General features: G+C 43.5%; 3 protein-coding genes across 6 annotated transcripts; 2 read left to right on the top strand and 1 right to left on the bottom strand.

Moving 5' to 3' along the window:
• Positions 1–27,901: 27,901 nt before the first annotated feature.
• On the bottom strand, positions 27,902–34,369 carry CUNH11orf71 (chromosome unknown C11orf71 homolog). Its single transcript, XM_050156223.1, has one exon. The coding sequence runs from the start codon at positions 34,230–34,232 to the stop codon at positions 33,885–33,887; it is 348 nt and encodes a 115-aa protein (XP_050012180.1). The 5' UTR covers positions 34,233–34,369; the 3' UTR covers positions 27,902–33,884.
• A 58-nt stretch (positions 34,370–34,427) lies between these two features.
• Positions 34,428–47,258, top strand: Rbm7 (RNA binding motif protein 7). 4 transcript variants are annotated; one of them, XM_050156220.1, is made up of 6 exons: positions 34,508–34,654; positions 35,574–35,681; positions 35,779–35,941; positions 36,764–36,851; positions 38,688–38,778; positions 39,650–47,258. In XM_050156220.1, exons 3-6 carry the CDS (start codon positions 35,881–35,883, stop codon positions 40,007–40,009), a joined length of 600 nt encoding a protein of 199 aa, XP_050012177.1. In that variant the 5' UTR covers positions 34,508–34,654; positions 35,574–35,681; positions 35,779–35,880; the 3' UTR covers positions 40,010–47,258. The 4 variants fall into 4 exon arrangements, with proteins under 4 accessions (XP_050012179.1, XP_050012176.1, XP_050012175.1 ...); XM_050156222.1 differs by lacking the exon at positions 35,574–35,681 and having other exon boundaries at positions 34,428–34,654; positions 38,688–38,782; positions 39,650–39,756; XM_050156219.1 differs by lacking the exon at positions 35,574–35,681 and having other exon boundaries at positions 34,443–34,654; positions 35,779–35,821.
• A 3,291-nt stretch (positions 47,259–50,549) lies between these two features.
• On the top strand, positions 50,550–61,476 carry Rexo2 (RNA exonuclease 2). The gene is made up of 7 exons (XM_050156364.1): positions 50,550–50,791; positions 51,706–51,789; positions 54,154–54,231; positions 54,883–54,994; positions 56,300–56,408; positions 58,193–58,246; positions 61,032–61,476. The coding sequence occupies exons 1-7, from the start codon at positions 50,645–50,647 to the stop codon at positions 61,159–61,161; spliced, it is 714 nt and encodes a 237-aa protein (XP_050012321.1). The 5' UTR covers positions 50,550–50,644; the 3' UTR covers positions 61,162–61,476.
• The last annotated feature ends 9,608 nt before the right edge of the window (positions 61,477–71,084 follow it).

Raw genomic sequence — 71,084 nt, 5'->3', positions numbered from 1 at the left:
CGATAATGACAGCTAGCCTTTGCTAGGCGTTCACACCCAACAATTTTACTTGTATGTGAAAAATTAAGTTTTTACTTAAAAATGTTTTTCAGCTTCTCTTTTCCCACAATTAAACAGAAACGTCTTAATCTACTTACCAGTTTTTCATGTCAACTGAGACGCTTCGGTGGAAATCTCTCTCTCTCTGTAATGAGATGGTTTTGTGTGGTAGAGAGTCATTTGTGTGCAGGAACATAAGTGTCTGGTCATTGTCCTCTAAAAATCTAATGCTCACAAGGTAGGCTAAGAGCCAGTTTGCCTGCTAGTCCCCAGAAGAGACTCCCCTTGTCTTTGATCTTGGCAACGCTACTCTATTTACGGTTTATGCTCCAGTTAGTTTGAACTTAACCCAGAATCTTCTTCCAGGATGGGGAGAGGTGTTCAAACTGAACTGTGAGCATCATGAACCCATGCCTTGATGGTTCTGGCAGCTTAAACATAGCCTTATTTCTATGGGAATCTCTGCGGTCTGGATTCTGTGCTCCTGGGCCAACAGAAGGGATCTGAAAAAGAAACCAGACAAGAAACGAAATGAGCCCACCAGAAATGCAGCCAGAGTGGACATTCTGGCAAGAGGCAGAACAACTTTCTGCTAAAACCTAGACACTTTGGAAGCCAGATGTGTGTAAATGACATAAGAAAATGGCCGTGGCAGTGGGAGCCTTAATCAAAAGCAGACTGAAGAAAATGACTGGAAAATAATTAAAAAGGAATGAGCGGAGTCCAGGGAGCAGAGAGACACAACAAACAATAAAGCGATCAGTCCTCCCCTCGGGTTTTCCTTTCCTCCAGCTGGAAGAATAATCCTTGTTTCTGCTCATAATTTGAAATATCTGGAACGCTGAATTTATTGACAGGACGTGTATTTACCATCTAATCAGAGAGCTCCCAAAGGGAAATGAGTGCTGTATGCATCAGGGGTACCCCAGAGACTCGCCCGCTCATAACGGCACAAAGAGGAGGGAAAGCGCCAGACTTCCATTACAGGGAAGCTCAGTTGGTTAAAGTCTGAACAAACAGCAACGTTTCTTCATTAGTGTCATTGCGGGGAGCCGATGCCGTGAGAGCTGGAGGCCATCAATGGGATATTGTAGCAATAAAACCGAATGAAAAAATGAAACATTCTGGCCTCTTGTCAATCTCATATCCTTGTCTCTTTTTTTCTGTTTTTTTTTTTTTTTTTTTTTTTTCCTCTTAATATACCAGGCACTACTCTGGTAAGATAATGCATATTTGCACTTTCGTTTTGTGCTTGGTAATTGTGCTGTGGGCACTCATTCATTTGACGGAATTTGTTCCAAATGAAGGAAACTGGCAGGTTAGAAGACAGAACTCGGATGCTGCCAAATCACCAATTAAGGAAACTGCCTGAGGGAAAGCTGGACTTGAGACTGGGATCTGTTAAAAGTGATAGAATGAAAGCAGAGCTTGAAAAGACATTCGGAGGGGACACCTAATGAAGGAGAAGAGAGGGGATTACAGGGCGGTTAATATCTACACCTGCCAAAGTCAGACCACGGAGACAGACACAGTGGGGAGCAGGCACTTCTAAAAAGTTTTGGGTAGCTAAACAACAAATGTGTCCAGTTCTGCTGTAGTTGATGGGAAAGCCGATCCTCTCCCTGTAAATGGAGGAAGCCGACCCCATAATCAGTCCTGTTCAAATCTTCTCCTTGTGAAGTGATGTCACCATGGTGGATATAAGCAAGTCCTAGCCTTGGCCCACGCGCCTGGAGCTCCCATCCTAGACAAGGAATAGTCAGATCCACAAGTTAATTGGCTGAAGCTCAGAGGGTGAAGCAGGACACTCGCCACTGGCCTTCTAGAGTAGCCAGCCAGTCTTCCATCAGCATAATGATGTCCTTTCTTTCTTCAAACTTCCTCAATTCCCATCCCTACAGGACCCCTGTCCGATGATCTTCCTACTCCACCCCCAAGACCGAACTCCACCTGCATCCCAGGATAGCCTCGGGAATGAGACCTGTTTCTGAGGTTGGTAGTATCAATGGCTTCTCAAGGGATAAATTAATTTCAATAAATTATTGCATTAACCAAATCTTTTTCAAAGTACAGAAGGTGCTTCCAAAACTTTTACAAAAATTCATTTTGTTTGTTTCAGCAAGGAGTGCTTTCCCTTCTGAGAACTGTGGGGAAATGGAGAAAGAAAGCACCACCTTGCCACATGGGCTACATCGTGAAATTGTGCTTTCATTTGTTCGTTTTTCTTACATTGTGTGTGTGTGAGAGAAAGACAGAGACAAAGAGAAACAGAGAAAGAGAGAGGGGAGGGGAGATGATATGAATAAAGATGACCTCCATAGACTAATAAGGGAGTGGTTCTATTTGAAAGGATTAGGACACGTGGCCTCGTTGGAGTGGGTGTGACCTTGTTGGAGGAAATGTGTTGCTGGGGATGGGCTTTGGGGTTTCAGAAGTCTAAACCAGGCTCACTGATTCGCTATCTCTCCTGCTGCCTGCAGGTCCAGATGTAGAAGATGTAGAACTCTCAACCACTCTCCAGCACCGCATCTGTCTGCGTGCTGGCATGTTTCTTGTTATGTTGATAATGGAGTAGACCTCTGAACCTGCAAGCAAGTCTAAATGCTTTCCTTTATAACAGTTGCTGTGGTCATGGTGTCTCTTCATAGCAATAAAATGCTTTGGAGCTGGGTGGTGGTGGCGCACACCTTTCATCCCAGCACTTGGGAGGTAGAGGCAGGAGGATCTCTGTGAGTTCGAGGCCAGCCTGGTCTACAAGAGCTAGTTCCAGGACAAGAACCAAAAGCTATGGAGAAACCCTGTCTCGAAAATTCAAAAAAAAAATGCTAAAAAAATAAAATGCTTAGAAGAGAGAGAGAGAGGAGAGAGAATGTATGTTTGGAGTCTGCTTTCAGGAATCTGTTTTTTCCTTCTACCATATGGGTGAGTGGCTTCAGGTCATTCGGCTCAGCAGCAGGTGCCATTGCCCACAGAACCATTTCACTGGCCTGAACATCATGTGTCATGAAAGACTCAGAGAAGAGGAGACGTTTTATTGATGGAAAGTGCTTGTCCGTATCATAGGGCTGGGAACTGTCTAGTCAGAAGGTTTAAGACGCATGCCCTGACCTGAAGAAGCTTTGAAATTACCCAAGAAAATGAGATAAACACACATGACATATAAAGCCTACAGGACAACCTAGAGTTACATTTGTGATGTGAATCCCTTGACCGTCTTAGAACAAGGAGAGAGGAGCCAGACCGCTTGTTCTCAAGGAGGCTCATTTCTGAAAGCTGATTACCCAGCTTACCCAGCTCCACTGGCTTGGTCAGTTACAAGCGTAGTGTGTTGGTCGGTACGCGCACGGAGCACCCTGCTTGGGGTAATCATCTCTCTGTACCTTTTATGCCACAAGTTCTGCTTCTATGTCTTGTAGGATTTGCCTTGAACCACCTAGCCATGACCCTCAGGTCCTAAGACTATGCTCTGTGGTTTACCCATCTGACAGAATGCTGGAACTGCTGGGGCAGTTGCTCTCTGACTTGTAGTGAGTCTAGTGAGGGTGACTTGAATGAAAGGTTTCCTTTGGGTGGCCTTCTGAGGGACGGACAGAACAACCCACAGTTTCCATAAAGACAGGTGTTTGTGCTCTCTGCTGAGTCCTGCGGCCACACAGATTGTGCTCAATTACTTCCATTATTAGTGTGAAGACAGAGCTCCCAAACAAAATGCCAACACCTTGTATCTGCACCATTTAATAGTGAAAGGACACATCAAGCCGAGGAGCACCCAGAGATCCTGACCATGGGTGAGGTGACAGACCATAGCTGAGCTACAGATACAGGTTTGAGGAGAGGTTTGTAACCTCACCCCCATGCCTTATGCTCTATTAGTCAAGGTTCTTTCTGAAAGAAAGGGTTTAAATCATCCTTGTGTTTAGGGATCGATGCGCTCGGAATTGAGACAGACAGAGAGGGGAAGAACGCTTGAAGAGAGTCAATCTATGGGCAAAAAAGGGCCTGGAAATTTCAACATAAGGTGGGTGGTCACAGGGAGTGCTGCTTGTGCCTTGGGTCCTCTCAGGTACGTATCTGGGCAGCCCATATTCTTACTGAGGCTCAGTCAACATAAGGCTGTGCACACGGTCTGAGAAGTGTTTAGAGCTAAAAGACACCTCACTGAGCTTAATGTCACCTTGAGGCTCAATCACCCCTACTGGGAGCCATCCCATACCATAATAAGGAGTAAAGTAACAGGGAAGGGATTTCTGTAAGCTAACCGATTGCAGGACAGAGCTCAGAATACACAAAACTGTAAGCATTGGCAGTCGAGTTAATTTTTTTTTTTTTTTGGCATAGGTACATATGGCCTGCTACTATTTGGGGGACAAGTACAATCAACACGTGTATTGTGGGGGGGGGCATTTAAGATCCAAACCCTAACATATTGGTTACAACCCACCAGTGAGGCACTTACTCAAAATTAGGGAAAGGGATTTGATGGAAAAGATTTGGGTCCTGGGATAGCTGTAGGGAGAAGAACTGCACAGGAAGGGTTCAGGCAGAACAACAGCTGCCCTGAAATACAAGCCCACATCGGACACCCACCCTCCAGTCTCCCAGGAAGTCTCAGAGCTGGGATTTCTATACAGAACTGCAAATACTCTCAGGAAATCTTAGCCAATAGTGAATAGATTTAAACCGGAATCTCAAGGATCTAACTGGGCTTGAGTCCACAGTCTGGGGTTGCTTGGAAACATCTGAGTCACATCATGAAATCCTTGATCTCTTGAAGGAATCCCAGTGGAAGAGAGGTGGCTGTTGTGTGTGCCATTGCAGAAGAGACTTAAATACAATTGTTTCAATCCGGGTCTCCTTCTTAGTTCATTGCATGCTTATTCTCCATAGATGACTGATCATAGTGGAGAGGTGAAGAACATAAAGAATTCCAAAATAATAGAAGCCGTGGAGGCAGTAGGATGGTCACAGAATGTGGCAGCGAAGACAGGAAAGAGAACATCAGGGAAGCCTTTGTCTTTATCGCAACCTGATTCTATTTATCTTCCTCATACAGTATGGTAGTTCTAATGCCATTCTAGCTTCTTAAGACCAGACCAGAAAATAGAGATAGAAAAGGAGGTGGGTGTTCTCTGTGACCTACTCCATCCATGGGGCCTTACCTCCTAACCGTCCCTACCATCTCCTGATAGCACCACCTGCTGCTGACGGTCTTCAACACTTGTGCTCTGGGAGGACACTTAAGATCCCAGCCACAACATGTCAATTACATTTCACATGAGAAACTCACTGAAATTACACAGAGTTGTTATGTATGTAGCTCAGTTGGTAAGTTGCCTGCACAAGGTCCTGGATTTGTTCTCAAGCACCTCAAAGTAGGACATAGTAATCTATAATCCCAATATACGTGATCTGCCACCCAACACATGGTGATCTGTAAACCAGCACGTCATGATCTGTAACCCAACACAAGGGATCTGCAACCCAACACATGGTGATCTGTAACCCAGCACTTGAGATTTGTAATCCCAAAACAAGGGATCTGCAACCCAACACATGGTGATCTGCAATCCAGCACACAGTGATCTGTAACTCAGCACATGAGATCTGTAACCCCAACACACGGTGATCTGTAACCCAACACAGAGCCTTTGGATCAGAAGGTTAAGGTCATCTTGGACTACAATAGAAAGTTTCAGACCAGCCTGGATACACGAGATCTTTTTGATGGGCTAGATGGTGAATGGGGTGACAATAAAGAAGAGAAATAGTGAGGAGGAGAAAGGAAGAAGGAGGAGGAGGAGGAGGAGGAGGAGGAGGAGGATGAGGAGGTGGAAGAAGAAGAAGAAGAAGAAGAAGAAGAAGAAGAAGAAGAAGAAGAAGAAGAAGAAGAAGAAGAAGAAGGAGGAGGAGGAGGAGGAGGAAGATGGACAGGAACTCAAAAGTCATGGGATAACTGAGGGAAGAAAAGAAGCTTGCTAAACTTGTCAGCTCATCAAAATAAAATAAAATATTTTGCCTGAGCTGTTATGTTTTGGGGTCTTAGACTGTTCACCTTTCCTACTTGAGAATATCTCACAGAAATGTCAGAGGCCAAGGAAAGTTGAGTATGTGCCACTTCCTTAGAACTTTTCAAGTGTTTTACAAATATGTCATGGTTGCTACATAATTGAGAGTCACCAATGGAAGCAACAGCTGTGATAAAATAAAACAGCCTGCTATCCAACTAGGGTACTCGCTTCAATTTACTGCTGCAGGCAAACTCAGTAAGAATAGCAAACACACATTGCCCCCTGGGTGTTTGCTATCAACGCTGGCTTCCTAACAGCTCTTCTCCTCTTTGGGGAGTCTTGGGAGGTAATGACCACAAAACCTGTGTGGCTACACCTATGGCCACAAAACCTATGTGGCTCAGGCTGTAAGCAGCCTAATGAGAAGGTAGCCAGCACTTCAGTGGGGTGCTCCGTGGAGCAGCAGAGGCTCTCTGGACCAAGCCTGGAGCCTGCCCTTTGCTTCACAGCGGGAACCTTGACAATGCCCCAGGCGGTCGTCAGTCCCCACACTTGAGCTGACTCAGACCACAACCCAAGCAATTAAACAGTAGCTGTCTTGAGAATCTCCCAGTTGCTCATTACAGCCTGTCCAGAATCCCCTCAATAACCAAGAAAGTGAAAGGCAGGTGTAGCTCCTAACTTGACAGCCAGCAGATGTTTGAGAAGGAATTAACCAGCGCACAGGGCACACAGAGACAGAAACGAGCAGTGTGTGGGCTCTGCCCTAGGCACCTGCTTCTGACCCCAGGACTGCTAAAGCCATTCTCAATAAAGTCTACTTTTTGCCTGGACTACCAAGACCTTGGCATTTAACTCTCAAAGTTTTAAAACATTCCTTTGTATTTCTTAGAATTGTATTCTTTCTTTCAAGATTTATTTAAAAAGATTTTTTTTTTTTTTTTTTTTTTTTTTTTTTTTTTTTTAGATAGCACATCACTATGTAGCCCTGACTGGCCTGGAACTCAGTAGACTAGGTTGACCTTGAGCTCACATAGTTCCTCCTACTTCTGCCTCCCTGCTGAGTACTCTGGCAGAAAGGGGGGGGGCTGGACTCTCCCTGGGGCAGAATGGGATGGTGACTCAGCCACCCCCCTGTGTCCCCCACCACTGGGGAGAACACATCCACTGAGTTGGGAGTCTGTCAAAGCAGGATCTCGTTTAATGGTATCAATCAGGGATATTATATAGGGTTGTAATGGGGATGGAGAAGCCTGGGATGGGTAAGGCAGAGCAAGGAACAAGGACCAATAATATTCTGCCACGTTAGTGGTGGCTGGGAAGAGGCTGGTTTAGGTCAGGTAGCCAGAGACAGGTCTTCAAACTCTAGCTAGGCTCAGGAAGTTACACTAGGCCTCATGCCAACTCAAGTTAGGCTCAGGAAATTACACTGGGCCTCACGCCCGGACCTTACGAGACCCAACACCTCCCAAGTTCTGGAATTCAAGCTGTATATTGCCATGTGTGTATGTGTGTAAGCACACATGCCATGTGCCCATGGAGGGCAGAACAATAGAGTGTAGGATTCCCCAGAGCTGGAGTTACAGGCTGTTGTGAGATGTCTGACATGGGTATTAGAAACTGATTTCCAGTGGTCTTCAAGAGCAAGAAATGCCCTTAACCACTGAGCCATCTCCGCAGCCCCATGAATGTTCTTTCTCAGGAGGCAGAGAGCCCTGGGAGAGAGGTCTCACTCTGTTTCCATTATTGTGTAAGCTGATGGCTCAGATGAGTGCTTTGAAACCCTGGTGGGTTCACATCGAGCACTCCCCTAAAGGGACAGAATAGGATTAGGATTCACGTCCCACTGTTGGGTGTAAACATGCCCTTTTCATTCTACTACACTTTGTCACTAGAGCAAATGGAGCCCTTTTCCTTTCATGGGCTGCAACTTCACCCAAGAATCAGATTCTTCCCTCAGGAGCTTCTATGATGTTCTCATTTTATTGTGCCATCAAGATCTCCTGTTTATCATTGAGCAGGGCAAAAGGCAGTATCTTTCCCAACTGCTTCTGCGTTGTGAGGCCGCAAAAGGTCATGAGAAGGAATGACCCCAGGAAGCAGCCATTACTGTTGGAGTCTCTGGATTTTTGTTTTCTTGAAGAGAAGATTAAGTTGAGAATATAATTTAAGCAGTTTATTTAGCAAAGCAAAGCACACACTGTAATGGTCTGTCCTTTCCCTTTAAGAGACAAGCCCCGCCCACTCCCTCCCCCACCCACTGAGGCAAGCAGATCTTCCTTCCTCTTCCAGCCTGAGCTCCTTCCTTTCTGTCTCTCTCCTGAAGAGGTAGGCTGCTGCCTGGCTTCTCTCCTCTCCCCCCACCCCGTGTGTGTGTGTGTGTGTGTGTGTGTGTGTGTGTGTGTGTGTGTGTCTGTCTGTCTGTCTGTCTGTCTGTCTGCCTGCCTCTCTGTCTTCGGCTCCCTTCTCCCTCCCTCTCCCTTTTATCCTTCCCTTCCACAACCCACTAAATAAATATATAACCTCACTCTTCATGGTGTGCTTATCCATCACTCCCTGCCTGGGACTGGCTGCCTTTGTGGCCTGCCATGGTCTTGTGGCCCACTGCCTGCTGCCCACTGCCACCACTTAGGGAACTACAGTGTTTTACTTTTACCACAACACACACCCAAAGAGAGATTGGAGTGAACTGTCCCAAAGAGAAGGGGAAAGCAGTGGGTTTGGTGTTATAGATTTTGATAATATTTTATGAATATCTATAGGTGAATGGGATATTCATGAAGTAAGATGATTGTGGTAGTTTGAATGTAATTGGCCCTCATAATCTCATAGAGAGTAGCACTAGGGGAGCAGATGTGACCTTGTTGGAGGAAGTATGTCACTGTGGGGGCAAGCTTGGAGGTCTCTTTTTCTTAAGTTTCCCTCAGTATCACAGACTGTTTCCTGTTGTCTTCTGATCAAGATGTAGCCAACACTGTGTCTGCCTGCATGTGGCCATACTCCCCGGCATGATGATAATGGACTGAACCTCTGAACTGTAAGCTACTACCTCAGTTAAACATTTTCCTTTATAAGACTTGTCGTGGTCATGGTATCTCTTCACAGCAATAGAAACTCTAACTAAGACAGAAGTTGGTACCAGGAATTGGGGTATTGCTGTGATAGACCTGACCATGTTTTTGTTTGGAGGAATTTGGACTTTGGTACTTTGGGTTAGAAAAGCAGAAGGATGTTTTAAGCACCACTTAATGGGTCATACTAGTAGAAGCATGAAAGACAATGGTGTTTGTTAGGATTCAGGCTTTTTGCTGGCCCCTGTCGCCTGGCAGGATGAACCCAGGCAGTACCCTAGCCAACCCTGGGTCCTATGGCTGCTATGTCACTACAAAAGGTGCAAAGGTCCCTTTTAAGAGACAAGCTTTGCCCACTCCCTCTCTCTTCCTGCTATTCTTCTGAAGAGGCAAGCAGGTCTTTGCCTCCCCCCCCCACTAACTAAGAAAACGATTTACAGGTTTGCCTACAACCCAATCCGATTGTATGGAGGCATTTTGTCAATTGAGGCTCCCTTCTCTCAAGTTACTCTAGCTTGTCTCAAGTTGAGATAGAACTACTGAGCACACTTCCCCTCCCCCCTCTCTCCTCCCCCTTTGCCCTTCTCTCAATAACCTCTGCACTCATGCACTGTCTGCACGGTGTATTTGTCTCCCAATGGTGACCCTCACTCACCAAGGTCCCAACTTGTGCTGTAATCATAATAGCGCCAAGAGTGACTTGAACTATCCAGGGCTGGATCAAGAGGTTTCAGAGAATTTTAGCATGTCGCCTAGAAATAGTTCTTGTGATATTTTGGTGGCGCAAGTGGTTACTTTTTCCCCTTGTCTGAAAAGTTTACCTGAGGCTAACATGAAGAGTTTTGGATTAATTCCCTTAGCAGAGGAAATCTCAAAGCAGCCTAGTATAGACTCTGGTGTGTGTTTACTAGTGTTAACGCTAGTGAAAATACATAATGAAAAGGAGTAAGCTCAGCAAGGAAAAGATATTTGAAGAGAAAAAGAGCACTGGAAAGTGGAATGGAGCTAAATTCTGTGTTTGATGGAAAAAAAAAAAGAGTAAGAAATGGAATAAAGGGAGTGGTGACCTAAGGGCAAGATCCCACCCAGGTGAGCTTCCAACCTGTCAAAAGGAATTAAAGAAAAGCTTAGAGTTGGTTGTGGTGGCGTACACCTTTAACCAATCAGAGGCTGCTGGACCTCTGAGTTTGAGGCCAGCCTGGTCTACAAAGTGAGTTCAAAAATAGCTAAGCTTAGGCAGTCAAGATAAAAATTTAAAAAAAAATCTGATGAAGATATAATTGAATGTTCCAGCCCAAGCAGAACTTGGCACCATCAGTCACATGTTTCTGACTTTAGAGTTCAGGATAAAAGAAATGGGTTATGAAATTTGTCTCCATGCCTAAAGGAAGCGCTGAAGCCAGGCATGTGTCAGGGATGTCCCTGTATGCAGGCCTAGAGAGGTCATTGTGTGAAGCTGTGAAGTTGAAGCCTGGATTACCTTGGAGACCCCAAGGTTCCAGAGATGCCAGAGTCGTGGGTTACCTGCCAAGGAAAGCTGCTAACAGGGAGTGGAGCCCGCCCACCAGAGAGAAGTATGTCATAGTCAACAGAGCTGAATAGAGTTGGAGATCTATTACTGTTTTTTTTTTTTTTACTTTATTTATTTGGGGGAGGAGTGCATCCCCAGATCCCAAATAAATCACACAGAGGCTTATTCTTATTTATAAATGCCCATCATTTAGTGTAGCTTGTTTCTCACCAGCTTTTCTTAAATTATCTAGTCTATCTTGTGCCTCTGGATTTTTACCTTATATTTTTGTATTTCTCTCTTTACTTCTTACTCACGGCTTGCTATGTAGCTGGGTGACTGGCCCCTAGAGTCCTTCTCTCCTCCTATTTCTTGCTCCCCAATCTTCTCCTCCCAGATTTCTCTTCTATTTAGTTTTTCTGCCTGCCAGCCCTCCTATCCTTTCTCCTGGCTTGCTATTGGCCATTCTGCTCTTTATTCAACCAATCAGGTGTTTTAGATAGGGAAGCACAGCTTCACAGAGTTAAACAAATATAACATAAAAGAATGCAACACATTTTTTCATCACTCAACAAATATCCCAGAGCATAAAAAAATGTAAGACATCTTAAAATAATATTCCACAACAGAGATCCGAAGAGTATTTTGAAAGCTAACATGGAAGAGATGCAGTTTGGAGTTTGCCCAGCTGGTTTTCGGTCTTGCTTTGATCCAGTATTTTCTTGCTATGTTCCCTTCCCTTCATTTGGGAATGGTAATGTGTGCCATTTATATGTTGGGAGTATGTGATCTGTTCCTTGATTTTTATTTTATAGGGGACTACAGTTAAGAGACTGCATGAAGAGACTTTGAACTTTGGACTTTTAGGCATTGTTGAGACTGTTATAGACTATGGGGACTTTTGAAGTTGGATTAAATACATTTTGCATTATGGTATTGTTACAAACTCATGAGTGCCAGGGAGTGGAATGTGGTAATTTGAATATAATTGGTCCCCATAATCTCATGGGGAGTGGCACTGTTAGGAAGTGTGGCCTTGTTGGAGGAAGTGAGTCACTGTGGAGGTGGGTTTTGAGGTCTCATTTGCTTAAGCTTCCCTCAGTATCACAAACTGTTTCCTGTTGTCTTCTGACCAAGATGTAGCCAGCACTGTGTCTGCCTGCATGTGGCCATACTCCCCGCCATGATGATAAGGGACTGAACCTCTGAACTGTAAAGCAGCCTCAATTAAATGTTTTCCTTTATAAGAATTGCTGTGATCGTGGTGTCTCTTTAAAGCAACAGAAACCCTAACGAAAGCAGTGACCCCTTTTCACCCCTAAATCATGGTAGATCAAATCTTCCTTTTGGGGTATTTCTTCCCACAATCCTCTAGAAAACCCCGCAAGGGGGAGCTGGAGAGATGGCTCAGTGGTTAAGAGTGTTGCCTGCTCTTCCAAAGGTCCTGAGTTCAATTCCCAGCAACCACATGGTGGCTCACAACCATCTGTAAAGAGGTCTGGCGCCCTCTTCTGGCCTTCAGGCACACAGACAGAATATTGTATACATAATAAATAAATAAATATTTAAAAAAAAAAAAAAAAAAGAAAACCCCGCAAGGGAAGTATGCTCAGTAGTTCTATCTCAACTTGAGACAAGCTAGAGTAACTTGAGAGAAGGGAGCCTCAATCGAGAAAATGCCTCTGATGTGGGAGTGTCATATCAATCTGTTGATTTCATTGGCTGAGTAATAAAGAAACTGCTGGCCCTGATAGGTTATAAGATAGGTGGGCGGAATAAACAGGATAGGATGCTGGCGGAAGAGGAAGTGAGGACAGACTCTGCTCTGCTCCCGGAGAGACTCTGCTCTCCGGATCACAGACGCCATGCTCAGCTCGGGTAGACGCGATAGCTCTGCTCTCTGAGGCACACGCGATGAAGATGGATGTAGGCTAGAATCTTCCCGGTAAGCGCACCTTGGGGTGCTTACAAACATCATTAGAAATGGGCTAGTCCAGGTGCGAGAATTAGCCTATAAGGGCTAGAGTATGGGCCAAGCAGTTCTTTAAATGAATACAGTTTGTGTGTTGTTATTTCGGGCATAAGCTAGCCAAGCTGCCGGGGTGTTGGGGACGCAGCCCCGCCGCCGCTCATATTTCAACATGCCTCCATACAATCGGATTGGGTTGCAGCAATCCTGTAATCATTTTCTTAATTAGTGATTGATGGGGAGGGCCTGCCCACTGTGAATGGCACTACCTCTGGGTTAGTGCTCCTGGGTTCTATAAAGAAGCAGGCAGAGCGAGACAGTAGGCAGCGCTCCTCCATGGCCTCTGCATCAATTCTGCCTCCAGGTTTCTTCCCTCTGCAAGTTCCTGTCATGGTTTCCTTCAGTGATGGAATAAAATGTGGAAGTGTAAGCCAAATGAACCCTTTTCTCCCAACTTAGTTTTTGGCCATAGTGTTTCATGCAGCAATAAAAACCTTATCTAAGACAGGGACTGCAGATGTAGTCCGTTCCTTAGTCCAAAACATGAGAATCCTCATGCTCCTTGGTTTCGTAGAGTGGAAAAGAGACAGTGCCCCTGGGGTGTCATGTGGATTTTCTGGTCAGCTCCAGTCTGATGTTTTTGGGAAGGGTACACACTGACTGAACTCCTGGCTGGCTGAGACTCAGGGAAACTGAGGCTTTAGTTATGAAAACCAGAATTTGACAAAGCACCAGAAAGCAGCACAGACAGGAAACAGGACTTAGGCTGTGTTGTAACAGGAAGGCTGCTCGTTTGTTCCTGGCTGCTTAGCCCCAAAATAACAACCCAGAAACTATATTAATCAAAACACTGCTTGGCCCATTAGCTCTAGCTTCTTATTGGCTAACTCTTACATCTTAATTTAACCCATTTTTATTTATTTATTTATTTTTAAACTTTTTTTTAAAGATTTATTTATTTATCATGTATACAACATTCCTTCCCTGTATGCTTGCATGCCAGAAGAGGGCACCAGATCTCATTACAGATGGTTGTGAGCTACCATGTGGTTGCTGGAAATTGAACTCAGGACCTCTGGAAGAGCAGTTAGTGCTCTTAACCTCTGAGCCATCTCTCCAGCCCCCTTAACCCATTTTTATTAATCTGTATATCACCATGAGGTCGTGGCCTACCAGCAAAGTTCCAGCACGTCCAACTCTGGTGGCAGCTCCATAGTGTCTCTCCCCAACTCCACATTTCTTCCTCCCAGCATTCAGTTCTGTTTTTCCCACCTACCTAAGTTCTGCCCTATCAATAGGCCAAGGGAGTTTATTCATTAACCAAAAAAAGCAAAACACAGACAGAAGGACCTCCCATACCATTTCCCCTTTTCTGTTTAAACAAAAAGAAAGGCTATAACATAGTAAAATTCTAGCAAGAATTACAGTTACACAACACCAGGTTGGGGTCATCTGGCAGCCTAGGGAGTAGAGACATAGGGACTTTGCCAGATTACCTGCATAGGGGTGAGGCAAGCCCCAAATCAGGCACCTCAGTCCCTCCTCTGTGTCAGACAAAGCAAAGCCAGTCTCTGAGCAGTTTTAGAAGTAGAGTCCTCTTCCTTGTCTCTAATCTCTGCTTTTCTTTTTCTCCTGAGGCAGGTCTTGTTGTGTTGTCCAGGTTGACTCTGAGCTCAAGTGTTCTACCGGGCCCCAACTCCCAAGTAGCTGAGGCTACACACATGTGCAACTGTACCCTTCTGTGGCTCCTCCCCTTTGTGCATGTTGTTCTTGTACCAGCTTCTGGTCTTTATTGAAGTCATCCCCCTGCAATAGGCCCTGATTCTCTAGAGTCCAGCTCTTCTTCCTGGGGTGGTTTGAATGAGAATGTCCCCCCATAGGCTCAGGCATTTGAACACTTGGTCCCCAGTTAGTGGCATTGTTTTGAAGAGGTTATGAGGAGATGCAGTCTTGCTGGAGGAAATGTATTATGAGGGGGTCTGCTGGAAGACTTAACACCTCGCCTCATGTCCGGTTGCCTCTTCACCCCGTGTTTGTGGTGTCCTCCCTCAGCTTTCTGTTCCTGCTGCCATGGCTGTAGCTTGTTACCATCCCTTCTTGCCATGTTGGAGTGCCATTCCTCAGGAACTGTAAATCAAAACTGTTATGCCCAGTCCATGGGAACCCAAAAGGCCACCAGGGAGACCGATTCACCGAAATGCAAAAAGCAATGTTTATTGTGTGCACAGTTATAAGCCGGCATGACCTCATCAAAGCAACTGATATAACAGCTGCAAGAGGAGGTCCCCCGCCCTACGAGAGGGCATTATTTAAAGGCAAAAACCAGAAAAGTTACATTAGCAGGGCGTGGGTTGATGGGTTCAATCCTGATTGGCTTGTGTCTAGGGGCTTTTCAGAAATTTTATTTTCAAACTTTGCCTGTGTCTTGTTGAGTTTTCTTATCGGCTGACCTTTGGGTGGGGGCATTCTGCGGTTATCCATACTCTCCAGATATCTACTTTGTTACTTCTGCCCCTAGCTATTTCTTTTTAGGGGAAGTTTCTTCTTTTTTTTTTTTTTTAAGTTTTATTTATTATGTATATAGTATTCTCAGTGCTCTGCCTGCAGGCCGGAAGAGGGCACCAGATCTCATTACAGATGGCTGTGAGCTACCATGTGGTTGCTGGGAATTGAACTCAGCACCTTTGGAAGAGCAAGCAGTGCTCTTAACCACTGAGCCATCTCTCCAGCCCCGCCCCTAACTATTTCTGAGGACTGGAATGTTTAATTGGAAATAGCTTACACAAGACAAAATGGAGGAACTTTGGTTCTTCATAAAAAAAACTTCTTTAAGTTGCCTTGATAATATCGTTTTATCACAGAAAAGTAACTACTACACAAATAAGTACTACTTATTTATGACTGCTTAACCTTTGTTTGGAGTGACTTTCACTTCTTTGGAAGGGAAAGGAAGATTTGTAAAACAAAATTCTTTTACATGCTGGGCAATGGTAGCCTACTCCTTTAATCTTAGCACTTGAGAGGCAGAGGGAGGTGAATCTTTGTGAGTTCAAGGCCAGCCTGGTCCACAGAGTAAATTCCAGGACAGCCAGTACTGTCTGAGAAATTTCTGTCTCAATGCCCCCACCCCGCACAAAGAATTATTTATTTTGTGTAAGTATGCATATATGTGGATATACACGCACCATGGCACGTCTATAGAGTCATTGGTTCTTTATTACAACGTGGGTCCCTGAAATCAAACTAAGGTACCCAGGCTTGCAAATGCTTTGCCATCTGAGCCATCTTGATGGCCCCAGGAGATGAAAGATAAGCCGAATTTCAGAGTCATGCTGTCCTCTTGTTTTAGATCAAGAGGCGAACACACTAAGGGCCACAGTATCACAAAGGCTGCTGCTTGGTGCAGGTAGGTGTCCTGAAAGAGGCAGGGATGGGGTGGAGCTCTGCAAAAGGTGGATGTGGAGATGGATCCCAGCATGGCACCTCCATAACTATGCAACACAGGCTAAATACTTCAGGACTCGGTTTCTGCTACATCAGATGGAGATACAGACAGGGTACCTGCTCCCCAAAAGTTTAAGTGTTGAGAACTAATGTACCACATTTATTATGTTGCTGCTCTTTGGAGACTTGTAGATGAAGTCATGAGTGTGCCATCCGTGACTCCATATAGGAAGACAAACCCAAGCTTACACACTTGCCCTATAGCCACGTGATACCTCCCTCTGTGTCATGACATAAAAGGGAAACACTCACCAGCTGCAGGAACTTGATGCTGGACTTACCAGCCTTCACAACTGTGATAAACATATAAAATAAATAAATAAATAAATAAATAAATAAATGTACAATTCTCCATCAATTGCCTAGTTTTGGGTATTCTGTTACTGATGGAGGAAGGTCATTAGTTAGTTAAATAAAGAAACTGCTTGCCCTGATAGGTTAAAACATAGGTGGGAGGAGTAAACAGAACAGGATGCTGGGAGGAAGAGGAAGTGAGCTCAGACTTGACAGCTCTGCTCTCAGGAGCAGAGACGCCAGGCTCCGCTCTCCCAGGCAGCTCCGACCCAGGATGGACGTAGGCTAGAATCTTCCTGGTAAGCGCACCTTGGGGTGCTTACAAACAATTATTAGAAATGGGCTAGTCCAGGTGCGAGAGTTAGCCTAGAAGAGGCTAGATAGAAATGGGCCAAGCAGTGTTTAAATGAATACAGTTTGTGTGTTGTTATTTCGGGGCATAAGCTAGCAGGTGGCCGGGGTGCTGGGGACGCAGCCCCGCCGCTCCTTCAACATGTTACAATAGTGGAAAATAAAGTAAAGTAAACTTCTTTCTCACAGGCTGTCCATAAAATTAAAAGATACAACATATGCTAATCAGTGTGACCACAGCGGGCCACAACAATCATGCATGATAAAATCCAAGGGCCGCACTAAGCTGTTTTCACCCTTTGATGGCCCTGGGAAAGCTGGCCTGGCCCCTCCTTGGACACTGCCTCAAGAAAACTGACTCCAACCCTCACAGGAAAGAGAGCTGGCCCCAATGTCCTGGGCATGGGAGACCTGGCCCCCCACACTCAGGTGAGATGGGACCACCAAACACCACAGGTGTGGGAGAACTACCCTGATGGCATGGATGTAGGAGAGCTGGCTCTGACCCTTACCTGAGGTGGGCAACCCCAGCGGCCTGGACTGACCAGCTCAGCTACCACCCAGGCCCACATCTAGGGTCTATTGTTGGCCAACCCTAACATCTACTCCATCTGGGAACATGTGAAAGAACTGGTCCTCTGGAACTGTACCCACAGGATCTCCAGGACTCAGAGGGGCTGTGGAATATCCAAGAGAGTTTCAGAGAGGGTTCAGAGATGAGATAATGCTATGCCAGAATCCAGACGCCTTGAACTAGACCAGTGACTCATTGAAATGACCATTTGCAGGTAAAGCTGTTTGGACAAGAGGGTACGCTGTGTGACACACCTCAGCTCTTAGTGCCACTAAGACAAATGAAGAGGTCTTAGAGAGGTGGCAAAGACATAAGAGAGAAGAGGATTTTGTTTGTTTTGGTTTTTTGTTTAGTTTTGTTTTAATTTAAAAAAATAAAAAAAAATTGCTGCAAGGGTAAAGAGTGGAAATGAAGGGACTGAGAAATGAACAGAATTGTTCATGGTGTGACATTCTCAATCAATAAAAAATTATGTTATAAAATATGCCAATTAATTTCCTACGTCCTGTGGATAAAGAACTTGGAAAAGGTAGTGGTGGTGAAACAAACAATACTGTGTTTTTGTTGTCTGAGCTGTGGTCCCAGAGCTTCCATGGCACAGTGAGAAACTAGAGGGGAATGTTTTGTAACTAAGGATGCTGGCTAGAAATCACAAAGGCCAGAGTTTGGGTCCCAGCGCCTGTGTAACAAACCAAACATCCAGCAACACATCCAGGGATCTGACAGTCATGTGACTTCTGTGAACACGTGTGCATCCACTCACCGGCAGACATAAATAAATTAGTCTTTTTAAAAGAGCATCACATAGGAGGTTGATGCTGTTCTCCAGCTCTTGACTCCTGTGGTGAGAGTCTGAACTCTTGGAGGGATCTCTTCAAATGAAGATGATGACAGCTTGTTTTCAATCCATGACAATTGAAGTGCTCACACATTACTCCTGTGGCTGTGTGGGGGAAAAAAGTGAAAGGTCTTGGTGAAGAATAGAAAGGAAAGACTTACTGGTTTCCTTTTTAAACTTAAAAACAAGGTGTTTACCACACAAATCTAATAACTTGAGTTCAGTACTCAGAACCCACAGTGGAAGAAGATAAATTACTCCAGAACGTAGCCCTCTGACCTTCACACCTGTGCTCTGGCATGCGTATGCATATTCATGTGCATGCACGTGTGCACACACATGCATAAATGAAATTCAAAAACGGTTTAGTGTTGGAGCCCACAAGACTATACAGTAAAGCACCTCAGCAGTGTGACTTCTGCACAGGCAGTGGAGTGACCTTGCTCCATTCCCCCACAACAGGAGGCCTTGGAGCATTTCACTCTTGTCAAATTTACATAGAGTCAATCCCACAAAATTATGTGCTAACAGACCACGTAGAAATTTCAGGTACTGAGCAGGAAGGCAGCATGCCCCACCTTCACTAACAAACAAATCTGGGCATTCCCAAAGCTGGTTATCCAGGATCCAGGGATGTTTAGTAACTTTATCTAATAGTTTGGAATGTCAGGTACTTCCTATTGAATGCTGGCTCTTCCCTTGGTCAGGCTACCTGTTTCAGAGTACCGCTTTGTCAGATTGTACCTGCCCTTTTTGTGATTTTGATATGCATATTATCATTGCTTTTTCCATGGAATTTTCCAATTATGTCTGTATAAACTAGAAACCTCATGGCGATTAGCCCTACTCTTCTTTTCCTTGCTACATCTTCTACTCCTTCCCCTTACTCTCCTTCTTTCTACCCCTTATTTTTCTTCTTCTCTGCGCCCCTTCATTTTTTTCCCCTTGCACGAAAAATAAAGAAGATGCAGAGGTAACGTACTTGAGTTAATTTTTTACCCTCAGATCCCCACCTGCCATTGACATCCAATTCTGAGCCCTGAGGGGGTACTGAGCCTGGTGCTCAAGGCCCCTGATAGTTTAGATTATTTGAATGCAGACTTTACTACTTCGTGTGAAATAAAAGCATATCATAAAAGTTCTGCATGGCTAATTTGAACTCTTAAATCAGAATGTTCTTGGATTTTCATTCAGGTCTTATCTTTAAGATAAACTATGTGTTTTCAGACAGCTCAATATTTGACACTAATTTGAGTCTCTGTGTTTCATTTGACTAAGGAAGATGTCAAAGTCAAAAGAAGAGAGCTACTATGTGTCAGTCTACACCTTCAGTAGCTGCAGATGTGTAGAGCTTGTCTAGCGTGCACAAAGTCATGTGCTTGATCCCCGGGGCTACACCAAACAGGGTGTTGTGGCACACACCTGGAAGACCAGCACTTTGGAGGGGGAAGCAGCAGGATTAGAAGTTCGGTGTCATTCTTGGCTATATAACGAGTTTGATGAGACTCTATCAGTTACTTTCCTATTGCTGTGATAAAACACCATGACTAAAAGCAATTTATGTAAGAGTTTATTTGGGCTTATGGTTCCAGGGTGACAAGATTCCGTTACGGTGGGGAGGCATGGCAGTAACAGGAGGAACAGCAAGCTGGGAGATCAAACCTTTAGTCCCAGGCACGAAGCCAAGAGAGACAACTGGAACTAGAGTAGTAGAATCACAAAGCCCACTTTCAGTGACATATTTCCTCCGGCAAGTCCATACCTCCTGATAGACCTCCCCAAACAGAGCTGACAGCTTGGAACCAAGTGTTCAAATACCCAAGCCTATGAAGACCATTTCCTTCTTTGCTTGTTTAATCTTTTTATTAAATTTTTAAATTTATTTTATATACCAACCACAGTTTCTCCTCCTTCTTCTCCCACTCCTTCCCCCCACCTCCCTTCAACACCTCCACCCACTCCTCTTCCATCTCCATTCAGAAAGGGTAAAGCCTCCTATGAGAGTCAATAAAGCATGGCATATCAAGTTAAGGCAGTACCAAGTTCCTCCCCTCTGTATCAAGGCATCCAACCATAGGGAAGATGTTCCAAAAAGCCACCTCATGCACCAGGGACAGGTCCTGGTGCCACTGCTAGGGAGTCCCACAAACTGACCAAGGTACATAACTGTCATCCACATGCTTGCTCCCTAACTGCTCGCCTAGAGTTTGTGAGCTCCCATGAGTCCTGGGTGTGACTGAGGTCAGTTTTCTCTGTGGGTTTCCCCATGATGGTCTTGAACCTGCCACCTTGTTCATGTGATCCCTCTTCCCTCTCTTCAACTGAACTCCTGTAGCTTGGCCCAGTGCTTGGCTGTGGATCACTGCATCTGCTTCCATCAGTTACTGACTGAAGGGTCTAGGATGAGAATTAGCATAGTCACCAATCTGATTACAGGAGAAAGCCAGCCAGTTCAGGTGTCCTCTCCACTATTGCTAAGAGTCTTAGCTGGGGTCATCCTTGTGGATTCCTGGGAGTTTCCCTGGCAGCATGTTTCTCCCTAACCCCACAATGGCCCCCTCTATCAAGGTATCTCTTTCATTGCTCTCCCTCTCCATCCCTTCCCCCAACTTGACCATCCCGAATGTTTCCATCCCCCCATCTGTAACACGAGGGCCTGATTGTTGGGGTTTCTGTCCTGCCCGGTACCCCACAGCCAGCAGCCCCCAAAGAAAATCACACAGAGATCTCCATATGATTATAAACTGATTGGCCCATTAGCTCAGGCTTCTTATTAGGTCTTATAATTCATATCAACTCATCATTCCTAGTTATGTTAACCACATGGCTCAGCAGAGCAGGTCACATCTTGCTTCTTCTGTGATCTGTGCAGGATTCTGGAGGAGGGCTTCCTCCTTCCCAGCATTCTCCTGTTCTCATCGCCCCACCTCTACTTCCTGTCTGATTGACCCGCCTATACTTCCTGCCTGGCCAATCAGCATTTATTTAAAATATGATTGACAGAATACAGATAATTCTCCTGCACCACTCATCTACTCCCCTCTACCCCCCAGACCTCCAGTTTACCCAAGGGATCTTATCTATTTCCCCTTCCCAGGGTATCACTCTGAGGGTCCTCCTTGTTACCTAGCTTCTCTGGGACTATGAAATGTAGCCTGGTTATCCTTTGCTTTACATCTAATAAACACTTATGAGTAAGTACATACCATGTTTGTTATTTGTATTTCTGGGTCTGAGTTACCTCACTCGGGATGATTTTTTTCTATTTACATCCATTTGCCTGTAAATTTCATGATGTGATTTTTTTTTACTGCTGAGCAATACTCCACTGTATAAATGTACCACATTTTCTTTATCCATTCTTCAGTAGAGGGGCATCTAGATTGTTTCCAGGTTCTGATTATTACAAATAATGCTGTTATAAACATAGTTGAGCAAGTTTCCTTGTGGTGTGATTGAGTATTCTTTGGCTATATGCTCAAGAGTGGTATTGCTGGGTCTTGAGGTATATTGATGCCCAATTTTCTGAGAACCTGCCTTACTGATTTCCATAGTAGCTGTACAAGTTTGCACTCCTGCCAGCAGTAGAGGAATGTTCCCCTTACTCCACATCCTCTCCAACATAAGCTGTCATTAGCATTTTTACCTTACCGTTCTGACATATGTAAGATGGTATCTCAGTGTATCTTGATTTGCATTTCCCTTATAGCTAAGGATGTTGAACAGTTCTTTTAGTGTATCTCAGCCATTTGAGAGTCTTCTGTTGAAAATTCTCAGTTTAACTTTGTACCCCGTTTTTGATTGAATTATTTGGCATTTTGATGTCAAGTTTCTTGAGTTCTTTATATATTTTGGAGATCAGCCCTCTGCCAGATGTGGGGTTGGTAAAGATCTTTTCCCATTCTGTATGTAGGCTGCTGTTTTGTCTTATTGAAAATGTTCTTTGCTTTACAGAAGCTTTCTAGTTTGAGGAGGTCCCATTTATTAAGTGTTGATCTTAGTGTCTGTGCTACTGGTATTATATTTAGAAAGTTGTCTCCTATACCAGTGTGTTCAAGGTTACTTCCCACTTTCTCTTCTATCAGGTTCAGTGTAACTGGATTTATGTTGAGGTCTTTGACTCACTTGGACTTGAATTAAAACAAAATACAGGGTGATAGATATGGATCTATATGCATTCCTCTATATGCCACCGTCCGGTTATGCCAGCACCGTTTGTTGAAGATGCTTTCTCTTTTTTTCCATTGTATATTTTTTGCTTCTTTGTCAAAAATCATGTGTTCATAGGTGTGTGGATTTATGTCAGGGTCTTTAATTAGATTCCATTAATCCACATGTCTGTTTTTATGCCAATACCAAGTTGTTTTTACTACTATAACTCTATAGTTGAGCTTGAAGTCAGGGATGCTGAAAACTCTGGAAGTTCCTTTATTGTACAGGATTGTTTTAGATATCCTAAGTTTTTTTGTTTTTCAATATGAAGTTGAGTATTGTTCTTTTGAAGTCCGTGAAGAATTGTGTTGGGATTTTGATGGGGATTGCATTGAAGCTATAGATAACTTTTGGTAAGATTAGAGAGCCATTTCCTATTCAAACCACCACACATCCTGATCTCAGAAACATAAAAAGCAACAAAATAGCAGCAACAAATCTGTATCTTTAGAATGCATACTTGTGGAAAGACCAAGTTTTATCAAATGGCCTATAAAGCAAAAACAAATGTTTGAATTTGATGCTGAGGGAAGGAGGGGCTTCAGTGTTCAGGATAGAAGTCTTTGAGATGCCCAAACTCCCTGAAATTACTCACTAAGTTTTGTGTTCATGGGATTATGTACATTTTCCCTAGAAATTTTATCTCTTCCCTCTTGGTTTGTTACCATTGCCCTTCTGGGGGATTAGATTAGTCCAAATGGCAAGGGCCTATGTACACAACTGCTGTGATCAATAGGGGGAAAGGAGTGTGATTTCTTCTGCAGCCATGGGCATGGGAGAAAGGATTAGCTTGGCTACCTGACTTTTGCAATTTAATGGATGTATTTATGGTGGAATATTAGAGGTGACTTGTCTTGATCCAGAAATGCTAAATTTTTTAAACCTGGACTACGTTTTCAAAAATTCAAGATGCATTTTGCAAAGCAAGGGGAAATAAATTCAGGCTGCTAGCTTGGCAGCTGGTCTGGATACAGTAGTTTGCTCTGTTTACTCTGTCAGGAAGCCAGTTCCATTTGATTAAATTCTGAAATTAGAATGCATGCACGCTGGAAGATATCAGCTTCATGCTTTTACCCGTATGGAAAATGTGATTAAGGAAATGAACTCAGAAGCTGTAGCGCCAGAAGAGATCAATGCAACAGCTGTATTCAACCAGGCTCAATGGGTTAGACCTTTACTTTATTAAAATGGATGGCTTTAGCAGAGAAACTGTGTCCACATCACAGTACTGTTGTATTGCTCTGAGCTCAGTCCGAGAAAAGAGCCAAGTTGGAACTGCCATAATATTTGATGGCAACGGAGCAAGTGCAGATCTGTTCTCACTCCACAAAGCTAAAATTAAGCCAAAGGAGAGATAATTAAAGAATTTATATGCACAGTCTTCCCACATCAACGTACTGGATTCTTTTCAAAATTGCTAGTATGTTCTAATTTGGCAGATTTTCCAGAACAAACTACATAAAAACAATCTTGAAAGCTGTGTGAGGCGGCAGCATCTTCCACTTTGTCTAAAGTGGAGTGGACTGTGGGTAATAATTGATATGTGAAATATCGTTAGAGACCAGATCTGACTAGATAACTCACAAGAAGAGTTTCACTATCTTAGTTATACAGTTACCAGAGAGGAATTTATTAGAAAATATTTAGATTATTGACTTAGTTATACAGCTACCAGAGAGGAAGAAAGGAGTTTATTAGAAAATATTTAAATTGTTGCCTATCCTATGATTGCCAACTCTTGACTTTGGCCACAGCAGGCCTGTTAATGAGTTGAAAAAGCAGCAGGCGTGAAGGGAGCATGTCCTAAGAGATGCTCAATTAGGGGATAACCTAGTAAGAGTGTATGGCATAGGTCATCATTCTGCACACTATGCTCCAAGATGTAATCCTTAGGCTTCCTGTGTTAAGGAACTGTTTAAGAACTTGCAAATGTGATCAGAGTCTTTGGAACATTTTCATGCCAAACAAGAATCTGGTGCAAAAGGCAGAATTCTGCTCTTTGAAATGCCCAGGGGAACTCTGAAGTGCAGACTTACTATGGCTTTAAAAGCCAAGGGATCTCATTTGTCAGGTTTGTGTGGCTAAGACTCCCTAGGCACAAGTTAAATGATGTCTACCTTTTAACTTTATTTAAATGTAACTTATTTATAACAAATGCATTTATTCCAAGTTATGGTTTGATGGTGTTTTAACTGTGGCATATGCTCATGTAATAATCGTCACAATCCAATGTAGCATGTTCTCATCATTCTTTATAAAATTATTTTGTGTCCTTTACCACTCAGTCTCCGCCCTCAAGTAATCACAGATTGGTTTTTGCCAATACAGATATGTAGATAAGGTTATATGACTAACAAAGTTTCATATTCAGTTATTAATTATGTGTAACAAAAACACTGATGGAATGCCCATGACCAAAGAAATGTGCAGAAACATGTGAATGTCTACATGGAATGGCAAATGAGGGGTTGCAAACTCAGATGACTTGATTAGTCAGGCGGGGAACTGCGATGTGTGATAGTTGTAGGGAATGGTAATTGAAAATTACTGTCAAAAAAAAAAGAAGAAGAAAGAAAAGGAAAAAAAGAGAAAATTCCTGTCCTATCAAAAGTCATTCAAATGTAGTTTTAGTTTTAACTACGAGCTGGCAAAATGGCATCAAGAAAATAAGCTATTCACAGAACACGTGCAGAATAACATCACTTATGTTGTTATAAAGCAGGTGAAATGCTTTATATTATACATGAAAGATATTCATAAAGCAAAAGTAAGTTAAAATAATTAAGCAAGGGAATGCAAAAAAATTTTTGCACAGTATCTGGAGGAGATGTGAGCTGGTCATCCCAAGGAATTAAAGAGGGGAACCTAAAACATTTTCTTTTAATTGAGGGATAAAGTAAGTGCATGGACTCTGATTGCATTTTACTCATTGTCTTAGCGTTTCTATTGCTGCAACAAAACACTATGGCCAAAAAAGAAAGTTGGGGAGCCTATGGTGGTGGTTCACGCCTTTAATCCCAGCACTCGGGAGGCAGAGGCAGGTGGATCTCTGTGAGTTCGAGGCCAGCCTGGTCTACAGAGGGAGTCCCAGGACAGGCTCCAAAGCTACAGAGAAACCCTGTCTTGAAAAAAAAAAACAAAGTTGGGGAGAAAATGCCTTTTTTTTTGCTTACATTTCCATATTGTTATTCACTATTGAAGGAGTCAGGACAGGAACTCAAACAGAGTAGGATCCTAGAGGCAGGAGCTGATGCAGAAGTCATGGAAGAGTGCTGCTTGCTGGTTAATGTCCCCTGACAAGCTCAGCCTGTCTTCTTATAAAACCCAGGACCACCAGCCCAGGGATGGGCACACCCACAGTGTGCTATGTCTTTCCCTATCCATCACTAATTGGAAAAAATGCCTTACAACTAAATATCATGAAGGGATTTCCTCAACTGAGGCTCTTTCCTTTCTGATGACTCTAGGTAGTGTCAAGTTGACCCAAAGCTGGGCAGTACACATATCTTCTTTTACATGCAGTAAATAATGTATAATTCATCTTTTTAAGAATGAGAGTGTTAGGAGAGAAATAGCCATGAGGATTTGGCTACTGGCTCCCCTGGGACAATAAACACAATGACCAAGGGGATTAGCTTAGAGGTTAGGCTGCCTGATCAAAGGTCACCCCCTGCTCTACCACTAAATAGTTTTGTGCCTTGGGGCAGTTTAGCAAAGAATTACTAACATTCTCTGCTAACCAAGATCCAAAGGTTAAATACTGCCCTCTGCCAATTTAAACAGCCCTCCAACTAAGAATAGTTTGCGCGTTTTAAGTGGTAGAGAAAACTACCCTCGACCATTGCCCTGGAGCTGTGACTGGCTTTAGAAAGCAGTCTTTGCTACAGGACTCCATGTGTCTCTGCTAAAGCTAAGCGGTGACGCACTTTCATATCAAACTGAGAAGACAGTTTAGTTATTTCAACATCGGCTAAATAGTCTAAGGGGCTGGAGAGAAGGCTCATAGTTTGCTTCCCAGCACCCAAATGGTGCTCACAACTGCGTCTAATTCCAGGTGCAGGGTATCTGACACGGTCTTCCGGCTGCTGCTGGTTTCTGCATGCACATGGTGTGCGTAACTGCATACAGGCACACAGATATTAACATCAAAACACAAACAAACAAAACCACCAGCTTACAACCTAAATGATCAGGACAACCTCAAACTGTTCCAGATACTTCTTGTGCCGTCAGAACAAGTCACAGCCTCTGTAGTCACACCGATATTCAGTAGATTTATTTTCTGTGCTCTAACTAGAATCTAACAGCATCTTATGGAATTGGATGAAAGTGCAGTTTTTTCATATTTCAAAAGTCATTTAACTGTGCAATTGAGGAGCTTCCACCTAAATGTCAATTGGAAGCAATTAATCTGCAATGTAATGACAGGCTGAAAGGCAAATATCAAGAGAGGGGTTTAATAGTATTGTCTAAGTGTCTTCCAAGCAATGAATATACTCAATTAAACCATATGCTCAGAGATTCTTATCAGTATTTGGCAGTATCTATCTGTATGAAAAAGACATTTTCAAAGATGAAATACATAAAGCCTCATTAAAACTCTGTTAACAGATGAGCAGTTGCTGCTGATTTGATAAGGAACACAACTTTGAACTCCAGGTAAGGGAAATGCTATTCACTACCCCCTACCTCAGCCCAGAATTTCATCTTCTCCTTAGAATTACAACAAGTTGTATTCAGTTTTTCATATGTGCGCCGTGGGAGCCACAGGACGATGTCATGTGTCTTCCTTCATTGTTATCTCCGTGATTCCCGCATGACAGAGCCTCTCACTGGACCTGAAGCTAGATTTTAGCTAGGTTGGCTGGTTAGCATGCTCCTGTGATCTGCCTGTCTTTGCTGGGTTTACAGCCCCATGTAGTCATGCTCAGTTTGATGTCAGCACTAGGGACTTGAACTCAGGTCCTCATGCTGGCACATAAAACCATTGCACTATCTCTTCAGCCCACCAATTACTCTTATATTTCATCAGAATAAATTATGTAAGTTCCCATTGTTGTACTGGGAATAAGGAACTTAAAGTGTGGGGTGTACACTCATCAGATCAGAGACAATATGAAAGTGTTAATAAGGAACATATGAGAGACAGAAACAGGCAAAATTCTAAGGGAGAGAGAAGGGGGAACACCTTGAAATAAAATGGGAACCCTATTGTAACACTTATTTGACCTTGTTGTGTGGACACTATCTGGACAGGTAAGAAGTTGGCATATCACTATCTTGTTAAGCAAAAAACAACAACAACAACAACAACAACAACAACAACAAAAAAACTCTGCAGCACCATCTGTCCTTCCTGAGACCAACCATGGAAAGTCAGGATCTGGGTATTTGTATTACAAGTCACTGGGGATAGCTCTAAGCACCATAGTCTTAATTGTTAAAGAATGGCTAGAGCAACCTCTATGAAGTGGATTGCAACAATACAGAATGGAGAAGTACCCACATTCTTTACTAATAGTCTACTCTAGGAATGTTCTCCATGCCTCCACTTTTCTTATTTATAAATAACAAAAATGATAGATGTTGTAAATATTCACACGCATAAGTGCCAGCTGAAATCTTGGGTTAGGATCTTTTTATTACAGTCTCAGAGACAGTTTGGTTGAAAATTGAAGCAAACTTTAAAGCATAATTTGCTTTAATGTTACACACATCTACTCCAGTAAGATCATCTTATACCAAAGTGCTAACAAAATACTGTCCTCATGGCTAGCAAGATGGTTTGATAGGCAAGAGGTAGTTGGTACCAGTCCCATCTCTGGAACCCATGTGGTATGACAGAATTGACTTGGATAGATGGCCTCTGACCTCCACACAGCTGCCATGAAGTGTTGCATACACATGCTAAATTAAAATGAAAAAATACTGCCCTTGCCTTCTTGGCATCCTTCTTCAGTTTTGATTCTAAGGAGAAATAGCCTATGATTCTTTTTTTTTTTTTTTTTTTTTTTTTTTTTTTGAGACAGGGTTTCTCTGTGTCTTAGCTGTTCTGGAACTAGCTCTAATAGACCAGACTGATCTTGAACTCACAGAGTCCGCCTGCCTTTGCCTCCAGAGTGCTGGGATATTAAAGGCATGGGCTGCCACTGCCCAGCTTGTCTATAAAGTCTATTCATTCATTCACTAAAGAAGCACTATTTCCTAGGGCAGACTTTATAGGCATAAAAAAAGTAGGCATGTTGAATGTCTCCAAAAAACTTACATTAGATGAAACAGAACAGACTGCATCTGCCCCTGGATTTGGGTGTGAAGCATTATAACATGAACAAAGGGTGGGCTCCAAGACAGGAAAACCAAAGATGGAGGGTAAGGAGTTGCTAGGAAGGCACAGTATCAAATACTTATCACACTTGCCCAACTCTTCAGTTTCGTATACTTCCAGTTTAGCCTGGTTAAAATTAGGTTTTCCACTGTAGACTCAATCATTAATTTAACAGGGAGACAAAGGGTGACCTAGTTAGGGGATGAGGGAAGCTAGGTGTGCGGCAGAAGTGAACAGCCACCCAGAGGACCACAGGACCTGACAATGTAGATGTGTGAGATCACAGAAAGCCACACGTATATATGTTGAATGGTGCAAGTTCTTAGTCACTATGTACTAGGGACTTTGAGGTGATTGAGAACCCAAAGGCAAAATATTTTTCTGATTTAGATGTGCTGACTAAAGGAGCGCTGCCCTCAGATATTCCAGGGTAAAAGTCCAACTAAATCATTATTTTTTTTAAAAAAAAAAAATCATAGTATCCCCAAGAAATAACTGTGCTTACCTGTCTACATGGAGAGACATTGTCATTATTAACATCAGTCTCCATCCTGTGTCTGGGGATCTGCAGTTGTGTTTTTGTCCCCCCGCCCCCACCTGCCCAACAGGACATTGACAGGTACAGGTCAATCCTGTGCAGAACAGCTTAGGTTTCTGTACCTTGATGACCAAACTTTTTGTCCAAGAACACTTTGAAAACTTATTCCCCACTCTATAATTTTCAATATATGAGAAAATGTATCTCGCTAAAACATTAGCAGTGTCTCCAGTTATTCTTGCAGAAGAGTATCTCTCTGGGAATGAAATATGCAAAAAATAAATGTTCAGAGAAGCTGTCAAACACTGCTTCAAATAATGCAAAGTGGTGCCTTCCTCTGAAGAAGCTATTTGAACTTTTAACGTGTGTCACACATTGGGTGACCTAAGGTCATAAAACATGTATCACTTGCCAAATTCATTGTCCTTGCATCATTTCCAAAGCAGTAGCTTTTATATCTAGTGAAGGATTTGAGAACAGACTGAGAAACACTGAGTGGTTGTGACAAGGGGAGGGAGGGAAATGGAAGAGTGTGAGAAGAGAGTGTGTAGAGCTACATACAGGTCGGGGAGTGGAAGCCATCACAGGGACAAAACATTCGATTACTTGAGGAATGACATGGCTATTAGCTGAGGAAGAAAGACCTTGTAAATGAACAGAGAGAGGCAGAAAGGTCGGGGCATCGGAGCCATATTCAAAGTTCTGCATTTTTTACAAACAAAAAGAAAACAATTTTTACAGAAACTGGAAAGACCAAAGATGCATCTTGTGTTTCGAGACAGGGTTTCTGTGTGCAGTCCTGGCTGTCATGGAATATGCTCTGTAGACCAGGCTGGCTTTGAATTCAAGAGATCTTCCTGTTTCTGCCTTCTGATTGCTGGGATTAAAGACCTGGGTCACCACAGCTCAGTTCCAAAGATGTATCTTAATGGGGTCTGGAAAAATGAACTGTGTGAGACTTGGCTAGAAAGACACTGAGGTCTTCAGATGATCACTCTTCTTTCTTGTATTTCCTTCCTTTCTTCCCCTACCTTTCCTTCTACACCCACTCTTTAAATACCATCTAATACTAAGGGGAAAAAAAGCTCATTGGTCTTCTTGTTACTAGTCCCTTCAATGGTCTCATTTAAAAAAATTAGTACTCATTTATTATTTTGTACCTGCATGTGTGTATGCACATGAGCTGTTGCATAGGGATCAGAGGACAATTGTGGGGAGCAGGCTCCTTCCGTTCATTGTGGGATCCAGGAATGAAACTCAGGTCCTTCAGGCTTCCCACAAGCTTCTACCTTTTCTCAATGGCCCCACTGGCCTCCTTGTAATATCCTGAATGTTCTTTTAGAATTTTAATTCTATACAGAAAGCATTCTAAAAGGAGCCCACTTCAACACAGCCATACAGCTACTTAACCCCAGGTGCTTATAAAGACATGCTAACTTTCCAGACTGTTCTTAGAACTCATGTCATAGATCAGCACTGCAAGGCCACTCACTCTGTGCATGAGCCTAATGACACAGTCTGTTTTTGGCAGCACTGACTTATCCATTTCAGCTAACTTCAAAGGTTTTTTTTTTAATTTATTTATTATGTATACAATATTCTGTCTGCGTGTATGCCTGAAGGCCAGAAGGGGGCACCAGACCTCATTACAGATGGTTGTGAGCCACCATGTGGTTGCTGGGAATTGAACTCAGGACCTTTGGAAGAGCAGGCAATCCTCTTAACCTCTGAGCCATCTCTCCAGCCCCCTAACTTCAAAGGTTTATGTTGGTTCCTGATTTCACAGTATAGTCTTTGTGACACACTAACTTCCACATTTCTCCACATACTAAGAACAAGGATTTGGCATCCATTGACTCTCACATAAAATAACAAGAGTTTATGTGAAGGCTCTTTTTTCCCCAAGGAAACACAATAAACCTTGTTACAGTATTACCCAACCAGATCCAGACTCCTGATGACCATATAAACACCAGAACAGAAATAAAGACAACTCCCTCCAGGTCCTCCTTTGCCCAAGTGCACTTTTAGGTATTCATGACAGGTTTTGTTTCTTCATTCACAAATCTCAGGTAGGATATGTTCCATAAACAATTTAATGCCAAGCCACCTCCAAGGTGGATGAGTACTTAGCCTGTCATTATCTTTTAATTAGCCCCCTCTTTCATACTATATATACCCTCATTTGCTGAGGTACTATCCTTTTTAATCATAAAATTTCTTAATCCCTACTTTCCAATGTTCAGCTTCAACAGAATGTCTTCTTAGTAGAGAATTAGACAAATGGGCAAGACATGAAGTCCTTTAGCCCTACTTTGCACTCAAAGCATTTGATAAACTCAGGATTCAGCCTCTTCTGAACTCTCTGGTAGCTAACTTCCTGCCTTTGGAGGTGGTATTGTCCAACATGAGACATCTCTAACTTTTGGGACTGCGCTACTTCTTCAAGCTTCATTTCACTATCCCTCTCCAGTCTAAAACCCATAACATATAAGTGGAATTCTCTCAACTATGACTTCTGATTAAAGCTCAGCTAACTTCCTTTCAGGTATCTGTGATAATTTTGTTATAAATTATCTTTAGCCAGGCGGTGGTGGTGAACATCTTTAATCCCAATACTCAGGAGGCAGAGGCAGGAGGATTTCTTGAGTTCTGGTCTACAGAGTGAGTTCCAGGACAGGCTTCAAAACTACACCAAGAATCTCTGTTTCAAATAAATAATCTTCAGAAAAACTGTCAAAGTAACTACCCCAAGCTGTGTCTGTGTTGCATGGTTCAGATAAAGGACCTTGGCTGAAAGGCCACAAGTTCTACCTCAGCTGGATGACCTTGGACTACCCCAGCAACATCAATATGCTTACATACTATAAAGCGCCATAAGAGCAAAGCCACAGATGTATCTTGTTCGCTACTTCATTCTAAGTGCCCAATGCAGACAACAGCAGGCACAGAATAATTCAATCAGCTGCACCTGCCTCTAACACAATGCCACACTCAATGAAAAGTAGCTAATATTCTGCCAGCATCCTTCCTTTAGCTCGATTTCTGATCTTCTCCCTGTACCAATCACTCTACTGAAATTCTCATCTTAAGATGTGGTTCTATCACTGTGTAGTATATGGTGACTTTGCTGTATCTCAATTAAGTGAGTCTGAATAGACAAGGGTCTGAGAACAAAACAAAAATCCCACAAAATTTTTCCCAGTACTACTCTGGGGAACAGCATAGGAACGATCAGCCACCTAAGATAACCATAGTAACAGGTATCATGGGAAGCAATCACAACCAATACCGAACCGCATTACTACATTTAGTGAACAGTGTGGCCATTTCCTATTAGCTTCTCCATTCAGAATGCATTCATGGCTCTTGAGGGCAGGGATGTGTGAAGTTGACATGCTGCTAGGTACACACCTATCACTAGGGATGCTTAGGTAGGATTTCCAGTTCCAGACCTTCCTGGGCAGTACAGGAAGGCCCTAAGTTCCAGGACTCAAGAGTAAAGACAAAAGACTTCAGGTTATCATAGTGAGCAGAAAAATAAGGAGTGGCTGGGACACAACCTAGGCCCCACCAGTATTTTGTAGCAGCATTCACACTAAACTTGGAAGTTAATGACAAGACACACCGGGCAGTGTTGGCTCATGCCTTTAATCCCAGCACTTGGGAGACAGGCAGGCGGATCTTTGAGTTTGAGGCCGGCCTGGTATACAAGAGCTAATGCCAGGACAGGCTTCAAAGCTACACAGAGAAAGCCTGTCTCGAAAAACAAACACACAAAAACCAACAACAAAAACTTGGAGTTAATGACATGACACATATAACAATCCATTTGAAGTCTTTGGAAGAGTATGCACATTGGCTTAACTTGGAATAGTACTTGTGCTTTGCGTGTCTGTCCAGAACTGGTGGGGCACACCTCTAATCCCAGTACTTGGGAGGCAGAAACTTTGTTGGTCCAGAACAGCCAGGACTACAGAGTGACACCCTGAGGGGGGAAAAAAAAATGAAGTCTGTAGACGTTAGTGAAAAACGGAGCACGTGGGAGGGGGGTTAGCTAGGGGGACCCTGTGAGGTGGTGAGGAAAGATGTTAAGGATAAAGCAATGTGTTAATTTGTTTTCCCTAACACAAATTGAAGGGCAGTCTAAGGTAAAGAGGAAGATAGTTAAGAAAGCTTGAGTTCAGGGAGGGTTGTGGAAATCAGATACAGCTGGATTCTGTATTGAGTAACTGTCACTCAAGCTGGGTGTGTGGCTCACGCCTGTAAATCTCAGCACCTACCAAGGCACAGGCAGGCAGAAGGACAATTTCAAGACCATCCTTAATACATGGCAGGTTTCGACCAGTCTGGACAAGAGACTACATTCAGTCATTTAGATAATCCCTCCTACATCCTTCTTGGCCCCAGAAGAATCTCTATTAAGACACCCCCAAACTAGCTAAAACAGGTTGGCCTGGAACTCAGAGCCCGTCTCCTGAGATTAAAAACGTGTGTCACTAAGCCCAGCCAAACTCTACTTTGATAGGCTATATTAAACCGCCAACCTCGGTGAAAATACACCAGTAAAAATAAAACTGCCGTTACAGCAACAAATGATTTCAGAGAGGCCTTGTTTGCACGCTACGGGAGAGGAGGAGAGGTATTTGTTCTACGCCGAGATGCGGGCTGCCAGGGCAGTTCCCATGGCAACCAGACGCTGCTGCAGCACACTTCTTAAGAGGTCGAGCTTGACGCCAGGGATCGGGTAAGGCGAGAATCTGCCTTGGCGATTTCGGCTGCGGCCACCGACGGACATTCGACGTCTGTCGGTCCGAACGCTGGGTCGCGCTGGCGGGCGAGATCCTGCCTGATTCGGTTCAAGACTGGTCACCAGGAAGCTGTCTCCGGAGACCATCGCCCAAGCCGTGGTAGGCTGGTCGAGATCTCCCTGGGATGACCGGTAGGCCACCCTGTTGGCTTGATCGCCGGCCGACAGAGACGCCGAGTTCTGAGCCATCTTCAAACACCGCCCGCAGTGTTTGCTTGCCGAACGTCGACCAAACTGGGCCCTCGGCAGCGCCGCAGATCACGCCAGCCCGCGTCGGAGGCAACCGTTACCGACCCCAGCCGCCATTTTCAACGCAATGGCGGAAGGAGCCGCCGCCGGAAACGGGCTCCTCCCGCGCGCATGCGTAGCGGCCCTGCGCTCGCGCGCGACGGGAGTTTACGTCGTGACGTCCGAACGAGAGGACGCGGGTGTCTCTAAGAGCGCTGTACGGTCGGCCGGACGCCCGCCCGCCCGCGAGCAGTCCGACTAGGCCCGAGTCTGGAAGCCCGGCGGAAATGGGGGCGGCGGCCGCGGAGGCCGACCGCACTCTATTCGTGGGTAACTTGGAGACGAAGGTGACCGAGGAGCTCCTCTTCGAGCTCTTCCACCAGGTAAGGCACGGGCACGGTCCTAGGGCGGCTGGGGCGGTCAGGGGCCCAAGTCAGGAGCGGAGCGCGCCAGGCCGGAACCCTGGGGCGTTCGGGCCAAAAGTGACGTCTGATGATGTGGGTGTCGGCGTCTTTGTCCCGGTGAAGGTCCCGCAGCATTGCTTTCCCTTTCCTGTGTACCTCGCTTTCTTTTTGAGTTTATTGGGCTTTGCTTCGTCTCACACGTTTCCGCTTCTCTGTTCGCTTAACTTGCATATGAAATTGCAGACATTGAAGTGTTTCTAAAACTCTACAAACTTAACGTAGGAAAACAGCATTGGCATGTTTATCCAAAAAGTCCGAAAAGTTAGACCGATCCTGCCCTGCTTCATGACTCAATCTCTGGTTATAGTTGATCGATGCGGAAGTCAATTTTTTTTTTAACTTTTCGAGAGACAGGGTTTCTCTGTAGCTTTGGAACCTGTCCTGGAACTAGCTCTCGTAGGCCAGGCTGGCCTCGAACTCACAGAGATCTGCCTGCCTCTGCCTCCCGCGTGCTGGGATTAAAGGCGTGTGCCACCACCACTTGGCTTTTAATGAGATCTTGGTTGTTCTGGTGTAAGTTCCACCCCAAGCCTCTTCCCCCATCTCTCTCCAAACCCTGCCATATCTCGGCCTGCCAAATGATGAGGGCTCCCCGAGAGGGTATTTAAACTGCCCTCCAGAAAACAGACACATGGTTTTCTGATCTCTTTTTCCTGTCTCCTCTTTGGGGCGCTGGAAAAACATCCTGGAGCGTTTTATACCTTAAACTTGGACTTTTTTCTAATTCGGTTTGATTTGGTCTGATTTGGATTGCTGCATTGGCGAAGAGGCTTATGAGGGTGCAGAAACTTTTCATTGATTACATACTATTGTTTAAAACTTTGTGTTCTCTTTGTAGTATTTGAGAGAGAGAGCAGTCTCTGTATGTAGCCTTGGTAGCCTGGGACTCGGAGGCTGACTTTGAACCAATCCTCCTGCCTGCACCTCCTGACTACTGACAATACAGGCATGTGCCACCGTGTGCTTACATTATTGTTTAATTCTGAACTTTCCGTGTTTTCCTGAAACTGCCTTGTTTAAGTTCTGAATCCTTTTCTTTGTAGGCTGGGCCAGTAATAAAGGTGAAAATTCCAAAAGATAAAGATGGCAAGTTGAAACAATTTGCATTTGTGAATTTCAAACATGAAGTGTCTGTTCCTTATGCCATGAATCTTCTCAATGGAATCAAACTTTTTGGGAAACCCATCAAAATTCAGTTTAGATCAGGTAATAACTCAGGTATAGTGGTAATAAAGAGAGGCATTTGGTTTCTTTTGTTTTCACTACTACTATTTCAGGAGTTTTTTGGTTTGCTTGTATTTTGTTCTGAAGACAGGTATTTTAGGCTAGCTTCAAACTCACTGTGTACCCAAGTCTGGTCTTGAACTCTTGATCCTCCTGCTTCTGTCTCCCAAGTGTTGGGATTGTACCGGTTGATGCCAGACCAGACTTTTATTTTAAAGATTGGATTAGGGAGCTGATGATGGAAATACTTTAGATTTTACTATTTCCCAGGGTACTTTATGATTTACAAACAGTGATTTTGTTGCTGCTGGGTTTTTTTTTTTTTTTTTTCCGAGACAGGGTTCTCGGTAGCTTTGGGGCCTGCCCTGGAACTACCTCTTGTAGACCAGGCTGGCCTCGAACTCACAGAGATCTGCCTGCCTCTGTCTCCCGAATGCTGGGATTAAAGGTGTGCGCCACCACCGCCTGGCTTTGCTGCTGTTTTGTGAAGATAGGCTAAGGCTTTCCATCCACGCAGTCCCGCAGTACAGTGTGGAGATGAGAATAGCATGGCCAGATCAGCTGTTTCTACATTAGGTAGTATCTTGTTTGGAATGCTTTCTTTTTCTGGTATCACCTACAAAACCCATGAGGTAGTCTATAGCAATTTGAGTGATGGTTTTCTTTGTTTTGTTTTAGTTTGAGGGCGGTTGGTGCTACTTTTAAACTGTTTATCTCTTTTGGGGTAATTTAGACTGGATGAGACATTTCAGATTGTTGTTGGGCCTTTTGGTTTTCAATTAGAAATTTTAAATTATGTTTTAGGAAGTAGTCACGCCTCTCAGGATGCCAGTGTGTCATATCCCCAGCATCATGTCGGAAATTTAAGCCCTACCTCCACATCTCCTAACAGGTACTGTTTCTCACTAAGTCATTTGTCAGAAAGTTTAATGATTTCCTTCAGAATGCTCCAGCTGTTTTGCCACTGGCTCTGCTGGATCAATATCATGTCTCTGTTTCCTAAGGAGGCTGGATGCAGATAGATTGTGTGGTTATTTGCACTAAATGAAATGCAACTATAGTCACGTGTGTTTGTAAAGACACGTCCTACCCATATAAACAGATGGAATTGAGACAAAAAAAATTTGTCATAATGATCATTCATAAAGGGCTTTCTTTGAAGAATTGAACACATACCTGTTACCTATCGAGCGCCTCACCAAATCCTTTCTGTGTATGATCTCCGTTACTTCTCGAAGCAACCATGAAATAGGATTTCTCTCTCTCCTTTTGGTGCAGAAAGTATGGAATGGAGGTTAACTTGCCCAGATTTAAGCAGTGTGTGGAGACAAACCTGGTTGGTCTGATGAAGCCACAGGATGATACACTGCCAAGTGGAACTTCAAATTTAGATGAGCACATGTACTTCGTGGCTACCTGTTTAATTACTGTAATTAGTTCTCTCGAGAAGTAGAAAATGCTTTGAGAGAGTTTTAACAGCAGGAGATGATGCAGATGGATGAGAGGAACTGAAAGAAGTCAGTGCAATGAAGGCAATAGGGAATTTTGATGAAGTACATAAAGACTGAGAAAGTGTCTCATAGAGCTACAGTCAAGTTTTGGAGGATTTATTCTAAACAGGAAGAAAGCATTAAAATATTTTTAAGTCAAATGATGATACGAAGTTAGAAGTTTAACGAGTTACTTGTTGCAGTGGGAGAAGAATGTGTTAGAAAAGACATTAGTGAAAGAAATACCAATTAGAAAGCTATGGGCAAGTGACCTTGTGGGACTGTTGATCAAAGTTGGTTTGGATTAAGGCATTGCCAAAGCTGGAGAGAATTGGATGGCTGCTGTGAAGAGAAATGTTGGAAGGAGGAATTATAAAAAGCATTAGTACAAAAACATTGCTTTCCCTGTGTTCTTTTTTGCCATCCAAAATCAGTTAGTGGTGTTTAACACTTATCAGTTGACACTCTTCAGCTACTTTGATAGAACAGTCAAAGATATCCTAAATGGAGCAAAGATCTTCCTCTTAGAATTTCTTGAGAGGGTTGAGTAAGTATGCTAGCCACTTTTTTTTTTAACTTTAATCATAGGCTAGGGTGGATTATTTTAATACTCTGGCATAAAGTAAGCTGTAATTTTTGACTCTCTTAGAATCTGGACACATGATCTGCTCTGAGCCCCCTTCCCCCTTGCACAATCCCCCAGAGAAAGTAAAAGAGAGCCCCCTTTTCCTCCCTACCTCCACCGAGTCTAAACCAACACTAAAATGAGGAAACAAATGTTACCCAAACCTTTTCGCTTTAATGTCTCGGCGATACCTACCTCCCTAATTGCTCAAGTTAAAGTCAAATTTAGTTTCTTTACTATTTCCTTCATTTGTAGCTAGACAATAAATCTCATTCTGAACGATGTCATTGGCTTGAGGACAAATACGTTTTTGTTCTGTAGAGTCAAGTAGTTAATACGAGCCCTGTTGTCTTTGTATCTGCCATTGTATTGGTAAAGGTAATAGGTAACACAAGAGGAAAACAGTGTTCCCAGAAAACATGATGTTACAGAACTTTAAATATGTCCTTTTCAGAAAGGCTGTCCTGATCTCCAGCTATTCCAATCACCTAACACATAGGAACTGTCCTTGTCGTAATCATTTTCATCATTGAGAACTGTCTTGCTCATGACTTACTGGTGTTGAGTGTTTGTTGAATGATGACCACTCATCATTCCTGTTTTCTCTTTGCAGCTATGAAAGGACAGTGGGTAACATGACTCCATCAGCACAGATGGTCCAGAGGTCCTTCTCTTCTCCAGAAGATTATCAGCGGCAAGCAGTGGTAGGTAGTTTTTTTCCCGATTGAGTTGTTAAGACAAAGTGGTACTTTGGCTAAAGTATTTCTGTTACATCGGACAACTTATCACTTCTCAGTCAGTTTTATTACTTATGTCCTTTCAGCATAAGTAACTGTTTAATTCTTACTACTTTGTCGAATATTTAGGCTCCCATGATCATTACAGTTGTAATAATTTAACACGTATCTTCTAGACCAACTTACCTGAAGTGGTTTTTGTAATATGAGACCTACCCTAAAACTCACATCAGCTGTCTTACGATGTTTCTTTTCTTTTTTGTGGCAGTCTCACTATGTAGCACTGCTGTCCTGGAGCTCTGTAGACCAGGCTACTCTTGAACTCACAGAGATCTGCCTGTTGCTGCCTCCAGACTGCTGGGTTTAAAGGCGTGCGCCATTATGTCCAGCTTTTGTCATCAACCCTTAACAGCTTCTAAGATGCAGGACCTATTTCTGCTACTGTAGCTGTCTTTCTCAGAATCCATTCTGGATCTGCTGTGTGCTTCTCCCTTGTAAAGATTCCTTTTTGTTCAGTTTATTTTCTTAACACTCAGATTGTATGCCACCTTCACAGAGGTTTTCCTAGTGCTGGTGAGTGTCTAGTGTTTCCTGTGTTTGTTATAGTGATTCATAGTATAGTCATTTTGAGTGATGGCTTATGATAGTCTTGGAAATAAGTAGTATGTCTGAAACTTTGGTATTAGACCACATGTCATTCATCACATTTCGCTTGGGATACATCTGGGCAAGGGTGATTTTGATTTTTCTTTATTCTATGTATTGTTGACTGACTAATCCATTGGCTTTGCTGTTAAGAAGTACTTACAATTAATGTTTCAATTTTTTTTTCTCTCAGATGAACAGTGTTTTCAGACAGATGTCATATGCTGGGAAATTTGGTTCTCCACATGCAGATCAGTCGGGATTTTCGCCATCAGGTCAATCACATGGTCATCCCTTTAACCAGTCTTCCAGCTCCCAGTGGCGCCAAGATACATTGTCACTACAGCGTAAAAGACAGAATCCTCACCCCTACCTGTCAGATAGACACTATAGTCGTGAGCAGCGCTACTCTGATCATGGGCCCGACTATTATTACAGAGGAGGCCGAGAGGATTGTTACTATGACGACAGGAGTCATGATGGCTGGAACCATGACTATGATAGCAGAAGGGACAGCAGTAGAAGTGGGAAGTGGTCCTCATCTCGACACTAGCAAGCATTCCAAGGACATTTTTTACAGGGCCATTGTAGGCCCTTTTCATTAAGTTGTTCTGGAAATATTTCTAAAACTGTATAGAGTAGCCCCACAGTTTTCCACCTGTCTTTGAAAAAGAGACGTGTTTAAGCCTAGCTTCAGTTTCCTACAGAAGGCAGGACTGAGCTCCACATTTGTACCTCAGGGCTTCTGAAGAGGGAGGATTCTACACAAAAGAATGTCCCACCATTCCAGTCACTTCAGTCTAGGGAAGATGAACTGTATAGATTGGTTGTATTATAAAGCAAATATTTGAATTATCTCACCCTTTTGTGTTGCAAAGATTTTCTTGGTAATGAAATCATTTTGGTGTATATAGTAGGAAGCATCCAAGTTGGTAGTCTGAAATGACTATCTGCATTTTGTTAATAAATGAGAAAATGGAACTCAGTAATCTGTTTTATTAACAGTTTATTTAAAACAGTTTATTGGTTTTGTTTGGGGATAAATCATTTTCTAATTCAGAATTTAAGTACAAATTCTGTGGTATGCTCTTGAATTTTATCACAAGTATACATTATAAATCTATACTAGTTCATTCTAAGAACTTTAAAATCCTTTCATTAAATTATATTTGATGTATGACTAGTCACTCAGGAAGTTAAATATCTACATGTATATTTTTACATAAGAAGACAGTGTTGATAAATTCTTTTTAGAAGAACAGCAATGTTGATAGATAAAATGGCAAAATGTTTCACTGCAATTTTTGAAATTTTATTTAATAATACTTCCATGTTTCAAGATGCTTGTTCACTGTAAAATCGTTTTTAAGAATTCTGTGAAAAATGTGGATCCTCTTTATACCACAGCATTTATACTATGTTCCTTTTTAATATATTAAATACATAAAAAGAGAATGTGTCTTTATTTTGGCAACACTGATGATGTCAGAGGTATCCAGTAAGTTAGCAGTGTACTTTGAATCATGTCAGTTCACACTTTGGTTGGTAAAGATTGTCCATCTTACGGTATCTTCTGTAGATTTGCCTTGATGCATGGCTAGACTTTATCAACATAGGTTATGGTGTATAGTGCTATGAACATTCCTTTATCTGTGCTCTACAGTGAGATGTTCTAAGTGTCCAGGCTCTGTGTCCCCACTTGGCATAGTGTAGCCAGATTAATAAAACCCATAGACAGAAATTGGGGTTCAACCTGAAGGTCAGAAAAGTAAAACAGCCAGCCACTGGCTTTTACCTCTACCTCAGTCTGAAACGGCGATCTTGCTTCCATGAATCTCAGAATGAGACCGTGTCTTTGAACTGTCTCCTTCTGTTTTGTATTCCTACAAAAAGTGCATCACTGGAATTAAAGGCATATACCACCTGGTTTCTGTGACAGGCTAGTGTGACTATTGGGATTAAATGGCTTCTCACGGACTAGCCTTGGAAGATGCAGTGATTATTTTCCTTCAGTCTTATCCAGTTGGAACTTTTTTTTTTTTTTTTTTCTCCGAGACAGGGTTTCTCTGGGCTTTGGAGCCTGTCCTGGAACTAGCTCTGTAGACCAGGCTGGTCTCGAACTCACAGAGATCCGCCTGCCTCTGCCTCCCGAGTGCTGGGATTAAAGGCGTGCACCACCATCGCCCTGCCCCAGTTGAACTAATAAACTAAATATCTGTCCCAGAAAAAAAAGTATAAAGTGTAGACCGAACTTTCCTGTCCCAATTGCTTGTTCCCAAATACCCAGCAGTGGCTTCCCAAATAATTGACTTGGAAGCTTAATATAAATTATAAATACTTGGCATGTAGGTGAGGCTTATTACTAACTAGCTCTTAAAACTTAACCCATTTCTAGTAATATCTGCTGCCCTGTGGCTCATGTCCTCAGTCCCATTTTGTGTGTCCAATTTGTTTTCCATCTCCAGCTCGTGCTCTGACTGGCGACTCTTCTGACGCCACCCTTCCTCATCCCATCATTCTCAGTTTGATTGTCCCATCCTGCCTTGCTTTGCTATTGGCCAAATCAGCTTCTTTATTAACCAATGAAAGTAATACATATTCACAGTGTACAGAAGGATTATTCCACAGCAACCAAGCTGTCCTTTAAAAAGTGCCCCTTTTTAAAGGAATGTGACGACGACTGGGCTGGGCAAGCCTGGAGAGAACAAAGTAGCAGGTGCCCACCTGGGTGCCTGGTTTCATCCACATTCTTTCTGGCCTTTAGGCAAAGGTGCTCATTTGGGAGAAATAGAAGCCACATCTCTGTTCTGGTGTTCTTGGCCTCAGGGAGGGCATTCTGAGAAGTGCTGCTTTGGGGGCCCTACCATACCTGACTAGTTTCTGTCTCCCGTTCTCATACACATTTCTGTTTGATTAACAGCATCGATGTTCTGAGTAAGTTCCTAGAGTTGGGCCAAAGTTCTGGTGAAGAGTCTTCTTGAGACCACCCTCAATTCAGACATGAGCTAAAAGAGCAGAAACTCCCAGGCCACCCAGAGTTCTGACTGATTGGCTACAAAGTTCAGGAGTTCCCATTATACCTTAAGTGTTGACATTTTACTACAAAGACTCAGAATTCAGGAAAAAAACTATACACAATTTTATTATAGCAAAAGGTCAAAATGAAAAGCAGTTCCCAAAGGAGATGCAGAGGAAAAGAACAGGGAAGTTCTCAGAAGTGATGCTTCTGTGTCTTCTCCCCTTGGCCTCAGGTTGGATCACCTTCTTAGCAAAGCAAAGCATCATGGTCAGCCAGGAAACATGTCTGAGCTTTATTGTCCATTCAGAATTTTTATGGGCAGACGGACAAGATGGCTCAGCAGATAACGGCACTTGCTGACAGCCAGGATCTTATTCTCAAGGCGAAAATACACAAGGATTTTTCCCCACCTCCCCACGGCGTCATGACGCCAACACACTGAAGCATACACTAATAAAGTTTGTACGTTTTCCAGGTTGCGTTGAAGGTCCATAAAGTAGCCACCAGAGCTGAGTTTTTGGCTATGTCACTGAACCCAATCTTGCTTCTCTCCCAGGAGGTTCAGGCTCATATGCAGCTTAGAGCCCCAACCCTTTAATTACATGGTTGACCTTTGCATGCTGCCCTGGTCCCAGCCTGAAGGCTCCACCTTGGTTCACCTCAGGAGCATAAACTTTCAGGGCTCACCATTTGAAAATAGTAATGAAAATACTGGTGCAACTTGAGAAATTCCAAGAATCTAGGTTTTCTCCCAGAGTTAGGAACAAAGCCCCAAGTTCTTTACTATTCAATGCCAACTCTAAATAGAAACAACAATAGGAGGGACATTCTGGAAACCATCGTTCTACCTTAGCTAAGCTGACAGAGCACAAAGCTACGTGGTACCATCATTTCTCCCTTACCGTATCAAGAAAATACTGGAGACAGGTGGTGGCGGCGAATGCTTTTAATCCCAGAACTCAGGAGGCAGAGACTCAGGTTGATGTCTCTGTGAGTTCGAGGCCAGCCTGGTATACAGAGTTGAGTTCCAGGACAGCCAGGGCTGTTACACAGAGAAACCCTGACTTGAAAAACCATCCTCCCCCAAGAAAAAGAACCACCCACCCACCCCCCCAAAAAAGGAAAAAGAAAACAACAACAAAAAATACTACTAGGCAGCTTTCCTGTAGCATACAGACTCCCCTCCGTGCTGTTACTTCTATCTCTTGAACTTTAGCTTTCAAGTGCTACAAATAGATTACCCTACTCTTACTTCAAAAAGCTGAACCCCTTGAAGTAGGGTGTGGGCTATAAGAACCCGGGGTAGGGAGTTTACAGGGAAAGGGGAGGTACCACTTAAAGAATATGTTGTAATTTGGTACCTCTTGGCTGTGATAAGATGCTTGGACAAAAGTCACTTCAAAGAGAAAAGTTTTAGTTTACAATCCCAGGCTACAGTTCATCTTTGTGAGGAAGTCAGCGCAGCGGGAGTTTTGAAACAGTTAAATACACAGAGCAAGGGACTATGAATTTCTTGCCGAGGGTATGGTGCCACCCACAGTGGGCAGGTCTTCTCACTTAATGTAATCAAGATAATCTGTTAAAAACAAGTCCATGGCCTAACCTGATCTAGACAATCCATAACTGAGATTTCCTTTTGAAGTGATTCTAGATTGTGCCAAGTTGACAAAACTAAACCGTGGGCTAGAGAGATGACTCAGTTGTTAAAGAGCATGCATGTCTCTTCCAGAGGAGCACAGTTTGCTTCTCAGCACATGTGTTGGGCAGCTGACAACCTCTATAACTCCAGCACTTGAGGATTGGACAACCTCTTCTGGCCTCTATGGGTTTCCACATAGATTAGGCACACACATACATATGTAAACAAAAATAAATCTTCAAAGCAAAATCCCCCAGATCTTAACCATCACAGGGCAGGAAGTTTCAATTAGAGGAATAAATCTTATTGATCTTTTGCTAGTGTGATGAGTATCATTAATGTATATTTCAAAAGTATTTCATTGCAAGTCAATAGTATTTGAGGTGAAGGCACTGGATTTGATCATCCTGTAATATATACATATATCAAAACAGGACAATATGGCAATAAATGCTTCTATTTGTCAAAAGCAAAACAAAACTTAAAAAATAAGTCATTTCTTCTCTTTTGTTTCTTAGTAAATATTTGAACATATACACAATTATTGAGGTTTGATTATGATGTTTTGCTGTTTGCATTGTTCAATGCTCTTTATCTCCTGTGTCTTTAATTATATAATAGTCAATTTTTCCTTCAGCTTTTAACATTAAGACCAAAGAAAGCTTTATCATATCACTTTTTAATAGCATTATACAGATGTATTTAATTTTTATAAATTTTCATATCAATAAGGAGAAACGGTTGGCAAATATAAAATTATGCTGTCATATTTAGCTTGAGTGTTGGTACATTAATGTGTAAATGTGAATTTCTTTTTTATGAAACTAGTTTTATTACTGCATGCTAAACCACTTTCAATGGTTTTATAGAAGAGAAAGCCAAGTTCATAGCCAATCAGTCTCATTTTAGAAACCAGGTTCTTTGCTTCCCTGCTTACTTGAATTAGGTGTGACAGAATAAGGGGATATGTATTTGTAGCAAGTCTTTCTCAGTCCTGCCAGCTAGCTCTTAAAAAATGACACAGACTTATTATTTATTATGAAAGCTCAGCCTATAGCTTAGGCTTGTTCCTAACTAGTTCTTTTTTGATATTCATTTTGCATATATATGTATATATGCACACACGTGTGTATGTTTCCTTTTTTAATTGATTTTTATTGAGCTCTACATTTTTCTCTGCTCCCCTCCCTGCCTCTCTCCTTCCCTTCAACCCTCTCCCAAGGTCCCCATGCTCTCAATTTATTCAGGAGATCTTGTCTTTTCCTACTTCCCCCTAACCAGTTCTTATCATTTAAATTAATCCATTTTTATTAATCTACATCTTGCCATGAGCATGGCTTGCTGTGGAATGATCTTTCTGTATGCTGTGAATGTATATTTCTCTCATTGGTTAATAATAAAAGCTGTTTGACCAATTGCCAGGCAGGATAAGATTAGGCTGAACAATCAAACTGAGACCTCAGATGAGGAGGGGTGGAGTCAGTAGATGCCAGCCAGTCATCGGAGGAGCAAGATTTATTAGAGCACAGATAAAGCCATGAGACATGTGGCAAACATAGATTAATAGAAATAGGTCAAAGGTAAGAGCTAGTTAGTAATAAGCCTGAGCTAGTTGGCCAAACATTTTGTAATTAATATGAAGCCTCTAAATGAGTTTTTAGGAGCTGCTGCAGGATGGGGCATAACAGAGAAACCCCCAAATACATTACCTCTTTTTTTTTTTAATTATCTTTTTTATTCTGTAACTCTGACTTGTTCGTATCTTGTCATCTCCCTGGCATTTATCTGGCATAATCTGTGAATCTAGATTACTCCTTTTCCTTTCCCAGGAAATCCTGCCTAGCTATTGGCCATTCAGCTCTTTATTAAACCAATTACAGCAACACATCTTCAAACAGTGTAAAAGTATCACCCAACAGCAGTTGATGTTATGGCCTGATATTTGAAACTTGCTTTTTCCTTTGAGATAGGGTCTCATATAACCTAGGCTGGTCTTGAACTCCCTATATGGCCATGGATGGCCTTGAACTCACAAATCTCCGTCTCCATTTCCCAAGAGAGCCACCACTCATGGTTTACTTTTGTAAAATAAGAAATTGTGAGCCAGCAAGATGGTTCAGTGGGTAAAAGCACTTGCTTCAAAAGCCTACTTAGTTGAGTCCAATTCCCTAGAATCCACATTTAAAAAGCAGAATGTGTTGTAGAGCACACACACACACCTTTAATCCAAGCATTCTCCAGGCAGAGAGGGGCAGAGGTAGGTGGATCTCTGAGTTCCAGAGCAGCCAGGGCTACACACAGAAACCCTGTCTCAAACATCCCCCTGCCCAAGCTGTATGTGGTGGCATGCATCTGCAATCCCAGCATTCCTTCAGTGAAATGGGAGGCAGAGACAGGAGAGTTGCCTGAAGGATTAAAGGTCAGTTTGTCTGGAATACAGAGCAAGGCAGAAACAGTAAGAGAGACCGTGCCTTTAAACAAGGTGGAAGGAGAGAACTGATTCTGAAAACTGTCCTCTGACCTGCAGACGCCGTGGTGTACACGTGTGCCTTTCCCCACATACGTGTATACGGACACTAACAGCAGCAACAGACCAGTACACCAAATAAAAAATTTGAGGCTGTTTGATTTTGTAATTTCAATATTTTTTTCTCTAAATGATAATAGGAAAGGTGATCGGGATCTAACTACTTATGCAACTATACAGTTTGTGCCCCAACAAATGAAAGGCAAAATTGGCACCATTGTAATATTTTTGTTATTTCTGATTTCGATATACAAAGATGTATTGATAATCCAGTTTAAAGTATAACTACTTGTATTCTTTTTAAAGTTTTTAAACCCTTGGAACAAATAATATATATGACTCAAAACCAAAAAAAATGTGTATGTTGAGAAATATCACCCCACTCTTGCTTCTTCTAACTGCTCCTTCCCATTTGCCAGCAAGTAATCAGTTTGTTAGTTGAGTGTCATTCCAGTCTTTGTTTTCATTTTGCCTCTCTTGTTGCACTTGGTCATTTTTGTGTTTAACAGTATAATCCAGATATCTTGACTTGTGATTATTTGGATGCAATTTTTGTGTATCTAGTAAAGAATGCTCTTCAGCAAATTTGCATAATTAAAACATCTTTACAAGCCTTATTATCTTGCTTTATTTTGACATCAGTGTACATTATACTTTTCTTTAGAAAAAAACAAACAATAAATATAATTTTCTAAATGTTATTAATATTTCTTTGCCTGAGAAATAAGAGGGTGACCTAGCCCCTGGAGACAAGGACAGAGGCCTTTTCCCATTTGTACCATCGTCCTGGAACATCTCACAGATAGGAAAGTAGTCACTTCCTTACTTATCAAAGAAATAGCTCCAGATCAAAAATAAAGTACTCTAAGTTTAGAAATTAAAACTGTCTTAGATTTACCTCTGTGCTTCCTGAGTATGGATTCAACTTGAGCAGCTTCCTCAAGCTCCCGATGCCAGGGCCTCCATGCCATGAAAGACTGTATTACCAAACTGTGAGCTGACATACTCTCCCCCAACACAATTCCCAATCCTTAAACCAACCAACAATAAAGAAATAAATACACAGACCCCTACTTTAATAAGTTGTAATTAACATCAGCTAACTTCCTAAGTGGATTCTTTGGCATTTGCGTTGGCTTTCCATGGGAGTGACAAAGTGCCTGAGGTCGCAGCTGAGGAATGATTTGCTTTGGCACACAGTTTCAGAGGTTTAAGTTCAGGGTCAGGTGGAGTCACTCACTGCTTTTGGGCCTGTGGTAGGGTGGTGCATGGTAGCGGGGAGCATGCAGTGGAGTCTCACTATTCCTGTCAAGGTCATACTTCCAATGACTGGAAGGTCTATCATGACCTTTCAAAGTTTTCACAAGCTCTCCACATGATGCTGAACCAAGGCTTTAACATTCTGGCCTTTGACAGATGTCCAGATCCAAATTCCAACAGCTTTGCAGTCCACTGTGCCATACGTATTAGGTACTTAGCATGTGTTTGTTAAACTGAATTGATATAAAATGAACTTCAGATCTAATAAAAAACAGAGTGGCCATTGTATACAAGGTACACTCAGTTTGTTTTATTTTTAATAATGAATGTGGAGGAGATATGAATCATAAACATTTTTGGAGCCAAAGATGTTACCTCCTGATTGTAACCCCTGAACGTTAGAGGCAGGAAGGGTGTCATAAGTTTGAAGCCAGTTGAGACTATATAATGAATGAGACCCTGATGTTTAATTTCAAACAAAAATTAAACAAACAGACAAAACCCTGTTTCTATAGCAAAAAACAGGGACAGTGCATGCAACTTCTAAGCCATGTCCCCTTCCTCTCAGGAGAGACCCTGTCTCAGCTAAATTCACTATATTTTAGCCTTTGTCACATGGATTTGTACAAATTCCAAAAGTGGCCATAGACATGTGAGGGAAGAAATTAGCACACCTATCCAGTATCTCTAGTTAGATGAAACTGTGTATAAATCCAAACCCACTTTCCTTTACCATTTTCTGTTTTATGATTTCTTCAGAATTTAGGGGAAATGAGTGTTTTATTTATGGTAACAACATTAATCTGTACTTACCCTTGAATCAGGAGCATATATATTACTATAGCTGAATAAACATGGACATTTCAAAAAAGCCCACACATCATTCCTGTTGACTTTTGAGACAGGGTTTCCTGTGATCTATTTACATAGCTGTACTTTCAACCATTCATTGTTCTAAGAAAAAAATCATGGTCATGGCTGATAAATACAACCACCGAAGAGTCATTTTTTAAAAAAGAACTATTTTATTTGTGGTGGTGGTGGTGGTGGTGGTGGTGGTGTGTGTGTGTGTTTACTGGTGCTCATGGAGGCCTGAAGAGGACAACATATTCCATGGAATTGGGGTTACCTTCTCTGCAAGAGCAGCCAAGTGCTCTTAACCCTTTAGCCATCTCTCAAGCCTAAAGATGTGCCAAACATAAGGTATTCTTTCAAAATGTAAAGAAATAGGTACTTTAGAGTGGAAATAAGCCCAGCTGATATAAGTTTCTATATGGCCAGGCATGGTGGTGGACACCTTTAATACCAGCACTTAGGAGGCAAAGTCCCAGGCTACCTAGAGTTCTCTAGTGACTCTGTCTCAAAACAAAACAAAACAGAACCCCCCCCCCCAAAAAAAAAACCCAAACAAACAAAAAACAAACCAAAAAAGCCAACAAAACCAAACCCCAAAACAAGTTTCTATAAGCTAATGGAGTTCTCCTTCATATGAATAGGGTCACAAATGATTACAAACTACAAACAGTGCTAACAGTATGCTTCACTAGGCAATGATGTTATAACGTACGTCTCTAGCTGCGGAGAAATTGTACATCTCCTACAAGTTTCCAAGATCTTTCTGTTTCTCTGGCCAAGCTTGGCAGGTTGAGCAGCTGAAACCCACTAGTAGGTTGCAGCATCTCTACAGCTCTGATTAGGCAACAGTGTTTGTCTCACAGAACCAGCTCACCAGGTAGGAATTACTACGCCACCAACCACAAGCTCTGTAATTATTGGCAACCCAACTTTCAGAAAAAGACACAAGAGTATGTGATTCAAGACTCAGCACGTTCGTGACAAAACTGGCCTTTGCGGAGGTGTTTGCTACTAAGCTAAAATGTAAGCGATCCCGACAGAGGCCCCTTCCAGCGGAGTTGGTGAAAACCGCAGCTGTAGTGGGAGATTAAGAACCTTTAGACCAAAACCAGAACGGATGACAGAATCAGAGTGGACAGATCAGGCAGAGCTATTTCAGTCGGTTTTTGTCGGCTGCAAAAATCATACAAGGGCATAATTTGAGAAGTTTAAAGGTAGAGTAGTATAGACTCTAATAACCGAAACACAGCCCACACGTTTCGGCAACCTGGAATATGAAACAAGGCTTCTGCCAATGACGGGAAAGGAACTTTTATGGAACACCTGATATGTGCAAAGTCATCTTTCAGACACGAGCCCATTTAAGGACTTCTAAACGATGATGGCGGATTTGGCTTTGTAGCTCAAAATAGCACGTCACTCTCGGATTCCAAGTAAATAAGAAATATAGTCAATACGTGGAAGGGAGGGGCAGGTAAAAAAAGGGGGGGTCGCAATAAGGGGAAGATGCATTTTAAAAAATTCTTAAACAGATAATCAGATTCTTTTTCCAAGTAAAACCTTTTCAACACCGCGGCTCAGAACTAATAAAAACTAAGGAGTGATAACTCCTGGAAACAGACAAACTTTAGTAAAGAAATACAAGCGAGTCCCGTAACATCCGAAAACACGTGGCGGGGGAGGGGAACTGGCGGCTGGACCAAGGACTTCCACTCCCACCAGCCCTTTCGGCAGTCAAGCATAGCTATGGAGGGCGAGTCGGCGCACGGCATGTCGGAGTTTGTAGTCTTCTCCCGGCACCTCCCTGTGGGTTTGCGACGTTTAGCGACTGTGGCGCCTGCGCGCGTTGGGCCGGCGGGGCTGGGGCCGTGGCGGCTCGTGCCGGGTGATGCTAGGCGTCTCCCTGGGCTCCAGGCTGTTGCGGGGCGTGGGTGGCAGGCACGGGCAGTTCGAGGCTCGAGGTGTCAGCGAAGGTGGCGCAGCCATGGCGGCAGGGGAGAGCATGGCTCAGCGGATGGTCTGGGTGGACCTGGAGGTGAGCGAGTCCGGCTGGGGGTGCGGGGAGTCGAGCAAGGGACCGAAGGACCCACCTGTTCCAGGAGGCGGCGGGGGTCCGGGGGTCAGGTGAGGCAGGTGAGCACAGCACCGGGAGCCCGAGCCAGGAGTTCTGCGCGGTTCTGGGACTGTGTTGAACTGTGAGGCTTCTTTCCATCTGGGTGGAGCCATCCGTGTGTCTTCCCTTTCCACAGCCTCGACCTCCACCCAGGTGTGAATTTGCCTAAAGCTCTAGTGTCTCTGGGCTCAGGATCAAGGGTAGGGGTGAGGACAGTGACTCTGAGCGCCCCCCGCCCCCACTTCCCAGCCTTAAAAAACTAGGTTGCTTAAGCAAGTTGGTACTCAGGAGATGACTCAGCCCTACCCCTCATTCCATAAAAGAGAAAATTGAGGCCCCAGTTGAAGATTCAAGTTACTCAAAGTGCACTGGGAACAGAACCCTTTTTAGTTTTAACACATTCACACCTGGGCCTGCCCCGAGTCCCACTTTTCTCCTTACAAAAAGTTTAGTTAACTTTTTACGTTAGATTATGATGAAAGATCAGATGTTGGAACAAATAGGAAACTTTCATAAACTTCAGATAGGTAGTGTTAGTGAGCTCACCTTTTTTGTAATCGACCGTTGTGTCTTTCTTGTTTACCTTGCTGCTGTTCCCAGGACAAACACATGTTTGCCAATAGCTCTAGCTCACTGTTTAGAGTGTCCGTTGCAGTTTCGGAGCGCTCAGAACTTACTACCTCCATACTGCCCAGGGATCAGTCATTGCTGATCCTAGAATGTAAGCAGGGTTCGCACAAAGGAACCTCTATTAAACTTGGGCCGAAGAGGTTTACAAAAAAAATGATTTCATGTGTTATATGCTTTTATTTTATTTCTTATTTATTTTTTTGCAGATGACAGGATTGGACATTGAGAAGGATCAGATTATTGAGATGGCCTGTCTGATAACCGACTCTGATCTTAACATTTTGGCTGAAGTAGGTGATGCTGTGTAAATACATTCACATCACTTAAAGTGCATTGGGAATCTAAAGATGGCTTTTTCCACTCCGATTGAAAAGTTTAGTGGATTGAGGTCTGTGTAGATTAAGGTCTGCTGTAACATGCTAGGACATGGTAGAATTGGTACCTGGACCAACATTGAAGTAGAACCAACCTCCCTCATAACCGGATTAATTTTTCAGTTGAAATTCATAGAAACAAAGCTATCTTTTTCTTCTGAGGGCTAAATAGTCCTGAAGGTTCTTATGGCTATCAGTAGGTTCTGTTAACGATACTCATTTTATACCCGAAGACATTGGGTTACAGAAATTTGGGGGACTTAGTGAGGTATTGGGGGAGCTGGTTAAACTGCTCTCTAAATCCAGGCATTCTCAAGTGCACCTAACCAATAGTCCAGCCAGCTGTGGTCCTGTCAGGTTTGGTGACCTTTTCCAGAGTTTTCCATCTCTTTATCATAGCTTTGACTTTAATTCATATATAGTCATCCCTACTCCATAGGGGCTCGGGTCCAGAATCCCTCTATGGGAACCAAAGTCTCATGTGCCTATATCCTTTACCTAATGAGCCCTTTGAATCACCTCTAGATTGCCTGTTGTCATTCTTCCTGTAGAATGCCTATGCAATGTCTGTACATGTAAGTAGTTTTTACACTAGGAATCAGGAAAAAAAACCCATATGCATTCCTTACAGACATGACATTAGGTCTGAGTTGGCTGAATCTTCACAGACAACATCCATTGTTCCAGATGGCTGGTTGCCTTTTCAGCTGGATGTGTGCTTCCTGCATGTCTGTGTTAGGGTCCTAGACCATTGTTGATGCATATGGCTTCAATGCAGCTTGTCCTGGAACTAGCTCTTGTAGACCAGGCTGGTCTTGAACTCACAGAGATCCGCCTGCCTCTGCCTCCTAAGTGCTGGGATTAAAGGCATGCGCCACCACTGCCCGGCTACACTTATATTCTTGCATAGAAATAAATAACTCAATAAAAATTTTAAAAAAGGAGATAAGCTGTGTTGATTAAACTTGAATTCCTCAAAGCAGTTGAAATCCCTTTTTACCACCTTACTGGTCATAATTCCTTGCATTAAGTAGCAGACAGTCTTCTGCAGAGTTCACATGAGTTGCCTGTAATTTCTTGCATTCTGTTAGGACCTGATGAGGAAAGCTAGACTTTCTATGATCTTTGTCTTTTGAGGAATGAGTAGCATAGTTCTACTGGTCAGGCTCCCTGTTAGACTCTGGAGTGCACTGGAGGGCTGGCAAGCTGGCTCAGTGAGTAAAGGCGCTTGTGACCAAGACTGATGACCTGAATTTGATTTCAGAACTCAGCTGGTAGAAGGAAAGAACTGTCTCCCACAAGTTGTTCTTTGACCTCCACGATGATTCTGTTACAAGTGTGTGTGTGTTTGGCGTGCAGATAAAATTTAAGGGCCAGAGAGATAGCTCAGCAGTTAAAGCAATGTACTGGTCTTACAGAGGACCTGAGTTCAGTTCCCAGCATCCCTGTTGGGCAGCTCACAGCTTATAACTCCAGCTCCAGGGGCGCCGTGCTCTCTGGCCTCCAAAGACACCAGCACACATGTACTGATACACACATGTACATAACTAAAACGAGATCTTTAAAGACTTTTTTAATTTAAAGAAATTTGTAAGTGGAACTGAGAAGTTGAGGACCATTTTTTTCTTCAGATATTAGTTATGTTTTAAAAAACATTAGCTTTTTCAATATCAAACTAGAACTACAGAATATAACTTGATTCCCAGTACATATATAGCAATCTGCTGTCTGTTTGATTCTCTTCCTCAGTTCTATCCTCTCCAAAGTGTTTGTATTTTTTTCATATTTTGTATGCAGATATCAATATGTATTTAAAAAAGAAAGGATGTTGTCGGGGTAACAGCTTAGTCAGGAAAGTGCTTGCTGTAAAAGCAGAGTACCCTGAGTTAGCTCCTCACCCCTATGTAAGAAGCCAGCCTGGTGGTGCACATCTGTAATCCCAGTTCCAGGGAGGTGGAAATAATTGGCAAGCCGCAGGTCCCTCGGTGGATGGCTCCTGAGGAACCACACCCAAGATTGCCCTCTGACCCCACATGCTTGTGCATATACACCCCTCTCCCTAATATACCCATACATAAATACAATTTGAAAGTAGGGTTATTTCCGTTGATTCTTACATAGTTCTGGCAGGCTTAGAACATGTCCTGTAGACCCAGCGGCCTCAAAGTCGAGGAGATCTGTTTCTGTCTCAGCCTCCCCAGTGTAGTGATTAAAGGTGTGCATCACCATGCCCAGCCTCTGTTGACTTTCCTGATGACTAATGGCTTTTCCCGCCCACAGGGTCCCAACCTGATTATCAAACAGCCGGATGAGTTGCTGGACAGCATGTCAGATTGGTGCAAGGAGCATCACGGGAAGGTAACATTACCAAATAACAGGAGTGCTGCTTTGGGGATCGGTCACAAGCTTGTTGCTCCCACATCTGAGTCCTGTGCCCTTGGTGGATGGTGTTATGAAAGGGTTAGAGGAAGATGGCGTGGCAAGCCAGGGCAGCTGCTTGCTCGTTCACTTTTCATCTTTGGGACCTCTCGAGATCACCTTCTCCTGAATGTCCTCTTTTTCTCTCTTCTACATTCAGTCTGTCGCGAACGCATTGCGGAATTTCAAGTGTTACTCAAGTCAGTCTTATGGATAAGGTTAGACCTCGACCCACAGAGAAGGGGACTGCCGCTCTCTTAGCTGTCAGAGAATCCAGCCTTGGACTCTGAGCGCCATCTTTGCTGCTCTCTTAGCTGTCAGAGATTCCAGCCTTGGACTCTGAGTGCCATCTTTTCTGACTGTGTGGGAGTGATATTGGCAATCAGGAACACACTTTAATTTGGTTTGGAGTCTTTAAGAAACAGCACTGTGTAAATATGGCAGTTTCAGTTCAATCTTGAGCCCCCTCCTCCCCAAACCGGTCCAGCTGTGGTTATATCTGCCCATTTTTAGAAGTGAAGTTTCATTTCCGGATGCTTTTGAAAACTGACTTCATGTGTTTCTGGTGGGGCTGGGGATTCTCTCTTGCAGTCTGGTCTTACCAAGGCAGTGAAGGAGAGTACAATTACATTGCAGCAGGCAGAATATGAGTTTCTGTCCTTTGTACGACAGCAGACTCCTCCGGGGCTCTGTCCACTTGCAGGTAAAATCCAGTCCTATGTCTGTCTTGTAGATAGTCCTCTATAATAGTGGTTCAAGAGGCCAGGGAGCTCAAGAGTTCCGGAGAGCCCAGCTGAGGCCATCCTTGCCTTCCACCCACCCTGATTTGGAGTACACGTCTCACTTTTGTGTGTTGGAGCTTGATCTGAGCTGTGAAAAACACAGACGAACTCAGCCAAAACTCCCCCCATATTTTTATTCTGGAAAAAACTTCCAAATGCACAGAAAAGTTGGATTTTGTCATCGTTAACCTTTGTCACTTTGGTTTTCCTTTTTTTTTTTTTTTTTTTTTTTTTTTTTGCTGCTTTTGGACATTTGAAAATAAACTGCAGGCTTTGTGATACTTCCTTCCCATAGTCCCCCTCAAGCAGCTCCTAAGAGTAAGGACATTTTCTCATGTAACACGGTATTATTGTTGCATTGGAAATTATTAGCACCATTTAAGGATATCCGTGGTACCCAGCCTACATTTGAAGTACCCTAAAGTGTCTGTTTTTGAACCGAGATTTAGTCACTGCTCATATATATTTTATTTGGCTATTTTGTCTCTAGTCTAAAGTCATTGACCTATCTCCCCCACCCCTGCCTCACCCCTGTGACCTTGACTTTAAAGAGACCAGGTCTGTTACAGGCCTTTTAAAGGGTTGATTGTCAGAGGAAAGGGAATGTTCTGGGAGGGCATGTTTGCACTTGTGTATGTAGACTGAGACGGTAACTTAACACTTGAAATACAAAGAAAAGCTTGGGGCATTATATGTGAGATCATATATTGTATCATTTTTCCCCCCTTAGCCGATGCGGCTGATGTCTATTTTAAAGTTCTCGTTTAAAATCCAGTGTTTATAATATAAATCATTGTATGAAAACATGAATATGGATATGATTTGTCAAAAATATTGGAATGTAAAATAAAGGCTTATCTACTATATGATTCAGTTAAATTTTTAGTGTTAGTAGTGTGGATTTTGTGACACTGGGAACAAGTTTGCACATCCGGTATGAACTTGAAAAGTGACAGATTTAAACGCTTTAAGTTCCTGGAATGTTAGACGGTCATTCTGCCCTGGAGAGGCTGCTTCTGAGTTTATTGTGAGCTAGACTGATGATCTGCCGGGGAATCCATATTTGTAACCTAATCGGAAGTACTCAGATTTGATGGCGACATCAGTTTTTAGGAACTGTTTGAAAAAAAAAATTAACTTCCTTCTTAATTGTGATCTATGAATGTTTATGTCATGCTGTGCACTGTTAGAAACGCGCAGATGCGGTATGCTTCGTGTCTTTCTAGGGAATTCAGTTCATGCAGATAAGAAGTTTCTTGACAAATACATGCCCCAGTTCATGAAACATCTTCATTATAGGATAATTGATGTGAGCACTGTTAAAGAGCTGTGCAGGTAAGGGCCCTGTGTAGGATTTGTTCCATTGCCTCCTATAGCATGTTTTACTGGAGAATTTGTACGAAATAGTTGAATAGACTCGAGGGTGCTGAGTGGGGGTGTGTCTTCCTCGTCCCAGTCTCATTTGTACGGGTTCTTATTTATTCGGAGTGGTGAGGCGTGGGAGAAATGTCAGAAGCCTTCCACACAGATGTCATTAAACCTTTGTCATTGGCCTACCCACTGGGAACATAGAGATGAAAAGCCCTTGAGTCACTCAGTCTAGTGAGTTGACAGAGGTGTAAAAAACACCCTAAAAATAAATTGCCTGGTGACTTGTGTGATGGGAGTGTGCATGCAGAATATGGGGGCCGGGGAGAGCTCAGCGTGTTGGAGGAAAGGGGGGGGGGTCAGAAAGTTTTATCCAGTACACAGCCGTTTCAGTGAGACTGGCAGAGGTTTGAATGAGAAGAGAGCATTCCTGAATGCAAGCAGAGATAGGAGGATACTAAGGAATTGAAGGCACAGGGATGCTGGGCTGTAACGCAGTTAGAGCCTTCGCCTAGCGTGCAGGAAGTTCTGGCTTGGAGCCCCCAGCAGTGCATACATAGGAATGTTTTAGTGCACACCTATAATTCCAGCCCTGGGGAAGATGGAGGCAGGGGGATCAGGAAATTAGGAAGCCAGCCTGGGCTATATGAGATCCTGTCTCAGGAAGGAAGGAAGGAAGGAAGGAAGGAAGGAAGGAAGGAAGGAAGGAAGGAAGGAAGGAAGGAAGGAAGGAAGGAAGGAAGGAAGGAAGGAAGGAAGGAAGGAAGGAAGGAAGGAAGGAAGGAAGGAAGGAAGGAAGGAAGGAAGGGAAAAAAGATGTATGTTCAAAAAATTACAGATTATTTGTTAATGTTGAAGTGGAAAGCTTGAGATTGGCGAAGGTGAGGTGAGACCAAGGCTGGACCATAAAGGGCTTGTGGGCCTGCTCAAGATGTTTGATTTCGTCTAATAAGGAACGCAGTTCCTTTGAGAAAGCGTTAACGGAAGGGTGAGAAAAATCGGATTGTGCCGTTTAAAAAGGGGCAAGAAAAGCGGTGGGAAGAAAGGGGTCGGGTATCCTCTCAGGGACTGAAAAACAAGTGAGGGAAATGGCCGTTGGGTACTGGGAACGGATAGAACATTTGCCAAGATCAGTAGCCGTGATGCTTGGTTCTTGGATGAGGAGTGAGGAAAGAGAAGCCAGAGAAAGGGGTTAACATTTCTGGCTAAAGCAGCTTAGGTGGATGGTGGACCTGTTCCTAAGAGGAGCGACTAAGAATAAGGGCTGCATCTGAGGGTGGGAGGGGAGGATGTGTGGTCTTCTGTGTATTAAATTAGAAGTGTCTGGTGGGTCAGGTGGAGATGCCCAGCAGGCAGTTAGATACGTAGGACAGAAGCTGTGGCGAGGGCTGGGTTGATGTTTAGAGACTTCGGAGTCCTCTATATTGGCAGACTTGTTTAAAGAGTTTCTAGTGTAAAGAGAGGAGAAGCCTTTTTGCAGTGTTAATGACTTGAAGAGGCTTGGGGTATAGCTCAGTTGGTGGAGCCTTCGTGGGAAGCCCTGGGTTTGAATCCCCAGCAACTCAAACCAAGCGAGGTGTCTGTGATCGTGGTCCTCTGGAGGTGGAGGCAGGAGGACCAGGAGGGCAGCCTGGGCTACCTGAGACCCTGTCTCAGACAAACAAAAGTCAGTACACAGATGACTTGAAGGTGATTGCTCAGTGTGCTTGAGACGGCTTCCTTTGAGAGTTTATAATTTTTACTGTGTATAGACGCTGGTATCCAGAGGATTATGAATTTGCACCGAAGAAAGCTGCTTCGCACAGGTAAGATTGGGACTTTCTGAGGGCTGGCACACACTTAACCCCAGTCCTGACTTAAATAATAACCTCTCTTTTCTATTCTTTATTGGGCAAAGTAGCATCGTGGAAAGATAGCTTTTCTACAGTAATAGTCCCAAGAATCTGGCTAGGCTTCTAGATTGTGTTCTCAGCATGGTTGTTCTTTGGCAGGGTTTTGTTTTGGAGGGGGTGTTGTTTTGAGCCAAATAATCTGTTACAGTCTTAAAACTTGATTTGGAAGTAAGGCAACGCAATTTGTGACCTTTGTAGAAGCTAGCACCGTTAGCTGTCTTCTTCCAGAGGATGCAGGGGTGTGGCCATCTGAAGTCAGGACACTGTAAACTTTGTATCAGGCCATTGTCCTACCTACATACATTGCTTTTTGGGTGTGTCTGTGCTTGCAACCTCAGGCCCACACTGTCTCTTTTACATTTTGGAGCCATTTAGAAAGAAAAGCCTACTGGTGAGGACAAAGGAAGCATTTGGTTTACTGATTCACTTAGTCGATAACATTGAATACTGGACTAGTGTACAGTTTGCGGCATCCCAGAAAGGCCAGCCCCTGAGCTAGAATGGCCTTCTATTGTGTTCACAGGGGACATCCCCAAATGATAGTGTACTACGTCAGGTCTCAGATACTTTATCAGAAACAATGATGGAGGTTTGGAATTTTTTGGAGTTTAGATTTTTTCAGATCTTACTTTTTTTTTTTTTTTTTTTTTTTTTTTTTTTTTAGTGTGTGTGCCCATGCGCACACGTGTATGTGCGGATATGGTGCATGGGTGAAGATACAGAGGCGAGTTTTAATAGTTGGATATGGGAGTGGAACTCGGGTCATCAGGCTTGGCAGAGATATCTGTCTTTACCTACTGCCCCATCTGACCAGCTCCTTTTCAGTTTAGGAAGCTGATGGTCAGCTACATTGTTCATCATCATGCCCCTAAGTAGATCTGAAGAAGACTTGCCTCCGTGATACTCTGGACTTTTCTACAAAGAAATGTGGCATAGCTCATGACTATATGTAAACTTAGGCCAAGATTGGGCCCAGCTTTGCCACACGGCAGGTCCTAAAAATGCTTTGAGAATTCTGATCTGTTTCTGGGTTTGGTATTGTGATAAGAGATTATGCTTCAGGTGGCAAAGCACCTGGTTCACCAGAAGAAGCACAGCGACCTAGATTCCATCCCCAGAACCCATAGTGACATGCTGGGTGGTGCACACTGCCCTCAGCTCTGAGGAGGCAGAGAAGGGACCCCTAGCATTCCATGGCTGGCCACTCTAGCCTAGTTGGTAAGCTGCAGGCCAACGGGGGACCCTGTCTCAAGAGTGGGTTGGCATCTTCAAGGGTGTCATCCTTGGTTGACCTCTGACCTACAAATGCATGTACACATAATGTGTGAAAAATGTGTTGTTAACTAGAGGGGATATATGTATGTATGTATATCTCAAAATGATATTTCAAAATTATTTTTGACAGTACCATGCATATTCACCATCTGGATCATATCTACCCCTAATTCCCACCCTTCCAAGCATCACTTCATCCCCACTTCCCTTCTCCTTTGAAAGGTCCCCCTCCTAGTTTTATGGTTTGATTGTGTGTGTGCGTGTGCTTGTACACATTTGGGGTTGAGACAAGGTCTCTCAGTATCACCCTGGCTATCCAGGAATTTGCTGTTTAGACCAGGCTAGCCTCAACCTCCTGAGTGTAGAGTATACACTACCATACTCATTTTCCTTTTTTTTTTTTTAAATTTTTTTTTTTTTTTGTATAACCCACTGAGTTCAGTTAGTGCTGCCTGCTCACGCGTGGATGTGGGGTCATCCACCAGAATATGAGTGGCCCTGCCATGAGGAAGAATGACCCCCACCTCAGCAGCCATCACTTGCCAATAGCTCTTCAGCTAGGGGTAGAAGACTATATTTTTGAGTTTCAATCCTCTATCATACCTATATGATTTAGGAAGAAAGTGGATTATTGCCTTTGTCATGGAAATGAATACCTTAAAACCCACCTCAGCACTGATGGGCGTACACTCTTCCTCTGGAAGAGGCCCTGAGCCTACCACAGTGTATAGATCTACTTGTGCACCATTTTCATAATCTTGGTTTCCTGGCTTCTCAGGCTTCAGCAGTGGAGAAAGAGCAGGCCAGGGACGCAAGGCTGCCAGCAATCATAGCTCACATTAGCATAGCGAGGAGGCAGAGCCCCCTTTATGACTAGGTCCTCTCTGATCGTCTGATAATTGGCCTTCATTAGGACGACTGAGTCATGAGCTGCCGAGAGTATGAGGGCATATTCTGTTCAGGGACACCCCGAAGTTTTCCATAGTGTTTCCCAGACTCTGGTTCGTGGGCTGCTGGTAAGTATTCCATGAATGTGCTTGGTTACGTTGCAGAAATAGGATACGTGTAGTACAGGTTCTTCCTAGGAATCCATGTAGATATTAAATTAGTAAATGTTTTGGAGAGAACCTCAGAAAGGAAATGGTTAGTTCTTCCTAACGTCATTTGATCCCCTCTACCTCAGACACATCATAGACCTCTGAAATAGTGAGGATTTTTAATCTCCTACATGTAAAACATAAACTAAAGCCAACGCCAGCACTGGTGGCTTAGTACCGCCGTGGAGGTTCTTCTTTCTGCTCCTTTCCGTACCCGCTGTGGCGCACACACTAAGTGGTTCTAAGGTTGCTTGTAAGAAGCCATGATTTTCATCTCTAGGGCTTGGGACATTTTTTTTTTTTCAGTGTGGTGTGTTTGCTTGTAGGGCACTTGATGACATTAGCGAAAGCATCAAAGAGCTTCAGTTTTACCGGAATAACATCTTCAAGAGAAAGACAGATGAAAAGAAGAGGAAAATTATAGAAAATGGGGAAAATGAGAAGACTGTGAGTTGATGCCAGCTCCCCAGCTGCACGGCCCACCTAGTTCTCCAGAAGCCCCCTTCGTGTCTCTCTCCTGCTGATGACTCGGCAGAGCACCTTTTCTAAAGAAAAACACGTTTCCAGTTAACTTTGAATCTCCAGAAGCCTCAAGCAGACAAGACATCACGATTTGTTTCTTCTAACCTGCTGTTCCCATTATGACACAGCAACTCCTTTGTAAGCTTCAGGCCACACCCACCCCCTCAGTCCACATCTGCCTTTGCTTATAGGCCATTCTTTTTGTTTGAGAAATGAATAATAAATAAAGCTAGTTCTATTGAAATGCAACCCTTTCTGTACCATCTATTCTTTAGTAATCTGGTCATGGGAAAGATGTTTTTTTAAGTAGTATGGCTAAGGCATAAATCTCAAAACGCAGTTGGATTAAGTTGTGTGTTTCAAACAGGAAGTTGTGTGTTTCAAACTCTGATGCTCAAGAGTTAGGTGAGGGGCTGGGTTGTGAGAGGATTTGGGCTCGTCATTATCCAATTAATAGCTCTGGGACAGACTGCTCTCCACTATGTTAAGAAATCCAGGTAAGCACGCCGGGTTCTGTAGCAGTCCTGAGACTTTATGGGCTAGAAAATACGTACAAGGTAGTCACCCTGTCACGTCTATAGACCAAAGCTAGCCTGTGGCCTTACGTTAGCAGCCAAGGGGGGATTCCAGTGTAAATATGTTAACTTCCCAATTTAGCTTGTCGGGACCACAGGACTGAAATGGCTTTTGCTAGTGGGGACAGTAGGGGTACCTGTAGAAGTAGCCTAGTTTCTTTGGGCACCTCATTCTGACAAATAGTTCCTAAAGGCCTACAAGTGCCCTGCCTCACACTGAGAACCACTGGAAAGAGAGACTTTTATGATGGTCTCATATCTAATACAAGTTTGAAGGGCTGGAGAGATGGATCAGTGGTTAAGAGCATTGGCTGCTCTTCTAGAGGATCTGGCTTGATTCCCAGCACGCGTATGGTGGCTCACAACCATTTCTAACTCCGGGAGCAAGGAATCTGACACCCTTTTCTGGCCCCTGTGGGTACAGGATGCATGTGAGGCATAGATACGCGTTCAGGCAAACACACACATAAATCTAAAAATCAAAAATGTTTGAATCCGAGAAAGGGGCTTGAGACATGGCTCATCAATGAACGATGCACTCTTTCCTTGCAGAGGACCTGAGTTTGGCTTCTAACACTCGTTTGGTAGCTCACAACCACCAGTAAATCCAGCTCCATGGGATCCAGTGCTCTTTTCTGGATTCTGAGGTCACTGTACATAGACACACGTGAAAATTTGACTAGATCAACAGTTCTCAACCTGTGTGTTGCGACTCCTTTTGGGGGTTGAAGGAGCCTTTCACAGGGGTGGTATATCAGATATCCTGCATATCAGATATGTATATTACGGTTCATAACAGTAGCAAAATTACAGTTATGAAGTAGCAGTGAAAATAATTTTGTGGTTGGGGGTCACCACAACAGGAGGAACTGTATTAAAGGGTCACAGCATTAGGAAGGTTGAGAACCACTGGACTAGATGAAAAGTCCACAGCTGTATGTGACCTGTGTCATTTCTGTTCTCTGACATGGCATATGCCAACACCCATGCTTTGGAAGGCCAGATCAGGTAGTATGGTTAGAAATAGGGCCTCTGTCTCTTCAAATGCTGTACCGGCAAGTTCAGGTACCCAAACCTCAGTTTCCGTGTCTGTAGAGGGAGGGTGATGTCACGTGATAATGACATGTGACTCACGAGTTGTTAGACTGAAGCTGAATGCTGTGGCAGGAGGGTCATGCTCTGTTGTAATATGAGCGGCGGGCTGCTTCCCGCCACCCGGCTAGCTTTACCCGAAATAATTACACGGAAACTGTATTTTTTTAAACACTGTCTGGCCCATTAGTTTCAGCCTCTTATTGGCTAGCTCTTACAATTTGATCTAACCCATTTTTAATAATCTGTGTAGTCCACGAAGTGGCTTACCAGGGAAGATCTTAACTTGCATCTGTCTGGAGTGGGAGAATCATGGCGACTCCCTTAATCTGCTCCTTTCTCCCAGCATTCTGTTCTGTTTACTCCGCCTACCTAATTTTTTGTCCTATTAGGGCCAAGCAGTTTCTTTATTATTTAACCAATGAAACAACAGATAGAAAGATGACCCTCCTCCATCAATGCTCTGTGCCTGTGATACACTAAGTGCCCATAACGACAGCTCCTTGGTACTGATGTGGCAAAGTTTAAAGTTTGCCACATGGTCTCTGCTGTTACTTTATTCCTCAGAAACGCCACAGATTCTAATGCAAGAGTAGGTGCCAGGATGCCAGGAACCAGACACTACTGATACAAACGGGGGTTTCTCCACCCGCAGTGACCGACTGGTATCCCCATCAGTTTTAACTGTTTGAGCTATAACATTAAGTTAAAAGCAAAGATAAAACCCTCCCGGCATTAAGTCTTTGTCACACAAATGGGTGCCTTCCTGACCCAGTCCCCTGTTCTGTAACTTCACGGTCAGCCTGAAATGAGGCCTGCCCCCATGACATCCAGTGGAATGAATGGCTGGCATGCTGGTCTGGCGCGAGTCCGCATGGAGACATGACGGCTCCATGACTACGTCATTATCTTTCACTCTGCCTAGAAACTAAGGAGTTCTATGGATAGCGCTGGCACTTTGGGTCTCTTAGGGGATTCCTGAAGCTGTGAAGTAATTTCTGTAACATGAACTGCAGCACAGATTGGTTTAAACATAGCGTCAGCTCAAAAACCCGTCAGCATGTGTGCCTTGCAGAGGCTGCTCCTCTTGGGGCCTCTCACTGGTAGTTCTGCCTGCATGGTGATTATCCTGCAAGCCATATTCCTGGGGTGACTAGGTGTACATCCCCTGCAGAAGAATCAGGGGGTGACAGCACCAAGTGATTCTCCTTTAGCATTCCAGCCACTGTACTGTGTGGCAAGAAAGACCCCCTTTCCCTCAACAGTGTCTTCATAGAGAGAAGATGCCCGAGCGCTCTCTTTTCCAAAATAGTAAATCTGTTCAGAAACAAAACCAACCAGACAAAAGTCTGACAAATGCAGACAGAAACTAATCTTTTTTTTTTTTTTTTTTTTTTTTTAAGACAGGGTTTTGCTGTATGGCCTTGGCTGTCTTGAAACTTACCTTGTAGACCAGGCTGGCCTTGAACTCACAGAGATCTGCCTTTGTCTACCTCCCAAGTGCTGGGGTTAAAGGTGTAGGTCAGTCACCAGGCCCAACAAAACTGGACTTCTTATATATGCGCGCTGTAAAGGACAAAAGTAATAACTAGTCAAACCAAAAGCATCGGTCGCCTGGTGGTTGTGCTTGAGTGTCCCAGGCTCACCCACATAGCTTTGCGGTTTGGAAAGTTAAAAAGCAGTAGAGACAGTAGAAAATTGGTCACTGCTACATTAAGCCATATGCAGCAGATTGATGATGGCAAAAGCCATTATGTTCTGTATCTGATGATGAGGACAAAGGCAATTAGGCTATGTATTTATTGCTATGGGCTGAGCATCTGTTATGAAGATTGAATTGCAGATATTTAAGCAAAACCTATCGGGTTTTTTATTTGTTGTTGTTTGTGTTTGTGTGTGTGTGCGTGTCCCATTTAAAAACAAAGAGAGCCTGGTAAAAATGTAAGCTAAGAGATCCTCTCTGTTTGGGCATCTGCTGTCAAATAAAGGGTGATCAGCATCCAAAGCCCTGCAGAGGTAAGGGTTTGTCTGCATCCCACTAGAAAAGAGGCTGATTCAGCATGGCAAGTTGAACATGGAGGACATGAGACATGGCTTAGTTATCAGGGTAATTTAGTGAGTTTAGTTTTGCACATGGGTTGGTAACTTAGGATACAGTAACAGGGTGTCTCTAGGGGAACACGTGCTAGAAAATGGGCAACTTGAGCATGGAGCAGAAATAGTGTCCTTGTGCAAATGAACAATCTCCCCATGAGCAGCCCACCAGGATTCTTAGGGATCCAGGACACAAAACATGACTTGGGTTGTATAACCCTCTGAATATGTTTTTATTGTTGTGGATCAGCAATTTTATCACACTTGCCTCACATCCAACACGCATAATTCATTATGAATAGTTTTTAGACTGATCCTATCTTCGGACCAGTATGTAGCAGAAGCAGCTTGTAGGAGCTCACTATGGGTACCCTGGTCTGTGTGCTTAGGAAAAGTGCATCCTCTTGGCTCTTCATCAGGAGCAAGAAGCAGGCAACTTGGGATGAGGGTGCTTGCTTTTCTGTCATTGCCAAAGTGGTCTAAGGATATTTTTCTTAACAAGATGAGGGTTGGTTAGCAGAAACCCATTTTTCAAGAGGGTCCAACATCTTCACCTAGAGAGGTGGAAAAGGAGATGCTTCTGAGTTGTGTGTATTGGAGAGTCTAGATGAATTCCATTTACGTAATTTACAAATCATATGGAATAGCCAGACAGTGGTGGCGCATACCTTTAATCCCAGCGCTTGGGAGGCAGAGGCAGGTGGATCTCTGTGAGTTTGAGGCCAGCCTGGTCTACAGAGCAAGTTCCAGGACAGCTAGGACTATTGCATAGAGAAACACCCTGTCTCAAAAACAAAACAAAAGCAAAATAAAATAAAAAACCAAATTATGTGGAATTATCTAGTTACGGACATGTGTAATGTGAGATATCTTTTAAAATGTGTGTGTGTGTGTGTTTGTGTGGTGCACGCACACTTGTGTGTGCTGGTGCCCCATGAATATGTGCAGAGGCCTGTGGAAGTCAGCCACCGTCCTGCCTTATCAATCACTCTCTGCCCTCTTCCCTTGATATGGGATTTCTCCCTGAACCCGGAGGTCAACCATGCCCCAGAGATCTTCCCATTTGTACTCCTCCCAATGATGATGGCAGTCGCTCATATGGCCACACTCTTGCATACACAGTAAGCACTCCGACCCACTAAGCCCTTTTCCATCTTTGTGTCTTATACTTTTCCCTTATTTTTTTTCTATGTATTCCATTTTTATCTTTGAGGTTCAAACATACTTAGTTGTCTAAGTCTGTATTTTCCTGTTTTTAAGCTCTGTGAAATGGGGTCACGTGATGGTCAATCATTTTTGTGTGCATAATTCAGAACCAGCAGACACGGAAAGAGCTGGGAAGCACAGGTAGTGGCACCGAAGGGCACCTGAGCAGACCAGGAAGCTGCAAGTTTCCAGAGATACAGGTGCCCTTCTGTTACTGCCTCAGGGTTACTGCTTCCTAGAAAACCCGATTCCTCTTCAGCATTTGCTTTATGCAGCTTTGAATTTTCTCGGAGGTAAAAACTGTGCAGCATTTGAATAATATTTGCAACCTCTACTTTGCCAAAGAAGGCTGTACAAACACCGTCTGCTGTCACCACCGTTTCACAGATGAATTTTCAAACCCAGAGTGCGGATGGAAGTTCAGAAAGGAAAAACAGGTACTTTAAATGGGATGAATGTGATTTTGTGAAAATTCCCATTGTGCCCTTTTTGTTCATTGTACTTTAAACTAACTAAAAAAAAAAAAAAATACAGATGTAATTGTACCTGTCAGTCCCCAGTTTGGAGTTTGGGACTTAAGGGTGTGTTTATGTCTGAGATGTCTGTCTAAAGCCCTGTCATAGAAAAGTAGCTGTATGCTGTATCATCATCATTATATTTTTACTTATCATTATTATTGTTATTATAATTGACAGGGTTTCAACTGTGTAGCCCTGGCTGGTCTGGAACTTGCTATGTAGACCAGGCTGACCTGGAACTTAGAGAGATCGCTTACCTTTTGTTATGCCCAAATCCGCAAAGTCCCCCAAAAACCAACAAGGAGACCGAGTCCTGTATGTAAAAGCAAAGAGTCTTTATTTTATGCAAGTTTGCAAATTCAGTTTCTTTGCATGTCCAACATATTGGAATAAACGGAGAGCCCCGAGCTCAGTTAGAGTTAGGTTTTTATACTAGTAAAGGTGGGGGTGAGGGGTTTCTGAGGTTCAGGACCCCTGACTGGCTGACATTTGTCTAGGGGTGTCCTGGTGAGTGTGCTGGCAGCTGATCCTATCTACAATAGTTGGAACATTGGGCATTTCCTTTGGATGGTCTGTTCTTGGGTAATGCTTGGGTAAACTCAGTTTGTGGTTCTTCCTGCAACCAGGTATTGTTTCAGGGTAAACTACTGAGACTCAGGCCTCTATTAAATTTATTGATAGCTGAGTCCTACTCTGGCAGGTGATAATGGTTGGAAGTAAAGCACTTCCTTTGGGTGGTCTGTTTCTATTTAGCTTATCATGGCTGGCTCCTACACCTTTACCTCCTGAGTGCTAGAGTTAAAAGTGTGCACCACCACACCCAGCTATTTTAAAAATTATTTTCTTCTTTGACAATTTCACATGTGTATATAATACATTTTGATCATTTTCACCCCTAGTACCCTCACTCATTACTCTCCCACACCCAATGAACCCCCTCTTCCCAACAAGTCCCCCTCCCACGTTCGTATCTCTGTTGTTCGTTATTCTGTGACCCACCGAATTTAATTCAGCTGCTCTCATGAGCATATATGGGGGATTTACTGTAGCCTGAACAAGATACCAGTGGCTGCAGAATTAAATATAAATGGCTCCTCCTCCCCCGTTTGTGCTGGAATATTGAATGTATATCATGTGCAGGTTTTCTGAAGGTCATCACAGTGGCTGCGAGTTGGTGCAATAGCTGTATCACGTCCACACATTGCTGTCGTCTCACCAGACTAATTGCTCAACATGGTTCTTGCACACTACAGAGTGAAAGGAGGCTTGGAAAACATCTCCATGGGAGTCTAGTTGAGGCATGACGGGTGTGGTAATGACCTGGGAAGCAAGTGTCTTAAAATGCTTTGTCCATGTCTTCCTCACATCGGTCTTTCCAGGAGTGTGGCAAAATTGAGCATCCATTGACTTTGTGTTCTAGTGGGCAGTGTGTGCACACAGCGGATCATCTGTTGACTTTGTATTCTAGTGGGCAGTGTGTGTACACAGCAGAGCATCTGTTGACTTTGTGTTTTAGTGGGCAGTGTGTGCACACAGCACAGCATCCATTGACTGTATTCTAGTGAGCAGTGTGTGCACACAGCGGAGCATCCATCGACTGTATTCTAGTGGGCAGTGTGTGTACACAGCGGAGCATCTGTTGACTTTGTGCTCTAGTGGGCAGTGTGTGCACACAACGGAGCATCCATCGACTTTGTATTCTAGAGGGCAGTGTGTGCACACAGAGGAACAGAGGTGATGGTACCTGGTAGTGGGCTGAGGAAGATCAGAAGCCTCTTCTGGAGAGCAAGTGTGGGTTTCCCCTAGGAGGCATGTTAGTCTGAAGGTAGCAAGGGATGTGGTGTATTCTGGAGACTCTCAGGAAGTCAATTGGTGGAGCCTAATAAATGAGGGAAAGGAGACTTCAGCTTCTACTGAAGAATTCTGTTGCCTTCTATTCTGTTGAAGCAAATGAGTTCTGCTTTAGTTCTGTTCATGTAAATGATGATGAGCAAGGGGATACGGGGCCATCTGAAGCCCTAAAGTATCTCAGTGGGTGTTCAGACCTTAGGTTCCCTGTTAGAGGCTCAGAGTTCTCCTTTAGGGGGGATCTTATTCTAGCCAAATACACAGGATCCTGATGTGTGATTTAGGATGCTTATTAGTTTACATTGGGAATTTCCGTGTGTGTGTGTGTGTGTGTGTGTGTGTGTGTGTGGTGTGAGTGTGGGTGGGTGTGAGTAGGTCTGGGTGTGTGTGTGTGTGAGAGTGTGGGTGGGTGTATATGTACACAGGACCCTAGACTTAAGCAGTTGACATCAGCCGTCTTCCTCAATTGCTCTCCACTTAATGTGCTGACAAAGTCTCGCCTTGAACCTGGATTTGTCTAGGCTGGCTGCCCAGGGAGCCACAAAGACCCATTTGTCTCCGTCTTCCCAGTAGTGGATTACAGGTGCACAGCATTGAGCCACCTCTCCTGTGCTCCTGTGCTCTCCAGGACTCCCTCTCTTACATCCTTCTGTTTGCACGCCAGGCGCTTTCCTGATGGAACGATCTCCTCAGATCTAATACAGGGTGAAGATGGAGAAGTCTCAGATCTGAGCGAGTTTACAGGAGAATATAAAGGGAAAGAGGGTGGGGGTGGGGTGGGGGGAGGGGACAGTGGCCAATGAGCTCCAGGGTGAGGCTGAGCAGTGAAATGTTTAAGTTGGCTCTTTTGTGCTTTGCCGTTTATGGCTTTTACTTAGAATATGAAACGCTTGCTACCTAGCCTTACATTAACTAGCAGAAAAGCTGAAGTGGGGCCTGGACAGTTGTCGTGACAGTGTGGACAGGGTGGACAGTGGTTCTCAGCAGCTGCAGTCCAGCAGCCATTGGTGGAAGATGCTAACTCTTGTTTATGTCACGGTGTGGGTGTATGGGTTCATGCGGGTCCATGAAATGAACACTCAGAGACACCTTAAGAATGAACTCAGCCTTGGCAGTTGCAGGGGTCCCAGCCTCAGTGGATTGGAGCACTTTCCCTTAGCCCATTGCATTTTTTATTTTCATTATATTTACACTTCAGCCAGTAGATTTCCATATCTCAAAACAATGTGAATGAAGCGTCCAAAAATACCGTACCAAGTGCAAATACTTGATTCAGGAGACACCATGGTTTTCTGGGTTGCCCCCTAACCAAGTTTTGCATAGGCTTTGTGTCCATGGGAAACTCTTAGACAAGATTCACATAGGGCAACAAAAGGTATTTGTAACACAAAGGACGGATTAGAGCTGGGTGCTAACTCCAGAGCTAGGCCAGGTATGGCCCCTGGGGAGTTATGGGGGTTGCTTGCTAACTTGCATCAAGTCAGCAGGAAACTCTGCCACAGCTAACAGTGAAAATGTCAGGGAGATTTGGTTTCCTTTAGTGCAAGAAAAGGCTTGATTTTTAAAAATTAAAATTATTCATGCAAAAGGTCACCCCAAGAAGGTTGCCATTCTGAGGATACTCACTTATTCGTGTGTGTGTGTGTGTGTGTGTGTGTGTGTGTGCGTGCATGTCATGGTGTGAGTGTGGAGATCTGAGGACAAGTTACAGCAGTTTCTTTCCATCATGAGGGTCCTGGGGATTGAGCTGACATTATCAGGCATGTAGCGTCTATTCATGGGTTTTACTATTGTTATTTTTTAGAGTCGGTCTTTCACTTATAGAGGAGAGATTATTTATTTAAAATTTTAAGATATGCCACCTGTACCTGGAGGAAAAGGTGAGTGTCTGAGCTCCTGGCTCGAGAGCCCTGTTCTCTAGGCCCTAGTCCTTGGAGGGGGGCCTTCCCCCACCTACTGCAGCCCTAGTGACCAGGCAGCATCCTGCTCCCTGCCCTTCCAAATATTCCCCGCTGCTGCACCAGCTACCGCCAGGGCCACAGGCACCACCTGCACCGGTTGAAGGAGGAGACGGATAGACAGCAGTGTAAGAATGCATCCAACAGCATAAAGAGCAATATGGCAGCACCAGAAACTACTGGTTCTACAACAGCAAGTTCTGAACATCCCAACTCAGATAAAGCAGAAGAAAACAAACTTAAAAATAAATTTATGAAGATGATAGAGGCCCTAGAACAAAAGGAAGCAAGCTCACCCAGGAGGAGTAGACCACAGGAAATAATCAAATTGAGGACTAAATCAATAAAATAGAAACAAAGAGAACAATATAAAGAACCGGTGAATCAAAGAGTTGGTTCTTCGAGAGAAATCAACAAGATAGACAAACCCTTATCCAAACTAACCAAAAGGCAGAGAATATCCAAATTAACAAAATCAGAAATGAAAAGGGGGACATAACAAAAGACAAGGAGGAAATACAGAGAACCATCAGGTCATACTTTGAAAACCTGTATTCCACAAAATT

Source organism: Alexandromys fortis, unplaced genomic scaffold (assembly GCF_014885135.2).
Source record: "Alexandromys fortis isolate MF-2015 unplaced genomic scaffold, M_Fortis_MF-2015_v1.1 scaffold_89, whole genome shotgun sequence".
Taxonomy (NCBI): Eukaryota; Metazoa; Chordata; class Mammalia; order Rodentia; family Cricetidae; genus Alexandromys; species Alexandromys fortis.
The sequence above is the reverse complement of the archived record's forward strand: the minus strand, read 5'-3'. Positions and strand labels throughout refer to the sequence as shown.

Bases quoted from the DNA above. Each gene is read 5' to 3' on its own strand.
- CUNH11orf71 (XM_050156223.1), bottom strand. From the start codon at position 34,232: ATGGCTCAGAACTCGGCGTCTCTGTCGGCCGGCGATCAAGCCAACAGG.
- Rbm7 (XM_050156218.1), top strand. From the start codon at position 34,559: ATGGGGGCGGCGGCCGCGGAGGCCGACCGCACTCTATTCGTGGGTAAC. The intron at 34,655-35,778 runs GTAAGGCACGGG...TTTTCTTTGTAG, and splicing joins TCTTCGAGCTCTTCCACCAG to GCTGGGCCAGTAATAAAGGT. The intron at 35,942-36,763 runs GTAATAACTCAG...ATTATGTTTTAG, and splicing joins CAAAATTCAGTTTAGATCAG to GAAGTAGTCACGCCTCTCAG.
- Rexo2 (XM_050156364.1), top strand. From the start codon at position 50,645: ATGCTAGGCGTCTCCCTGGGCTCCAGGCTGTTGCGGGGCGTGGGTGGC. The intron at 54,232-54,882 runs GTAACATTACCA...TCTCTCTTGCAG, and splicing joins GCAAGGAGCATCACGGGAAG to TCTGGTCTTACCAAGGCAGT. The intron at 54,995-56,299 runs GTAAAATCCAGT...GTGTCTTTCTAG, and splicing joins GGGGCTCTGTCCACTTGCAG to GGAATTCAGTTCATGCAGAT.